The 60,948-nt window shown below is 45.6% G+C and overlaps 2 protein-coding genes across 4 annotated transcripts; one reads left to right on the forward strand and one right to left on the reverse strand.

The window, feature by feature from the left end:
* The first annotated feature begins 2,656 nt into the window (after positions 1 to 2,656).
* LOC311112585 (B-cell CLL/lymphoma 9 protein-like) lies at positions 2,657 to 37,077 on the forward strand. 3 transcript variants are annotated; one of them, XM_084155724.1, is made up of 11 exons: positions 2,657 to 2,978; positions 5,443 to 5,647; positions 14,910 to 14,987; positions 21,182 to 21,606; positions 23,701 to 24,014; positions 26,378 to 26,488; positions 27,182 to 27,344; positions 30,508 to 30,601; positions 30,917 to 33,215; positions 34,061 to 34,312; positions 34,583 to 37,077. In XM_084155724.1, exons 4-11 carry the CDS (start codon positions 21,287 to 21,289, stop codon positions 35,713 to 35,715), a joined length of 4,686 nt encoding a protein of 1,561 aa, XP_084011850.1. In that variant the 5' UTR covers positions 2,657 to 2,978; positions 5,443 to 5,647; positions 14,910 to 14,987; positions 21,182 to 21,286; the 3' UTR covers positions 35,716 to 37,077. The 3 variants fall into 3 exon arrangements, with proteins under 3 accessions (XP_084011850.1, XP_084011851.1, XP_084011852.1); XM_084155725.1 differs by lacking the exons at positions 2,657 to 2,978; positions 5,443 to 5,647; positions 14,910 to 14,987; positions 21,182 to 21,606 and adding an exon at positions 23,440 to 23,502; XM_084155726.1 differs by lacking the exons at positions 2,657 to 2,978; positions 5,443 to 5,647; positions 14,910 to 14,987; positions 21,182 to 21,606 and adding an exon at positions 23,445 to 23,502 and having other exon boundaries at positions 23,704 to 24,014.
* Positions 37,078 to 44,987: 7,910 nt separating this feature from the next.
* Positions 44,988 to 47,832, reverse strand: LOC311112004 (gap junction alpha-5 protein-like; the record flags this gene model as incomplete). The annotated part of the gene is made up of 2 exons (XM_084154965.1): positions 47,760 to 47,832; positions 44,988 to 46,227 (listed from the first exon to the last, which is right to left on the reverse strand). Exon 2 carries the CDS (start codon positions 46,194 to 46,196, stop codon positions 44,988 to 44,990), a length of 1,209 nt encoding a protein of 402 aa, XP_084011091.1. The 5' UTR covers positions 46,197 to 46,227; positions 47,760 to 47,832.
* Positions 47,833 to 60,948: the final 13,116 nt, after the last annotated feature.

A 60,948-nucleotide genomic window follows, 5' to 3' on the forward strand; every position in this document is an offset into this window, starting at 1 on the left:
TCCTATGCAGGCATGCGGTGCACGGCTCTTTCAACTACAATTCATCTGACAGTCCACATACAGTATGGCACACAGACTTGACCTAGAATCGGATTAAGAATTTGGGTTAAACAATTTTTCAAAGTGGGGGTAGCAGAGAAAACAAGACAAGAATATACTTTATTAGTCCACGCGAGGTGGAAATGTGTCTTCTGCTTTTATCCAACCCTGATATACACACACATACACACACATACACACATTCTATTGGAGAGGCTGGAGCAGAGGGCAGCAGCTGTGCAGTGCCCAATGAGCAGTTTGGGGGTTAAGTTACTTGCTCAAGGGAACATCGGCAGTAGGTGGAACCTGAGATATTGATGCCAGCAACCCTCCAGTTAGGAGGAGCAATACAGAAATCATAAGTAGGGGAGGATTTGTAGGCTACTGCTCTTCTAGTTTTAAATGCAATTTTTATTGAAATTAGCAAATAAACTATGCCCTTGTCACCCTGATGGCATCGACATGTCACCTATTTGGACAATTATGATAGCTTATGAAGCTTATAGCTTATGCATATGACTACACCTCCACCTGTGTATTAGGCTACTTTGCACTTAAACATAGGTACAATTAAATGGATGGAGGCAATTGCCTGCCCTACTGAACTATAGACTAATGAAAACATTGTGTTTCTCCTACTCCAATAGCTTGGGAAAATATGGAAAGATAGGCCTATTTACCAGTGGTGGAAAAAGTTCCCAATTGTCATACTTGAGTAAAAGTAAAGATACCTTAATAGAAAATGACTCAAGTAAAATTGAAAGTCACCCAGTAAATTACTAGTTAAGTGAAAGTTGGTTTTAAATATACTTAAGTATTAAAAGTAAATGTAATTGCTAAAATATACTTAAGTATCAAAAGTAAAATTACAAATAATTTCAAATTCCATATATTAAGCAAACCAGCCGGCACCATTCTGTATTTTTTTGGATAGCCAGGGGCACACTCCAACGCTCAGACATCATTTACAAATTAAGCATGTGTGTTTAGAGAGTCCGCCAGATCAGAGGCAGACCAGGGATGTTCTCTTGATAAGTGCGTGTATAGAGTACCACAGTATGAGTCATAATACCTATAAAACCTAGCGGTCAAACAGGGAAATGGTTCCAATCGTTTTTCCACCATTCATTTTTCCCATAGGGGATTTTACAAACACTTAAAATACATTACATTTACATTCTAGTCATTTAGCAGACGCTCTTATCCAGAGCGACTTACAGTTAGTGAATACATATTTTTTTATACTGGCCCCCCGTGGGAATCGAACCCACAACCCTGGCGTTGCAAACACCATGCTCTATCAACTGAGCTACATCCCTGCCGGCCATTCCCTCCCCTACCCTGGACGACGCTGGGCCAATTGTGCGCCGCCCATGAGTCTCCCGGTCGCGGCCGGCTGCGACAGAGCCTGGATTCGAACCAGGATCTCTAGTGGCACAGTTAGCACTGCGATGCAGTGCCTTAGACCACTGCGCCACTCAGGAGACAAAATAAGGTCTGTGCTTCATGTAGGCTTACCCTGGTGTGACATTTTGATAACCGTGTAAATCTCTCTTGGACAAGGTGACTTTTATAAATATATTAACCTGTATTTACTCCCCAAAAATGAAATGCTAATTAGCTACTATTGTGGCTATCATAAAGAACAACAAATGCCATGATGATCTGAATGAGACTGCCGAATCGAGGCAAAGGTAAGGATCTCTGGATTAACTATCTAATGTTAACTAACTGTAGTAATTAATAAATTGGCTACATTTATTTAAATGGGGATATCTGTGAACTGTCTTGTGCAAGTTTTAAATTGACACAATACCTGTTAGCAAAGGTGTCAGCTAGATGTGATGTGCAGAAGCTTGCAGGGATTTGTAGTTTTGCATGATGTCTACTTTGATGCTAATTAGCATTTTCTAATCTGAGAGTAAATAGAGCCGAGCATCTTGATAAAAGTCACCTTTTCCGAGAGAGATTTACATGGTTATCAAAACGTTATGCCAGGGTAAGCCTAAACGAAACACAGCCCTTATTTTAAGTGTTTCTAAAATCTCCTATGGGAAAAAATTATGTCGGAAAAACGATTGGAACCATTTCCCTGTTTGACCGCTAGGTTTTATGGGTATTACGACGTCTCCACTGTGGGGCTCTATTGGACAATTGTTCTGTCCTTGCTAAGCATTCAAACTGTAATGAGTACTTTTGGGTGTCAGGAAAAATGTATGGAGTAAAAAGTACATCTTTAGGAATTAAGTGAAGTAAAAGTTGTCACAAATATAAATAGTAAAGTACAGATACCCAAAAAAAACTATTTAAGTGGTGTAAAAACACTTTAAAGTATTTTTACACCACTGCTATTTACTGTCCATCCTAATAGGCCAAAATTAAAATGTCCCAATTGCAAAATGCATAGGATATTTTATGGCTATCCTTGTCTTGTAATTGGTTCTTCGATTATTATCTTTACCCTGTCGTTCCTAGTAGGCTATATATCAGATCGACTTCGCTCTCACTTCTCTGAGTTTTGTCTGTGTTCTAAACTGGCTGGGGTTTTCAGCTTGCTTGACAAGCACCCCTCCCCCAAGCTTTGGCGAAACAGGAACAACTCCTTTCAGAGAAAAAAATCTGCACAAGTTTGGGACGTCTTGGAGAAGCCCTTGTTATCGCTTGGAGCATAATAGCCAGGAGTTTAGATTTATTTATGCAAAATCTGGAAGTATTCTACTGTTCTAGTTTATCGTGGAAAATAACATTTTAACCTCGTATTTAGCGTAGGCCTAAATTCTTTTGAAAATGGCTTACTTTCCTCGAGGATAATTATTGGTGAAAGCCTATTTGTGTATGGAATAATTTGTCCTCACCGAAGAGGGATGGGACTCGTGGAGCTCTGTATACATATGTGATATCGTGTTCAATAATGAAGGATATTGTGTCAGACACAATGGGTAAGAGAGGGTTTCCCTTTGCATCTATCTAACCAATCTAGATAGCATTTTTATCCCATGCCCGTTGTTCAGCTGTATACATACTTGGCCTTACTCCGTTGGGAAGTCAGACCCGTATTCTCTGAAGTTACACCTTTAAACGTTAGACTTAAATTAGCTAATTAAATATATCGCTTCAAAGTTGTCCCTAGTGCTAATTTCACCCCATGACTTTGTGTAGATGGGAATGTGTCCATTGCAACACACATGCTGTTTTCTATTTTCGTAACGAATAGATATGTGGGTGTTACTTACTTTACCAATTACTTGTTTATCCTTTCCCCGCTAATACTATCCAATTCTGACTTTCGGTTTCATATAGAAAACTTAACTTAAATCAGTGCACGTATCCAGGTCTACACGTGGCGAAATCATTGCAAAGCAGTAAGCAACAAATGTATTCTGCAATGTTGATCGTGATTCGCCGATTTGGCCTGAAGCTTTTTGTCCCAATCTGTGATCCACTCCGCCGTTTTCTAGTGGAAGGCTCGAGCTGCCATGGTCTAATAAGCTAAAGCTATCGTTACATTTCGTGCTACAGAAGTGTTACAATGTTGCAGTGGCCCATGGTTTTGAACCGCTTGTTAAGAGCGTGGAAGGAGATGCACTGTAACTTTCTGGCCAACAAAAACGCTACGAGAGAGGACAGTTATTTTTCCATTCATGGTATTCGACAGAATATGGAATGGGACGTCTGCAACATTCTGAAATTATTGTAGCCCATACCCCTTTGCATATGTAAACACTGGATTGGAGGTACTGGCACATGTTAAATTAGACGTTTAGAATATTCATAATAGGTGTTGTATCAATTCGTTGGAAACTTGCATCACTACCCCGTTGTAGCTTTATACATGGTATTTATGCTGTGTAGTTAGCCCATTTGTTTTTTGAGCAAGGACTGTCTGTCTACTTGTTCTGCCCACAGATAATACTGTGTCATGTCCTGTGTCCACCTGGTTGTTGTTCCTGCTTGAATGGTAGGTTAGTTAGATAACCAGAATGTTGGCCTATTCACTCAGCTCGACTGTTTGGGCAGAATCAATATTTGCCGAAAGGTTATTTTGGTGATGTACACTATTCATATAGAATATGTGAATGATGCCATGGCAAATGTTGTTGGTCCAAATAGATCATGAAGCCTTATAACGCTTATTTTGCAAGCATGAAAATAAATTTGCTGCAGTACAGAAGGTTAAATCCTTAGTTGCTACATTCATTTTTGGACATAAATAAATGATATATACCCAGTGATACTTGAGGAATATAACTTATAAATGCCTCATGAGCTTAGTTCAACTGTCTTACCCCATCAGAACCCCAAATGTACATTTTTTTTTACTCCAATATTTGTAAACAATAACGTAAATGTAAACAAAGACTGTATAGCCTCAAAACATGGTTAAAACTATAATTGTGATATTATGGTCAGGCTTTCATTCATAGCTCTGTCTATAAATTTGAATGGTTACATTTCTCCAGGCCCATCCCTCAGCTTTTCACCAAAACATAGGTTGGGTGACTGCTTTGCTGTTGTTTCAACTGTGGATCCTAGCTTTAAACTGAGAATTAAGGCCTAAAAGGTGATGAATACCAGACTAGGGTAACGTTATTTCCTAGATGTCCTTTTGGATCAAATGTTATTTCATCCTAGCTGTCCTATAGTGTTGCTGTTGTGGAGGGACTTAAACTTGGGAATTTAACCTAATGTCAATACTGATGTGCGTCACAAATGCTGTGGATATGTAGTTAACATGTAGGTTGTCCGCTATCTGTTCCCTTTGCACTGTGGGTAGAATCTGCCATGTGGTTCCATTGTGTTGGTATATTTGATGGTTTCACGCATTGGTTTGGTATATGTGAGCTGTATCATGTACACATCTCAAGTGACACTTTTTTCTATGCATCTTTTCCCTCGTGCATCTTAGTTGTTAAATGTATAATTGCTAAATTGCATGTCCCCTGTTGCAGCCAGAGAAAGAAGAAACACAATCTATCTAAAATCAAACAAACAAAAATCTGCACTGTTCCTCTTCATATTTTAATTATTCCTCTCAAAGTCTTTGCCCTCAATCCTCCAAAAAGTCACACTGCTTTTCAACCAGACATTGAATGTATCGATTGTGCCTTTTTAAAGCGGGTTAATGTGAATGAGATGTAAACATCTGTGGTCTGTTAATAATCATTTTCCTCACCCAAAACGTAAGCGTATTTAGGTCTTCTTTGGAGATCTGAGGCCTGTTTAGGAGGATGTACTGTTACGGAACGTTCGGAGAGAAAATGTATTGCATAGAACAGAAATGATTGTCTCTCAGATAGAATAGGGGATTGTGTCAACTGGATTTATTATATTTCAATCTGCAATGTTCTGAGTGTTTTAAAGTCCCTGAATACACCCCTGATGGTTGTCTGTCTCTCTCTCCAGGTTTGTGAATGGGCACTGTGATCTTCTGCTGAGAGGGAGTCCTGGGATTTGAGGCTCTGTGACAGTTGTGACTCTGTGCCGACGCGAAGCCAGTCAGCTTGCTTTGTCTGCCGGACCAAGGTCAAAGGGCACGACAAAGGGAACCCTGGGATATGCTCGCCTCATGAGGAGTAGCCGGGGTCTCTGAGACCTGGGGTCATTTAAGGTAAGGAACAACACACAATCACACGCACACAAACTCTCACACGTGTGTGAGTATGTAGCTGCCATGTTACTTTGTTTGGACTTTACAGGTATGTGATATAATGTGTAAATGTTTTTGTGCTTGTTGGTGTATGTGTCAATTATATTCAAGCATTAGGAAGGTTAGGCACAACACCATTCATGGACTACAGTACGGTTAATCAAACGGTTTATTATTTTTGTCTATGACAACATATTCACAGATATCGACTCTTCCCATGACATCTGACTGCTTAAGTTGTGTGATTGTCTTTTTGTGGATGGGATCTAAGAGTCTAAACTGAAAGAACTCAAAGAGCAGTGACAGGTCAATCTTGAAGTGATAGTTCACTCCACAAATGTCAGACTTGTGTGGGTGGGGGGGGCATGCTCTCGTATGCATGGGTTCAGGCCCTGGGCAGAGGACAGTGCACCCTGTTTCTGGAACGATATGCTGTGCAGCAAGGGTTATCTCAGGCCCTGCCTAGACCCACACACAGACACAGACAGTGTGTGAAGAACATACACATGGCATAGAAACAGCCCAGCACACCATCCTATAATCACAGCCCGTGACCCACACACCCACTAATGGCCTTAGATGTAGGAACACAGAGGCTGACAGACAGGAAATGGTGTGTGTGCGTATGTATTGGAGACGGTGTGGTGTGAGGCGTGCACTGTTTCCATGGCTGGGTAGTTATGTCCTTTAATTGGACCCATAGATTTTTCTTCATCCAGTCAAATGGTCAGGACATACTCCTGGCTCTACATATAGGCTAATGCTTCATTTTGGATTTCAGTATTGTTGGTGATGTACATTAGTGCGACACTCATGCTGACCAAAACCGTACTGGCTAAAATGTTTCTGTTCACATTGTCCTTCCTAGCACAGTTCCAACAACTTTGGCTTGACTCAGGTGTGTGGAAAAGGGTGTTCTATTCGGGTTGATTGTGATTGGTGACATTCTGTACATACTGTTGATGATGTTAGACTGTTGGGAGAGTCTGATGTGAGCAGTCCATATGTTTTCATAACAGAGTAGGCCATGTTGGGTCATGTTCATAGGGCACGCAACTGGAAATATTTTTAAACATTTAGCAATTGGACAAACCCCTTTGGTCCCACCCAATATCAGTCAGTTTTCTACTGTTTAATGCCTAATGAACATGACCCTGGTGAAGTGCAGTCTCTCCCTCTCCACTCATGTGCGGTGTGTGGGTGTTGCTGCCCTTTCCACCAGTGCCCAACTGACCTGGCTGTGACCCGGCTACTCTCCCATAGTGCACTGGGCCATCTGTCACTGCCACAGCTGCCACAGGCTATGGCTCTAATAAATGGGCCTCTTTTTAATCTGGCATGGTTAGTTACCGTTCCTCAAAGCCCCATTGGAGAAATGGAACGTTCTCTTTTTACTTCTCCCTCCACTGCATAATGTGAATTCTTATCACATATCTCTCTCTGTCATGGTCGCTCTCGCTCTCTCTCTCTCTGTGTAATCTGAAATTCTAGGGTTTCGCAGTGGCTCAGGGTTTGCTGGTACTGTCACATAACTCTAAATGAACTATCACAACCAGGAAGATCCTCCATCATTGTTTAAATCTCTAGTTTGGGAACATTTTGGCTTCCCAGTAGATTATAACGGAGATGGACAGAGAGTTGTGGATAAAACGTTAACAGTATGTCGCCACTGCTCAATGAGAATAGCTTATGTAGCTGCCAACACCTCAAACATGTTGACACTTGAAACATTTACGCCGAAATCACCCAAGTATTCCTACCACCGGAGCCAGATGGAAACGCAAGGAAACAACAACACAACTTCGTCTCCCCTCTGTATTCACGCTGCCCTTCGCAGCTGATTCTGACCGGGCCAAAGAAATTACAAGAGCGATAGGTGTTTATAGCCGTGCCCATTCTCAGTGGTTGAGAATAGGGGGTTTCAGCACCTCGTGAAAGTGCTCGTGCCACGTTACGAACTTCCCTCTCGCACCCATTTCAGCAAATGGGTTGTACCTGCTCTATATAAGCAAGCCAAAACCAAAGTTGTCAATGAATTGGCCAATGCACCATGTGTTGTGCTTACTACAGATGGATGGACCTCCAGGGCTACTGAGCTACTTAACAGTGACAGCCCATCACATTACCCCGAAATGGGAGATGAGAAGTACCACGCTACAGACACGCCCCCTTTACTAGAGTCACACAAGTGCGTATCTTTTTCTCTTTGTAAAAAAAACATTATAGCATAGCCCTATACAATGTCTGAGCCATGTTTACATATTGATTTCACACGCATATTGCACTTTATTTTAGTGTTGTTTTTTAAGGAGTAATCGTGTGTTTTCACAATCCGGAATACCAACACTTAAATAAACAAATTAACTACATTAACTGTTGGCATTTTATTTTCCCGCTGTACCGAAACCTCAAAACCGAAATGCTTCCCGAACCAATAGGTTTGGTGAGCCATTACACCCCTACTTTCTGTGATTGGCTTGCGGTACCCCAAGTGAGGGAATGGCTTTCGGTGATTGACTAGTGGCACCCCCTGAAAATGGAAACATTCTCTCTGATTGGTTAGTGGCTGCTGAGTATAGCTCAGTTCCTTCCAGTATTGATTTGAGTGGAGGTGGAATCTTTTCATTTCAGCCCATGGGCTCATGATGTGAGTATGAGGGTTGCCAGGTCTTCTCCTGATACCTTATCCGTCCCTGAGTTGAAAAATGTGGGGTGCGCTGATTTGGAACGCTTTACTGGCGAGTGGGGGAGGGGTGCGTTTGGCATCCTCCACTGAAACAGGAGAACTCTGGGAGTTCTCTCTTCCATTCCCCCCTTTCTCTCCCAAATAATCCCTTCTGCTAACAAGGCACATTTTTCCCTTTCACTCTGTAACCATAATATGGCTGGTTAAGCATTGGCAAGACATTGTAACCTTATGCTATATGAATGCACTGGTGAGGCTTTGCCAAGCACGCTGGGTTCTGGAGTGGCACCCTATTGCCAATGGTTTCTCCCCGATGCCAAGGCCAGGTTGTCACAGTGCCAGCGTGCAAAGGAGAGCTGAGGCCTGCCAGGACATTAAATGGGCTGCTTTTTGAACTGTGGTCTCACTGGTAAAGGATTCTGCTCCTGTTCCTGCGGCATGCTTGTTCTAGCTAAACACAGTTTGATATGGGGGCACAGGCTTTCACCACCCATAGATTAAATGGTCCTGGTGCTAGGATGTTATGATCGGAACATAAGCATTGTTCAGCAGTATTGTAAACACAACGTCTATTCACCACTGTGAGTTCTCCTGTTGTGTGTGTCTCGTGTGTCCATGCTAATACGCATCACTCGTCACCAGCTGATGGTCTGACACCGTGTCGCCCATGCACCAACCATTTGGCTGCGTGTGTCTGTGCCCACGAACCCATGCCAACAGTGGTGGCAGAGTGAAACAGACTGGCAGTGGAGAAAGCCAGGGGCCATAGAACAGCCTTGTGAGGAATGAACAGGACTGTTTAGACTAAGCTTGGCTTCTCTATGCGGTCTAGAGATTCTCTTTTACCTGTTGCATTTCCTTCACTGAAATGACAGAGCTGAACTTCCTGCACTATGAATACTGAAATGACATAACTGAAATTTCAGCAATGACAACTGACATTTCTGTTCTATGAGCTTGTTTTTACCTGTCAAGGCTTATCCAATCGTTGCAGTTGAAGGGAAGGATACAATGACTTCGTTAAATAATTGTTAAACCTTTGAGAAAGAGACTGGGTTGTGGAGATTGGTGAGTCACAAACTCTGTTCCACTGCCCCAAGTGGTCAATGTCGTACTCATGTTTAACCACTTAGCCTAGAATTTACCTGTTCAAATCGTTTCTTAAATTTTCCCTATGGCAGTGTGAATTCATGGCTACATAGGCCTATTGAGTGGACAGTGTGATATGAGATTCATGCAGAACCATTGACCAGTTGAATTAAGTACCAATCAGGTGTTATTTGCTATAGATGGGTTGGTTGTTTAGTAACAAAACCGACGACAAAACCGATGTGTGCGCAACTGTGGGGCAAAACAGACTGGGTTGGCACAGATTGTTGACAACATGTAAACTATTTTTCGTCTCCAATGTTTATTGAAAATGAATACATTTGCACAATGAGCACTTGTCTCGCAAATATGTTGTTACAGTTGTTGGTTAACTAGCTAGCGAATTTTTGCCATATTAGCATTGACATGAAATCAGTCAAAACAAGACACGTGATGTTGTCAGCTAACCCATCTATAACTACTCGATCACACAGACAGCGTCTTTACCCCAAATGGGACGAGACATCATCATCTGGATATGTGTGCAACAAAAGTTCAACATTCAGCTTCTGCTACCATTTCTGTCAAGCCGTCTACGCAAACAAGCCATCTACACATAGTTTGATGCATATGTTCAATAAATCCAATGTATGCACCACACAGAACGTATTGCAACTGCCTCTGCAACGCAATGCTGCAAGGCAAACGCAGCGTTCTATTGGAAATTCATGTATTTCCGGTGGACCAAAATGCAATGCCACTGTAGGTGTGATCGAGGCGTCAGTCTGACAAAGTGCACAGACGCAGAGTGTGCAGACGCACTGTATCACCCACTGAACTATATAAGAAAGGCACAAACAGATCTTCTCCCTGTGTGATCACCTAAATAATGGTGTATGTTTCTCATATTGAAATGAATGACTGAGCACAGAAGGCATCCCTACGCTTCCTACAAATAGAATATCAGAGTTCAGAGCCTGATATCAGACGCTTCATCCAATATCAGGTGTGACAGCTGTGACAGGCCAGCCACATCCCGCTAATCAGCCATTAGCCAACTCAGCCGCTTCTCTCCGGTCCGTTCCTTCTGCGTATCTCCATACGTTTAAAAATGGTATTTAGCCGTGATGGCGAGCTGGGGTGTGCAGACAGTGATGGGGTTTCTGTTACATTTGTTTAATTATTGGAGCGGCTCACAGTGTGAGCGAAGTGGATCCGTTTCATTTCGCCTGTAAGAACAAGCAGACCAGTCTGACTAGGCTTCGCTGACTAGCCTCTGAATGCCACTGCCATAGACAGGGGTGCAAACTCGTCACTTTATGCTGATATTTGCCGTTTTGATCTCAAAATATCGTGTAGAACTGTAAAAAATCGTGTAGGGGGCTCTGACAAAGTGCTCAGACGCAGAGTGTATCACCCATTGAGCTATAAAAGAGGTGCGAACAGATCTTCTCCCTGTGTGATCACTACCTTCTCTCTCGAAATTAATGACAGCACAGAATGCATCCCTACCCTGTCCTACAAATAGAATATCAGAGTTCAGAGCCTGATGTCAGATATGTCATATCAGAATGAGTGCTTCATCCAATATCAGCTGTGAGCAGCCAGCCTCAGCTCCTAACCAGCCATTAGCCAACTCAGCCGCTTCTCTCCGTCCGTTCTTTCTGCGCATCTCCATCAGTTAAATGTTTTTATTTAGCCGTGATGTGCAGATAGTGATGGGGTTTCTGTTACAATGGTTTAAATATTGCAACGGCTCACAGTGCGAGCGAAGTGGATCTGTATCTTTTCATTTCGCCTGTAAGAACAAGCAGGCCATTTATATAACTTTATAAACCATGCCGCTTTAAACTACTCACGGGCCGCAAGTTTTTAGTTTGATAACAAACAACCTTGTTTAGTCATTTTATCTGGCTAGCTAGCTATCTGGCTAGCTAGCTAACAACATGGTACCTTGGCTATGCACAAATTCAGATGGCACAGGAAAAACTGAAAAGGGAGAGATGGCCTACTGAAAGATGCTTCAAAAGTAGGATCCATTGCCTAATCAATGTCATTCTAAATTCAATCTGAATAAATAATCAATCTCTTTTTCTGGTGTTCCTAAAATTCTTGCTTAACTTTTGGGAGCAGTGTGTGTGTGAGAGAGAGAGAGAGCGAGAAATAGGATGTGTAAGGGAGGGAGTAAGTGAGGTGTGTGTGTGTGTGAGTGAGGGAGGGAGAGTGTGTAGGCTATGTGTGTGAAGTTGGCTGAAGAGTAGGCTAAAGATGGTTTCATATAGACCTAATGTGAATATCAGGGACAAGTTTTTGTGCAAAACTTATAGAAAACGGGAACAGGTCTCCTAAGGGTGGGGTACTCGTTATCGTGATACTTGGCCTGGTATCACATCGTTAGTAAAATGTTGGTGTTGTGACAACCCCACTCTTAAAATAGGTACATTCTCTTGCCTTTTACACAGATGTGTTTCTGTGCAAAGCTTTTTGGTCACCTTTTTTGGCCCTGACCAGTTTGCAACCCTGAATGACAATGGAGTAGGCAACCGCACAAACAGATCCAGGACCAGGCTAGTTCAAAACTATTTGGCGCGTAATACAGAGTAGGGCCAGGACTACTCATTAGTATCGTGGCAAGGAAACAAAACACAACGTGGTTTTAACTTCTTTAGGAAAACAGCCCTAATGTTGGAAACAAACATGTTGTCATCCAGAGTCACATTTTATTTATTTCCCAAGCTATAGGACACAATATTTTATATACAGCAGGTTTTTAAAGGACCAAAGAGTTTGGTCTGCTACGTGTTTTAATTTATGCCATGGAAAAAATACTGCGATACTTGTATCGTCACAGCCCTATGTCAGAGGGTGTTGCACAGGGTTAGGTTTACCACTGGATTTGTTGGTAAAATGTTTGTTGTGGGTCTGCTTGTCTGTTGAGGGGTATTTGTAGGTTAGGGTTTTAGTTGGTAATAGTTTTAGTGGGATGTGGGCTTTAGTTTGCTAGTAGTTTAATCTGTTTAGTGAGCTGTGTGAGTCTTTGAGACTTATGTTTTTACATTTACATTTACATTATTTAGCAGACGCTCTTATCCAGAGCGACTTACAGGAGCAATTAGGGTTAAGTGCCTTGCTCAAGGGCACATCGACAGATTTTTCACCTAGTTGGCTCGGGGATTAGAACCAGCGACCTTTCGGTTACTGGCACAACGCTCTTAACCACTAAGCCCTGTCTTGTGTAGGGCTTGGACAGCAATCAGTTTAGTGGGTTAGGTTTGAGTATTTCAGTTATGATCTGTGTTTGTGGGTGTTGGGTCTGAGAGAGAGAGGCACATCTGCTGATCATGCTCCTCTCATTAGGTATGAGCGATGCAGTGACACCCCTCCTCTCTACCCCTCTGCTCTGCCGCAGTCAAGCCGTAATGCAACCCCTGTGACTGGGATGCCTGATAGCCCCCGGTACACTATAAACACACACACACTCATAAGCACACTTGCAACGTACACACATGCTCATACACTCAACGTATGTACGTACACACACACACATTGATGGGGCTGTGAGTGATGATGGATATGGTGGAATAGTATCACTGAGTGGTGCATCAGCTTTCTGCATTAATGTTTTCTCTTTCCCCATCTGCTCATCAATGATACTATTCTACTGATACAGCTCTCCCTCTCTCTCTCTCTCCTGAGATCAAATCCCAAAGCCCATTCACTCTTCCCATATACACCCTCATTATTTTTCTCTGCCTCGGTTTGAATACTGTTAGAGGGAATACAGACCAACACGAATGTCGGCCGTGCGCAGTAGATCACCTGCTTGGTGTCGACGGACAGTGCTGATTCAACATGTAGGATCGACTAGAGATGAATAGATAATAACGTCCGATGTTCTGTGGTTCGAGGCGGTGGGACGGCCACCCGTTGCCCACCGCCGACATTCGTGTTGGTCTGTCTTCCCTCTTAGAATGCTTCCTTTCTTCCTCCATTCCTCCCTCTAGGTTGCATAGCTTTCACCAATCTACTCGTGTCAGATCAGTGATTACTTCAAGGAAGGGTGAAAGGAAGGATGCATTTTCAAAGTATTCACACAGAACCTTCTCAATCCTTTCTGAGTCTTCATTTTGATTTACATCAAATTATATTTCTTACATTTCACTTCAAGCACACTAGGAAACGTTTGGCTATGGGTTGGGTATAGCTTTCTGTGATCGTCTTGCTGCTTTGTGGACATTTGTTCAGTCGGCGCTGTTGGTAGATCATCTTAAAACCACGATTGGCTGCAGATATTGTGACCTATTAACGGTGTGATGAGCTGACCCCGGCAGTGTTGGGGCCAATCGGGATGTCTAACCCAGAAGCAGGGACAGCAGACCTGGGTCAAATACTTTCATACTTGATTAAGTGTGCCTGGCTGGTATACTGTTGTTTCATGTTGGTTTCAAGTTAGTTTGTGTCTGGCTGCTACTCCTTGGCATCAAACTGAACCTCCTGGTGGTGGGGGATTGCTTGTTTGGACACAGACAAGGCACACTCACGCCTCAGACACTCACACACGTTGTAGAGACGTACACAAACACTCTTGCACCTCTTCACAGACGTACTGCATGCAAACTCAAGCACGCAGATGTGGCTTACATACACACCGTGTGCAGATTAGAGGAATTAAGTGAGTGTGCTGGCGCTAGGGCTGACCTGCTCCGGATGATCCTCTTTGGCAGTGCTGATGAGATTTTGGCCCTGGCCCCAGCCACTGTAAGCAGATTAGCTCACCCACTGAAAGGTGAACGCTGAACTGCCACACTACTGTTGTCCACACACACACTCTTGTCCACACCAGCGTGTGTGTGGGAGAGAGTGGGGATTACATCATCTGACATGGGCGTTGATCCATCATGACTGAACATCATTGTGTTCTGAACAGGGCATGTGTTACGTCATATGACAACAACTGCAGTGCCACTTTGCTCTTTTCACTCTCCTCATTCCACAGTTTGATATGTGTTACTGTTTATTTCAATCTGTTTAAATGAAATGAGTGCTGCTACGAGCAGGTAGACTATTAGGAAATGTAATTAACAAACCAATTAGAATATCCGGTGGAGGTGTTCTGTTTGCATGTTATGTGGTAAAGAAATTATGATGAAATGGAATTGTTTAAATGACATTTTAATGGTCTTCCCTTTGCGTTTGCTTCATGCTATTCCTATCACCCCCATGTATATTGGTGCATGTAAATAGTCCTCATTACTGCTATACTGAACCACTAACTGTCTTAGCGCTGTGATATACCGCTAAACCGAGTTGCATTGTATCACGAAAATGGGATCTGCTCAAGTGCCTACCCGTAGCTCTATCTGCTAAGCTTGTGTTTGCGTGCCAGCCATGTTGGACAGTGTGTTGTTGTGATTTGGTGAGTGATGATGTCTCGCTCTTTGTCTCCAGCAGCGTTGGGGATTTGACGAGTGCGGCCCATTGCAATGCAGACATGGCCACGGCTATATCGTGACACAGAGGGACATGGTGAGTGCTACACACACACACACACACACACACACACACACACACACAAGCTGCTTGACTGCAGGGGGTTGAGAGGGAGGAGGGGGTGAGCATTAGCCTGGTGAAGCAAGAGCTGGGGAATGAAGAGGAGGGTGAGCAGCACATGTTGGATGAGAGGACAGGTAGAGGCTGAGAGAAAGTGGTGGGTAGAGAGCAGATTTGTCCCTGAGGCACAGACACTAGAGGCAGTACATTGTACCTTACTCCCTGTAGTTAGCTCAGTCATTCGGTCAGTGGTTCAGATGAACATTTTGCTTCGGCCCCTTTCTGTGACATTGGCTCAAAGGCACCTGCAGATTACTGGGTATCTAGATTCGAATGCAAAATAGAGATATCACAAGATATAGTTTTTTCCAAGGCATGCGCTGTGAGTTGGACATCCTTTATGAAAGCAATACAAGGACTTAGTTTGAGGATAGTGATTTCAAAACAACAACTAGTTGCCTGTGCACAGAACAGCAGTTCCCTGGAATGAGTCCCTGACGTCGACCATAATCAATTTCCTAGAAGAAAATTGGCAACAAAGAACTGTATGTTCAGAAGTAAAGCCTCCCTTCTCCTTCTTCCTTAAACCAAATCGGAGTATTTTTTTTAACCCAGAGTATGTAATACTCGCCTGGACTTAAAAGGGATAGTTAGCTTTAAAATAAGTTTTGAGTTTATTTTCGTCTTTATTTATTATTATCTGCTAAACACATGTATGTGACAAATAAAATTTGATTTGATTTTTATAGTTTGTTTGTTGGTTATTTAGCAATGTCCAGAATCTCCTGTCTAGCATTTTTGGAGCATGTTAGCAATGCTAGTGGAAACAGACTGTATCAGTTAGCGGTGCATTATAGCATTAGCTGCTCTTAAAATCCCAAATCACCATTTATTATTTTTGGCTTGGTGAAACATTAAAATATGCTAATTTCTATCTGAAAGGATGTTTCAGACTCTTGAGTAGCCATAACCATCTCTAGCTTTCATGTCTGGCTCATTCCGAATGAAGTGTTTTCAATCTCATCTTAGCCCTGCCAGTTAATGACTGTGAGTAACCTTTACATACACACACACTGAGCCTGGCTAGAGTATCGTAGGAGTGTGTCATCCTCCCGAGTGTGTGTCATGTGTCTTGCTCCTTGAGCGCAAACAGTGGTTTTAAAGTTCACAGGGAATGGAGGTGACACCGATTACATTTGTCAAGACTGACAGCAAACGTTAGCCAGTAAAACGGATTGGTGTGATGTTAGTTTGTCTTTGGAAGAGGATCATAATGTATGTTACCCTACTTCTGCTAGCAGCCAACCAGTTAATGTCCCTGGCCTCTATTGAAATATGAGTGTGTTTGTAAAGCATTACAGATGTAAAATCAGCTGAAATCCAAGGTTTCCGCCTAGTGTAGACAGACCGACAGACAGACGGGGAGGAGGTTGGATGGACTGACCTGCAGGCAGGCAGAAAACAGACAGACCGAGGCTTTGCAGAATGACTTTGCCTTGTCTATGTTAAGAAGAAGAAGAACCCACCCAGGATTGTCTTGATTCTGATGAAATGCTTAGAAAACCCATTTTGCTCCGTGTGTAGCGCTCTCCTACTCTTTGATCATAAATTGTGTGTGTACATTTTGTAAGCGTATGTGTGTTTTAGTATGCTGGTGTATGCATGTGTGGGGTTTTGTGTGTGTACTCATCCGCTTGCGATAAATGCACACAGGTCTGTGTCTGGTGGGACCCGGCAGTCTTTAATCCTGAGATTTTGGCCAGGCTTCGTTTGCATGTGAGCCTTTGTCCCTGCAGGCAGCCAAGCACAGACCCAACAGAGAGAGAGGGGGAGGGCGAGAGAGAGAGGGGGAGTATAGGCTATATCCTCACTACAGGAGGGAGGGGGAGAGAGTCTCACTGATCAGTAGTGGCTTTGCTTCAAAATTGAATTTACATAATATGGCTGGTAGATGCTGGTGGACACAGAGAGAGTGTGTGTGTGGGCCTACTTGTGTGTAGCCTATGTGTGCGTGTCAGCTGTGTGGTCCAGAGAAATGGGTCCTTCAGCAAATGGAGATCGGTGTTTGTGAAACATCAGTGTCATTTGGGATCCATACTTTCCATTTTCCATTAATGCCTGCATATTGCACAACCGCCAGGTTACATGCACTCTATGAGATTTGTTGGTTAGACTAATTCTATCCAGCACCCCCCTTTCAGGATATTTCTGTAGTACGCAGTACGTCTAGGGGGATACTTCACACAATTGCATGATGTTTATCTGGTATTCAGTAGGATAAAAGACATGCTTTGGTGTCTTCGCAGCGGGTTTATTTGGAGCCCTCTTCAAGGTCAATTTGAGAGCGCTCATCTCCTTGCTGGGAGTATGTAAATGAGTGCTCTTTGAGAGAGGGGATGTTGCAATGCTTTGCACAGCCCTCCAGCAATGCAAAAATAAATAAATGTGAGGGGATGGTTTCTCTCTCTCTGCTGCTGCCTCTTTCTCCCCCTCTCTCTTGTTGACTCTCTCTCCCTCTCTCTGACTCATTCTCTCGCTCGCTCTCTTTCTTTTTCATTGACTGTCTCTCCCCCTCTCACTCGCTCACACAAACAGTTACACAGAGAAGGCTGTTAGAGTAAACAACAAGCAGTTGCAGTTCATACAGGCGTTTAAGTAGACACATTAGCCATTAGCATGGAGCCCCTGTGGCACCACAGCAAAGCAGACTGCTGGAGAGGGTCTGTTCTGTTGTATCTTTGTGAACGGCTCTCTGTTGTTGCACTGTGCTGACCTGGGCTGATAGTTCGTTTTTAAATTCTTCCAGTTAGTTGCTATGATCATTAGACTGAGACGAACCTGGCTAGTTATCGGTTACTCCTCCTCCTCCTCCGCTTACTCCTCCTCCTCTCTCTCTCCTCCTGCTTTTCCTCTTTCTCTCTTTCTAATCTTCATTCTCTTCTACTCTTTCTCCCGCTAAACGTCTATTTCTCCCTCATTTGCCTCTCTCCTCCTTTCCCTCTCCTTCTCATACTCTCTCTCTCACCATCATCAAATAAAGTGTCAGCGATTTTGGCTTGTTTTCTGCTCCATTGCAGAGAGGGGCATTAGCCAAGGTACTGTGACCCTACCTGACCCGACCTAGTAAATGCTGCTGCTGCTGCACCACTCTCTCTGTAGTCAGGGGTTGTTATGTACTCCTGACCTGGCGCCGGACCAGCGGGCCTGCTAAACTGTGTCATCATCCCGTTATTTAGTCCATCCCAGATCTCACAGTACAGTCCAAGGGAGGGAGCAGGAAACGCTGGTGCATTCCGGACTTTTTGGTCGGTTCTGCGAGGGAAGTCTGCGTGTGTGTGTGTGGGGAGGTCGGTCAATGTGTGAGTGAAGCTGGTGGGGGGGGGGGGGTTTGGTCCCCCTGCCTCTTTCGCCCGCAGGCCTGAAGGCCGTGCTGGAGGCTGCCTAGTCTCCCTCTGCCCCTGGGGTAAACACACACATTCACACGCAGCCTGCATGCCTGCATTCACACATCCCATTCAGTCAGACAGCTTTGATTCACAGCATGCTATGGTGTAGTTTTACTTCTACATGATTTCTGATGGATGTTGAGGTGACCAAATTGGGCTATTCAGTGTTTAGGCATCTTCTTATTGAAGGGATTTCCATTTAGTCTAAAGTGAATGTGTAGGATCTAGATCATTTGAAAACCCACTGTGTGTATCTTACCCAGTGTGTTTCCCAGTGTGTGTGTGTGTGTGTGTGTGTGTGTGTGTGGGGATGGGTGCTTGTCTGTGGAGCGGCACGGCGCGCTCAAACACTCCCGAGCTGTTGTTGGGAGTCGTTCAGATTCAGACACCAGTGATGTTGCCATGGCGACAGTGTGGGTGCACGCTCGTTAGTGAAGCGTAATGTCTCTGTCTTTCTTTCCCTGGCACAGAAGCTCGACTGACTCCAATGCCTCTGCCGGTGCTTACCACACTCGAGTGGTGGAATGGAAAACGTTTTTTCTCTCTTAGACCCTTCATGGCCTTATACAGACACGGGTCTCTGTGTCTTTTTGAATATCATGAACATACTGTGTTTGGTAGGAGGGCAGAAGCCTTGCCTAAGGAAACTGGCCTGGGTTGTGTTCATTAGGCACGAAATGGACCAATGCTCCAGTGAAGCGGGGAGGTGCTATCTGAACTTGTCCAATAAGATATGTTATGTTTTCCATTGCAAAATGTTTTGAAACAGTTTGCCCTAATGAACACAACCCTGTTATATAGCTCTTGACATTCGTAATTGATGGACGCACCAAGCCCACGTGTCTGCCGTTTAGAAATGTTTTGTGATGATGTGCCCTAATGAACAGAACCCTGTTTTTGTTGTTTTTCCTCAGTCATCGATGGAAGAGGTAGAGCTGGTCAAGGCTGGCTACTGGTGAGCTCACGCCTCTCTTTCACAACCTCCCAACTGACTCCTCCTCCTCTCTTTCTGGGTTTTGATGACCTAATTTTTTTCTCATGAGTAATGTGGCCCGCTGCATGCCCCGGAGGGCACGGAGGTGTCAGATATAGCAGGACACCTACAAAACCTGACTCACACACTCCGACACCGAGCCCGTTACGTCTGCTGAGACGTGGAAGAGCCCAGCTCCCACTGCTGGGCCGTATTCATTAGTGCACACCATAGCTAAACGTAGCAAGGTATGTCTTGCAACGGAAAACCTTTTGCAACGAAAATAAGAGTTTCTTATTGGTTATCTTATAAGTCCAGGTAGTCGCTCCCCGTTTCGGTCCGTTTGCTGCCGTTTGATGTCTAGTGAATAGGACCCTGGTTTCTTGAGTCCGATCCCGTCCTCTTGTCTCTACATTTTAGATTTGACATATAATTTAGTTTGCACGTCAAGGTAGGAGGGCTGTTTGAGTAGTGTACATCATCTTTAACCTTTTTAGTCATCTCAGAAGCAAGAACCAAATATTTTATGCACTGGCAGCCAACTGTCTGTCACACTAGCTTTTTTGGGGGGTTGAGAGTTGAGAAACTCTAGCTCATCTTTGAACGAATCTTGGGTTTTGATTGTGAGTCTAGTGTTGAATTGTGTTTTAGTGGTTGTGGCCAAGCCGAAGTTTCAGCCTTTAGTTTCAGTTGGATGATTCTCTCACTGGTTTCAGTATCCTACCCTTTAGCCAGAAGGGGCTTATGGAACCACTTGCATCATCGGAGTATCTTGGAAGCTATCCTGAATATTTTATGCTATCTTGACAGTGCAGCTTTATGGAGGAGTTTCTCATATACCTACCCGAGGGGAGTGAGCAATACTTAAAAAACAGTTTTATTCGCACATTGACACCCACGCGCATGCACACACACAAACACACACACACACACACACACACTCCTATGCCTTCATTCACGAACCAGAACTAGCATGCTTACCAGTGCACACGGGAGACTAGCTCCTTCTCACATACACATGCCTGTACAGTGGATGCATCCCAAATGGCACCCTATTCCATACATAGTGCACTACTTTTGACCAGAACTCTATGGGCCCTAGTCAAAAGTAGTGTACTATATAGGGGATAGGGTGCCAGTTGGAATGCTGCCAGTAACAAAAGCTGGGATTCTTCATTTCCACGTGCAGGGATGTGTTTGTTGTTGTGGGGGGTAGGGTGTCTGGGTATGCATGTTCTCAGAGGACAGGGAACTGTCTCATGATAGTGATTCAGAGAAAAGGGGCACTGGGGGAGGGAAGGAGGATGACACACCAAACAAGGTTACAGAGGGGAGAAATAGACCTCTACGTCCATCCATACTAGCATACCACTTAGGATGAAGCCATGAGTTAGGATTGCATACTTAGTAGTATGTTAGTGTGGCTATTCGAACAGAGCCTCTGTCTGTGTTTCTCAACCCCTGGTCTAAGATACTGTTGTCCTGTCAGTTGGTGGACCGGTCATCAGTATCCAATGCTATGGTGCGGTGCAAAGTCAAACCAAGTCAGCGGTCATGATTTGGTTAGTTGTCAATGTCACCTGCTAGTTTTGAGTGATGCGAACCATCTAAGATTCGATCATGCCAGGGGTGCCTGATACAACAGTGGCGTTCCAAAACTTTTGTAAGTCACTAACATGCACATGTTGTGAAGTTTCTTAACATTTTCTCCTGTTTTCTTTTTTCCTTCCCTCCACCCCTGTCTTTACCAGTGTGCCCAAGGACTGTGAGAGCTCCTTGAGGAGACTCCAGGCACACACAAACTTACACACACACTCTCTCACACACACACACACCTCACACTTACTGACATCCAGATGATGCTGGAGGTGCAAGAGGAAAGAGCAGCAGCCACAGCAGGAAACTTCAGCCGGAAAGAGCGCGTCAAGAAGGAGCGGGACGAGGCAGGCCCAGACAGTGGCCGAGCCAATAGCAGCACTAACCCCTCCTCTAATAACCACAACCCCGCCCCTAACTCCGCCCTCGCCAGCACAGGCCATAGGAACCCCCGGGCAAAGGCCACACCCTCGGCCAGCCCGCACCTGCACTTGACTCCGCCCTCCGTCTCCCTGGGATCGCCGTCAATGCATTCCAGCAATCCCAAAGTGAGGAACTCCCCGTCGGCTAACACGCAGAGGTGAGCTAGGTCCATGTCTGCTATTATGTCTCTCTCGGCTCTTTAAAACAGGGGTACACCTCAACTTTAAGGACAAATTATCCTCCGCTCCGCCCGCGGGCCACAGGTTGTACATTCCTGCTTGACAACCTGTCAGTCCCACTGCATAATGAAAGAGTTTGGATGCCTTCCACGTTGTCTCAAAAGCAATCGGGCTGCGTATCTCTTGCGATTGCTGTATCACCTCAATGTGGTTCTTGAGATGTTTAACACTTCTCCAGGCGTTATGAGATCGGATAGTCTCTACAATTAAGACTACCTAGAACGAACCCTTTGTCCTTCTCTGATTAAGACCACCATGTTGGCTGCCATGCCATCTGACTCTCCATTCTGTGTTGTAGTTATAGTGTGGTATTTATTGAATCCTGTCTAGTAGTCGGCTCTAAGTCCTCCGCTCCTAAACCTGCCAAGAGGCCAGGCGAGCTCAGATCTAGCAGATCTGGCATCCTGTGTGAGGTTACATGACGACCAGACTTGGTGAACTACTCTGGCCTGTTAAAGCTTAACCTAGTGCAGCAGGTCCTGGCTGTGCGTGAGCCCTGGAACAGTGACATGAGTGTCTCCACCCTGCAGCTGCCTCTCTGCCAGCCCATCCCGGCCCGGCCTGTGCTGACTCAGGCCCTCTGGGGCTAGTATAAAGGCTGCAGCTGCACTGCCAGAGCCCCGCTGGGGCCCATCTCACAGTAGGCACGCCGGCCATATTGGCTCAACGTTTGGCTTCGGATCCATATTAGCTCCGGTTTTGGCTGCGAGGCCATTTTGGCTGGGTTTTTAGAAGAGTGCTAGGGCTTATGTTTCACTGCTAGCTGGAAAGGGAGAGCTGGAGAGGAAAGCTCCATTTAAATGGAGGATTGACTGAGGCCTGGTAGGGGCCTGTTTGGGGTTTGTTGTTACTCCCATTGAGTGCTGTGACTGCCAGTCAACTATTTTCAATCAGTCGGTGGACTTTTAGCCCAGTGCAGTGGTCATGCTAAACCTTGTACCACCAGCAATGGATTCTGGCAGTGTTCTCGAGCTACATTAGTGTGTGGTCAGACCAATGACTGAAGAGGAAGCGAGACACCCCACTCGCTGTTTTTATTTTCTGGTTCAATGAAAGTCCATGAACTAAGTAGACCATACCCAGCTGCTATTGCATTGGTGTCTATAGAAGACACATCCAGTTAAGTACTGGAACTGACAATTATTTTTCAATGCCTGAGTGAACTATCTTCATTTATCCACCATCTTTGGTCAGAGTACCCCTTCCGCATCAGTTGTGCTTCCCTGTGTTAGGTTCAACATCCCGTTTCTTCTCCGACTTCACCGTGTCGGCTACAGAGCAGCCCCCTGTCCATATGTAACTGGTCTCCATGGCAATGGGGCGAGTTGTGTTCCTGTCTCTAGGTTTCGGCCCAGCACAGGGAGAAATAAGGCTGTGTACTAGTGCCTACTTTAACAGGGCACCGATTATATATTAACACCCCCCTCCACCTCCCCTGCTGTTCCCAACTCTGTCAACAAAGAAAGGGTGAGGACTGGAGGTGGCCGTGTTTACCCTTTTATTAGTCACTCACCTGCATGCGTCATGCCTCCCCGGCCAGGATCTGGGCTGTGTTCATTAGGGCACGCAACAGAAAATGTTTTAAGAGGTTTTCAACGGAAAATGAAAATAAGCGTTTCTTATTGGACAAGTCCAGGGAGTCCCTCCCTGTTTCAGTCCATTTTTGAACGTATTGGTGCCTAATGAACATGATCCGACTGCTGATTTAAGAGTGGCGCTTTCTCAGGGCGGGGAGCTGCCATGTGCCTCTCTCAGCCTCTGGGAACTAGTCTCAGCTGTAGTACTTGCCTGTCTGTTCTCGCTGGAACGTTTATGTAAGAGAATATTAATGGCTCTTCTGTGATTTCTCATGTGTTGTTGATCATGACGGCAGTTGGTGGTTTGATGTACAGAATGGGTGTATTATTTTCTTCTGTTTAAGTGCATGCGATACGACTTTCTTTTGGCTTTCCTGTATTTTTTAATTGTTTGATGTTCCCCCACTAACCCTGGTTGTCTCTTCTCTCCATCAGCAGTCCCAAACAGAAGCAGGAGGCCATGGTGCGCTCCCCACCCGTCATGTCTCCCTCCAGCGCCGCCCAGATGGATTCAAAACTGCCCAATCAGGGAAAACCGGGGGGCGCTGGCAGCCAATCGCAGCCCTCGCCCTGTGACCCCAAGACTCTAGGCCCTAAGGGGCCTGTAGGGAGCCTGGGACTAAAAAACGGACAAGGCCTGAATGCAGGCAACGGGGCCAAGGGCAAAATGAAGAGGGAAAGAAGCACTTCGGTGGAGTCGTTTGAGCAGCGTGACACAGGGACGCCCAACAACGAGGGGGATCAGAAAGGTAAGGCCGAGCCCTCCCCTACAACTAGTGATGGAGCCATCAACAGGTTTAGTCTGTCAACCTAAAAGAAGGCTTTTGATGTGGAAGACAGAGTTAAGATATGCACATGCAACTCTTAATGTCAAGTAGGTCATTTTCTCCAGAATCTCAAGGCAGAATATGGCCCCTAGTGAAAATGACTGTTCATACCAAATAGTGAGAAGCTCCTGTTGAAAAGCAGTGTTGTTTTTTCACCTTCAACATCACATTGCTGTTGCACCTTCTTCTTAACGGTCCGCCGGGACATCAACTAGTCAGAGGGGTGAACTCAAACTAGGTCTAGGATGTTGAAGTGTGAATTATTAACTCATGATATTGAGTTGTCTGAGTGGGCTTGTGTCAGTGGGTGTGTATTTATGCTCTGTCTGTGTGGGCTTTACTCTCTGTGATTTGTGACGGCTGTAGAGTCGTGTCCTTATAAGATGGCTCCCAGGCTTATCTGGCATGTCACGATGGCCCCCAGGACACACTATTCTTGGTGGCTGTCTTCCTAGTAAGAGAGAGCGTATGTATGTGTATATGTGTGTGTGTTCCTCCTCGGGGCTGGCTGTGGTGCTGCATTAAGACATCCACACCCCCGTTTATCTCCTGGTGGAAACAACTCTGTGTGGGCTGGAGCCTTGGAAGAAACCATCTCACTGTGTTAGAGGGGGTGTCCAGTCATTTTCCCCTTAGTATTTCCCTTTCACTGAGACCTCTGGTGGTTACTACTGAGATTGCTGTTACTGAGCGGGATCTAATTCTACTTTCATATATGAAATCATATAAATGTGAACTGTATTTTTCTTTGATAATGAGCCTACCACAACTAGATATTTATAGATGAATGAAAATGACAACCCTTATATTTTACTATCATTTGTAGAAGGGTCCTCAGCTGTGTTCCAGTTTTAGTGTGGCAAGTAAATGGTGAATGGGTGTAGTGTATATTAATAAAATACACTCCCAGAATACCCCTCCGGACACATCAGTTTGATTGCTTAGTGTTAATGTAGATTGTTAGGTAATTGTTGGTTTAATTGACATGCTTTAGGTGTGTGCCAGTGGCCATTTTGTTTGTGGCATGTGCGTCTGTTGATGTAGCATGTGGATCATTCTGCGCAGGGAGCTTCCACTCCATCATGTCAATCTCCAGCTAACACACACACACCACATGCGCGCACGCACACACACCATCCCACCTCATAAAGTTTTCAGGCTCTATGCCTCGGGGCCTGCAGTGCACTGCTCACAGCTGCTTGCCTGGAGGGGCCGACAGGTTTGGGGCTGGTGGTGTGGACAGAAGGTTCTACAGTTCTGAAAGCGAGTGGTTTAGTTTGTCGACAGTGCACACTCATAGTGATGTGTGAGACTGACTTCATTTGAAAGTATACATACAATGGCAGACAGGGTGCTGAAGTAGGGACGCAGATTAAGCCTAGTCCTGGACTAAAAGTACTTGAAATAGAGATTTATTGGATCAGGCTTCTTCTGGGTCAGGGAAACCGGCCTTTAAAGTTTAAGATGCTATCGTAAATTAGTGACTGTGTGTGACACGTTTTTGCATGTTTAGTTGTCTACATGTGAGACTTTGGGGTAAGGTACAGGGTCATATTTGGTAGGCACGAAATGGAAGAAAACACTAAAAAATGGAGTGAAATGGGGTTGTACTATTTGAACGCTCGTTTTTGTTTTCCGTTGCACTACGTTTTGCCTCATGAACACGACCCAGGCCACCCCTCAGTGTCCCGCTGTGCTCCCTGTGGTTGTTGTCTGTTTAAAAGACACCGGGCTAAATAATTTACATTTCCACCTCCCCCCCCCCTCTCGCTCTCTCTCTGAGATCAATCAGGACCGCCCACTTTACTCCGCATGCCTCACAGGCAGCTTGTTTCCTTCTACTCATTGGCCCGCTGAGAGCATTGATCTGAACTAGTGAATAGGCAACACGTTATTTGGTCGTAAAGTGTTAATGCTGTCGCCTAGCCTGGCCCCAGGTCTGTTTGTGCTCTACAGCCAACTCATATCATCATTGTCCATAGGATTTGGCAAGACAGCACAACCAGTTCTGGAACCAGGCTATGAATGCTGCATCACATTATTGTAAATCCGCAAACACCAGCTAGGCCTAAATGTGTTGATCAATTACAAAATGCATACGTGTAAAGCAAAAAATATAAAAAACTTAAAGGATTGGTGATTTAGGTTTGATATCTGATCTGAATCTAAAGAAATACACCTTCACTTGTGCATGGCAAAATCAGTAAATTGTATTGAGTACAGCTTTATAGGTGTGCTTGATTGACACTAGTCTGACTTAGCTCCTTCATCTCTCTCTGGTGTAGAGTTGGGCAGCCGAGCCAAGAGGCTGTGTGTAGCAGAGCGGCGGCAGCCCTACAGTGGAGCGGACTGGTGCTCTGGGGGCGAGAGTGACGAGGAAGACCCAGGGTTCTTTAGTAAGTACTGTAGCTGCCTGGTCAACTGGTTCCAGATCTGTTTGTACAGTCTTACCAACTCCTATGGTCACTGCCACAAACGGTACTCTGGCAGTGTTTACATAGGCAGCCCAATTCAGATCTTTTTTCCACTAATTGATAATTTGACCAATCAGATCAGCTCAAAAGACCAATTAGTGGAAAAAATATCAGAATTGGGCTAACTGTGTAAACGCAGGCAAACAGATCTGGGACCAGACCAGTGAACTGGGCTTGGGAAGGAACAGAAGTGTGATTTGCTATGAGGGCTCCCCGTGGCCCTCCTAAATAGCGCTGAGAAGATTACGCAGGCCAAATGGTCTGGGGCCATATGTGTCAAGCGTCTTAGAGTAGGAAGCAGTTTTGCTTTTTAGATCACAGTGAAATAAGATTACATGGACAAGAACTGATCCTAGATCAGCAATCCTACTCTGGGATGCTTAATACTGTATATCTCTTCTGAATAGTTCCAGGTTGTATTTATTGCAGTGAACAGATTAAATCAGATCTTACAACGCCCCCGGAGAGGTGATTTAACGTTTTAGGAACCACGTATAGCGATATTTTGAGATGTACAATGGAGACAACCTGGAACGCCACCATTGGTTATGAACATCATGGTCTGGTCCATAGTGTTCTCTCATTCTCACCTCTACTCTCTGTTTCTCTCTCCAGACTGTAATTCGACAGAGATGAAGCCTCTGGACTCCAACAACTCGCTCAGCTCGGCCACGTCGACACACAATGCCGTTGGAGGGCAGAGCATGGAGCTGGGCGGCAGCGGTCCCAAGCCCGGGTCAAAGGTCGTGTACGTCTTCACCACAGAGATGGCCAACAAGTAAGCTAGCTCTGGCTGTTTGTTTGTATGGTTGATTGGTCATTGTTCATGATCTGTACATTTAAAGTATACCACACACTGAATTCTCTCTCTAGATTTAACTGTGGCAGAAACTCCCTCAGGCCAATGCTTCTTTGACCAATCCGATGCTTTTATATCTGACAAGGAGGGTGCAAGTTCACACTTCTGGAGAAGGGTCGAGACTAGTGAATGCATTCAAAAATGAAGTGAAGTCACCTGATGGAAACCCTAGTGTGGGGTGTGTTGGCCCCTTCCCTCCCGACGCTTCGGAGAGCTCTAGCCAGTTCCCGGGTCTCTGACCGGTACACTACCATCTCCTCCTCACACCCCCTTTACACTCCACACACCCTTGTCTGCCCTGAGTAGCCTAGCCAGCCCCCTGGTCAGTGTGTTCTGTCTGACAGACTAGCTGTGAGTGATGACAGAGGGTCACCCAAACTCCGGGCTGTCCCCTAGTGGGGTGGTCCCATTTGATTGACAGGGGATGACAACAATGTCTCTCTCTCTCTCCCCCCCCCCCCCCCCCCCCCTCTTGTCTGCCCTGAGTAGCCCAGCCAGCTCCCTGCTCAGTGTGTTCTGCCTGTCTCGACCTCTGAATGCTCGGCTATGAAAGCCCACTGACATTTACTCCCGAGGTGCTGACCTGTAGCACCCGCTATAACCACTGATTATTATTTGACCCTGCTGGTCATCTTTGAACGTTTGAACGTCTTGAAGAACGATCTGGCTTTAATGACCATGTAGTCTTATATTCTCCACCTGGCACAGCCAGAAGGGGACGAAAATGGCCACCCCTCAGATCCTGGTTCCTCTCTAGGTTTCTTCCTAAGTTCCTGCATTTCTAGGGAGTTTTTCCTAGCCACTGTGCTTTTACATCTGCATTGCTTGCTCTTTGGGGTTTTAGGCTGGGTTTCTGTATAAGCACTTTGTGACATCTGCTGATGTAAAAAGGGCTTTATAAATACATTTGATAGATTGATGAGGAGAGATGACGAGGCCATTCCAGCCCTGCCACTCCTGTCCCTAACCATGGAGCTCTCATCACCTGTTTAGTTCACCTGTGTAGTTCAACTGGCTATTACTGCGTATAGTTGCTTGAACTCCCTCCCAGAGCACATTGGCTGTGTTTACACAGGCATCCCAATTCTGATGTTTGCCCAATTATTGGCAAAAGAGCTGATCTGATTAGTCAAAAGACAATTAGTGATAAAAAATTGCCCTAGACATCTCCTAACCTCATGCTTTGTAGGATTGGATCCTTGAGCTGCAGTGAATGAAGGACTCCTTCTTCTTCGTTGGGGTTTTATGGTGGTGTGCATACCAGTATTGGGTGCATTGCCGCCGCCTACCTGGCTGGAATGTGATGAGACTAATGGAGGTGTTCCAGATTCTGCACTCTAGTCTACATGAATGGAAGAAGTAATTGGAGAGAGTAATTGAGGCTGCTGTGGCCTATTCGCAGACGGGTGATTATGGTTTTTGATCGTCTTGAGTCCTTTGTGGTTATTGCTGATTTGAAACCAGTCGGTGGATAGAGTATATAGATGCCTTCCCTTTCCCCGTCTGTGATTTTGATATGTGAACCAAGGAGTATGCCAAGTAGATTTAAAGGCCCATGATATCAACATGCAGTAAATTAGTTAATAGACCAATAAGAGTTCCAACCCTCTGTGCCAATAACAGCTCATTTCAGTTTTCCACTCCCAACTAAGACCACTCCCAGACAGTCCTAGCTAAATTCTTGCTTGAGAAATTGCCCTTTGCAATTTTGGTTTATTTTTGACTATTTTAATTGAAAACAATCACAGTAAGGTACCTAATTGTTACCCAGAAATACATTTTTAAAAAACGTCTGCATTGGACCTTTTAATGTCTGCTGTGGTTATTGTTCACAATTGTGCCAATATGGCTTTAATGATAGGCTTCAATGATAGGCTTCAATGTCTGGGTTGGCGCCCCCCCCCCTTGGTTTGTGCTGTGGTGGAGACCTCTGTGGGCTATACTCGGCCTTGTCTCAGGATTGTAAGTTGGTGGTTGGGGATATCCCTCTAGTGGTGCGGGGGCTGTGCTTTGGCGGAGTGGGTGGGGTTATATCCTTCCTGTTTGGCCCTGTCCGGGGGTTTCTTCGGATGGGGCCACAGTGTCTCCGGACCGCTCCTGTCTCAGCCTCCAGTATTTATGCTGCAGTAGTTTATGTGTCGGGGGGCTGGGGTTAGTTGGTTATACCTGGAGTACTTCTCCTGTCTTATCCAGTGTCCTGTGTGAATTTAAGTATGCTCTCTCTAATTCTCTCGTTCTCTCTTTCTCTCTGAGAACCTGAGCCCTAGGACCATACGTCAGGACTACCGGGCATGATGACACCTTGCTGTCCCCAGTCCGCCTGGCCTTGCTGCTATTCCAGTTTCAACTGTTCTGCCTGTGGCTACGAAACCCCTACCTGTCCCAGACCTACTGTTTTCAACTCTTAATGATCGGCTATGAAAAGCCAACTGAGAGACCTGAGCCCTAGGACCATACGTCGGGACTACCGGCCGTGGTGACTCCTTGCTGTCCCCAGTCCGCCTGGCCTTGCTGCTATTCCAGTTTAAACTGTTCTGCCTGCGGTTATGGAACCCCTACCTGTCCCAGACCTGCTGTTTTCAACTCTTAATGATCGGCTATGAAAAGCAAACTGAGATTTATTCCTGATTATTATTTGACCATGCTTGTCACTTATGAACATTTTTGAACATCTTGGCATGGTTCTGTTATAATCTCCACCCGGCACAGCCAGAAGAGGACTGGCCACCCCTCATAGCCTGGTTCCTCTCTAGGTTTCTTCCTAGGTTTTCGCCTTTCTAGGGAGTTTTTCCTAGCCACCGTGCTTCTACACCTGCATTACTAGCTGTTTGGGGTTTTAGGCTGGGTTTCTGTACAGCACTTCGAGATATTAGCTGATGTAAGAAGGGCTATATAAAATAAAATTGATTGATTGATTCATTTATTAATCTGATTTGGAAATGGGACTCTTCCACCTGTAGCATGTTTGAAATGCACACACACACACACACACACACACACACACACACACACACACACACACACACACACACACACACACACACACACACACCTACTCATAAGTGTGCCCCTCTGTCTGCAGGGCAGCTGATGCGGTCTTCACTGGCCACTCGGACAACATCATTGCCTTCCACATGAGCAACATCTCCAAGGGCAACAAGCCCCATCTACCTGTGGTAAGACTAACCCACTTCAATACAAACTACTTTTAACTAGCTTAATATTTCTCATAACATTTGGGGAATCATCAAAACCTATCAGACCATTTGCATTGTGCCCCATGTTGGTCTGGTAATATAATGTTAAAACTTTAAGCATGGTTCGGATAATGTTATGATATTGGTCCAACTCAAAATAATTATGTATTTTCTAAAGCTATGTTAATTATTCAACCGGGCATGCTTTGAGTGTCTGTTAATGTGTAAGAGTCAGTGAACGGGAACTTTTGGTAACCCCACCAACCCCTCTCTCGCTCTCACCCTGTGTTGTAGAATAATCAGATGGGACCCCCTCGGGGTGACTCCAAGCAGCCGGGCGGAGCCCCCCAGCAGCAGTCATCTCACCCTTCCGACCAGAACCACCAGCAGGCCTCCAAAGCACCTCCACCAGGCCAGCAGCAGCCAGCAGAAGCTCAGCCTCAGGGGGCCAAGCCTGGGAGCTTCCCCCAGGACGGGGCCTCCTCTGGGGGCATGGACTCTAAGAGCGGAAGCCCCCAGGACGGCACGCCCCACGACCCTAACAGCAACCCTGGAGGGACACCCGGCCACCAGACCCCCTCCGGGGCATCCCAACAGGGCTTCCCCTCTCTGGACCTTCCCAATGGGGCCGACGCTAAACTCACGGCCCAGCAGCAGCAGCTGGCCCACGAGCTGATGTCCAGCATGGGGGACAACTCAGAGGGCCTGTCCCAGGAGCAGCTGGAGCACCGCGAGCGCTCCCTGCAGACGCTCCGGGACATCCAGCGCATGCTCTTCCCCGACGACAAGGAGTTCTCCCTCAAAGACATGGTAGCCATGGGGCAAGGCAACCCGGGCGGGCCCCCTGGGTCCAACCCCGGCATGATGGAGGGGGGGCCCAAGAAGCCAGGGGAGCAGGGCCCCCTCCAGGCCATGATGGCCCAGTCCCAGAGCCTGGGGAAGCCTGGAGGCCCCGGGGGGCCCCGGCCGGACGGCCCTCCGTTTGGGCCCGGAGGCCTCAGAGACATGCCCTTCTCCCCAGACGATCTGGGGCCCCCGCCTCCTGGGCCACATATGAACTCTCACGGAGGGCCCGGCGGTGAGCACGGGGATCACACAGGGATGAACCCGGAGCAGATGGCATGGCTGAAGCTGCAGCAGGAGTTCTACGAGGAGAAGAAAAGAAAGCAGGAGCAGATGCAGCACCGGGGGCCCATGGGTGACATGATGATGCACCAACAAGGCCCCCGGGGCCCCATGATGCGCGGGCCCCCGCCTCCCTACCAGATTAACTCGGCTGGGGAGATGTGGGGCCCAGAGCACTTCCCAGAGCAGATGAGCATGGGCCCCCGGGGCCCCATGCACCCCCACATGCAGAGGATGCCCGGCGGCTTCCCTCCTGGCATGATGAACCCGGGTATGGAGGGCGGCCCAAACCCCAGGGGGCCCCGGACCGGCATGAACTGGCCCGACGACATGGGACCCAACATGGGCGATGGCAGGGGTTTCCCGCCCGGACAGGGGCCGTTTGTAGGGCCAGGGGGTCGGGTGGAGAGGTTCCCCAACCCACAGGCGGTGCAGGAGGCCATGTTCCAGCAGGGCATGGGGGGTGACAAGCAGGGCATGGGGCTGCCCCCGGGCATGATCATGGAGATGAACAGGATGATGGGGGGTAATGGCCCCCGGGGGCCAATGGACGGCCCCGGCAATGGCCCTAACGGAGGAGGCATGATGTTTCCCAGAATGCCTGGCGACGTTGGCCCCATGAGCCCATCCTCCAGGATGGAGTTTGTCAAGGGCTTGGGCCGCGACATGGGCCATGAGTTCAGCATGGGCCCTGGGAACATGAACATGGGGCCCAACCCCCAGATAATGCAGGCTAAGATGAGGGGGGAACCTCCCATGAACATGAGCCCCGAGGAGATGATGAAGATGAGAGGAGGCTCCATGCCAGAGAACATGGGCCCTCAGAAGATAATGCAGGGGCCTCCCTTCCCTGACCAGGGGCACCACCCAGGGGACTTCAACATGGGCCCCAACCGGCACTTCCCAGGCATGGGGCCTCATGGGCCAGGGCCTGGGAACCCTAGGGGCCCCAGAGGCGAACCCCCCTTCGGCCCTGACCAGCGAGGACCCAACCATGGCGGCAACGGTCGCCTCAGCCACATGCCCCCCAACCCGGGCCCGCCCCCCAACCAGAGGAACATGGGGGGCCGCAAGGGACCCCAGGACATCCAGGGTGGCCAGGCTAACTCACCCAATATCAACCCCCTCAAGTCCCCTACGCTGCGGCAAGTCCAGTCCCCCATGCTGGGCTCGCCCTCTGGGAACCTCAAGTCCCCCCAGACGCCCTCCCAGCTGGCCGGCATGCTCCAGGGGCCTTCGGCGGCGGCAGTGGCTGCAGCTGCGGCGGCCGCCTCCATCAAGTCTCCCCCCATGATGGGTTCAGCCGGAGCCTCCCCCGTCCACATGAAGTCGCCCTCGCTCCCGGCCCCCTCCCCAGGGTGGACGTCGTCCCCTAAGCCCCCCATGCAGAGCCCGGGCATCCCCCAGAACAACAAGCAGCCGCCGCTCAGCATGACCTCACCCAACATGATGGGCAACGTGGAGCAAGGTGAGTCCCAGAATGTTCTCCTCTGTTAGCCTTCCATCAATTCAGTTCAGTAGATTGTGCTTAATGGACTGAATCTTGACTTGACTTAACTCAGACTCAGGCAATGGGACATTTTTTATGAAAGCTTGACTTGAATTAGGATTCAGCCCTACGTGTTCTCTGCATAAGAAGATACAGTGGATATTTATGTAACTAATCTCTCTTCTCTCTCCCCTTCTCCTCCTCTCCCTCTCTTCTCTCTCTCCTCCTCCTCTCCCTCTCTTCTCTCTCCCCTTCTCCTCTTCCTCTCTTCTCTCTCCCCTTCTCCTCTTCCTCTCTTCTCTCTCCCCTTCTCCTCTTCCTCTCTTCTCTCTCCCCTTCTCCTCCTCCTCCTCTCCCTCTCTTCTCTCTCCCCTTCTCCTCCTCCTCTCCCTCTCTTCTCTCTCCCCTTCTCCTCTACCTCTCTTCTCTCTCCCCTCCTCCTCCTCTCCCTCTCTTCTCTCTCCCCTTCTTCTCCTCCTCCTCTCCCTCTCTTCTCTCTCCCCTTCTCCTCCTCCTCTCCCTCTCTTCCCTCCTCCTCCTCCTCTCCCTCTCTTCTCTCTCCCCTTCTCCTCCTCATCCTCCCTCTCTTCTCTCTCCCCTTCTCCTCCTCCTCTCCCTCTCTTCTCTCTCCCCTTCTCCTCTACCTCTCTTCTCTCTCCCCTTCTCCTCCTCCTCCTCTCCCTCTCTTCTCTCTCCCCTTCTCCTCCTCCTCTCCCTCTCTTCCCTCCTCCTCCTCCTCTCCCTCTCTTCTCTCTCCCCTTCTCCTCCTCATCCTCCCTCTCTTCTCTCTCCCCTTCTCCTCTTCCTCTCCCTCTCCCCTTCAGGAGGGAATGGCCCCCCCACAGCTCCCCCTTCCAGTAGTGCTTCCAGTCTTCCATCTGGCAGCCCCTACGCCCTGCCCCCTGAGCCCACGATATCCCAGAACCCCCTGTCCATCATGATGTCACGCATGTCCAAGTTCGCCATGCCCACTTCCACGCCCCTCTACCACGACGCCATCAAGACAGTGGCGAGCTCGGACGACGACTCGCCACCCGCCCGCTCTCCGAACCTGCCGCCCATGAACAACATGTCTGGTAAGAGCTCTGACATGCAGTTATATTTTGCACACACACAGCTTTACCTGAGAGGTAGCAGTTTAGACCAGGCCATTTTCCATTAAAACACATTACAAATCATAAATACTTATACATTTGCAATTGTCTTCTACCCACACCCCTGGAGCCTAAAACTTTCACTATACCAAGGCATAAGTGTATGCCAACCATTTTATTTGTTTTTGTTCTTTGTTTTATGGTTTGAATGTAGTGATCTCACCCTGCCTGTCTCTCTGCTGCCTCCTATAGGTATGGGAATGAACCACCACCCAGGCCACAACCGCATGATGGCTCCCACGTCACAAGGCCCCATGCCCGCTCTTAGCCCCATGGGCATGAACACTATGGGCTCCCAGCCGCTCTCCCACGGCATGCCTAACCAGATGCCCTCGCCCAACCCCATGGGGGGACCCCACCAGGGGCCCATGGGGCCGGGCATGATGGGGCCCCACGGCATGATGATGCCCGGCGGGCAGGACCCAGGGATGGGCAACCCTCAGATGATACCTCAGGGCCGAATGGGCTTCCCCCACCGAGGCCAGGGATTCCCCCCCGGTCACTCCCCTCCTCACCAGGTCCCCTTCCCCCACAACAGCCCTGGGCCCCAGGGTGGTTTCCCCCACGGCATGGGCTTCCAGGTGGAGGGGGGCCCCATGGGCAGAATGGGCAACATGGGCCCCGGCAGGGATCCGGGCGGCATGTGTAAACCCAACACCCCAGGAGGAGGACAGGACTTCAACATGTTCAACAATGATAACGACCTCCACGAGGTCATGAGAACGGGAGCCACCGGAATGCCGGAGTTTGACCTCTCCCGGATTATCCCATCGGAAAAGCCCAGCCAGACTCTGTCCTACTTCCCCCGCGGTGGCGACGGCCCGGGGGGGAAGCCACCTCACCCCTCCGGCCCCCAGGGCTTCCCTCCCCAGATGCAGGGGATGATGGTGGAGGGGAACCCCAGGATGGGGATGCCCATGCAGGGGATGGGGGGTCCGCCGGGCCCCGGCCACATGGGGGGGCCCCAAGACATGCCAATGGGGAACCCTGGCCACAATCCCATGCGGCAGCCACACCCGGGCCACCCCGGCTTCATGCCCCAGGGCATGATGGGACCCCAGCACCGGATGCTGTCGCCGGGGCAGCAGCCGGGCATGATGGGAGGACCTGGGCCGGGGATGATGCAGGTTAAAGAGAGGGGGGGCCCCATGTACAATCACCCGGGCCCTGTGGGCTCGCCCAACATGATGATGTCACTCCACGGCATGGGTGGCCCCCAGCAGACTATGATGATGCCGCCTCAGATGAGGCCTCGCGGCATGGCAGGGGACATGGGCATGGGCTTCAACCCTGGTCCCGGAAACCCCGGGAACCTCATGTTCTGAGCTGCTACAGCCATGTATAAACTAAAGACCTGACTCGAAACCCACATGAGTCTAGAACCTGGAGTCTTGAACCTGAAGTCTAGAACCTGCGCAGACAAAGGAATACAAATGAGACTTGTGCTCTCTTAGGCAGTTGTTGTGTCGACTGGGGACGCATACATTCACACTGGCACATACTCACACACACATCACACACATCCCGAGACACTTTTGGGCTGATTTAGCAGTCTGCCGGGTGTGGTGGTGCAACTGCAGCGTGTTCCATGGAGGGGAAGGCAGATGTACACCATTTCAGAGGGGACTGACCTTTCTCTGTTGTTTGGGAAAACGTAGAATGTACGGGACGAGTCTAAGCTCCAGGGTTCTACGGACGGATAGGAAATGGGCCTCTTCATAAAAACTAAAAGGATGACCCGGGACCAGAGGTCCGTAGCTGTACTGTTGTTATAAGAACAGCCAAACAACTCAATGTAAAGAACAATAAAGGATTCAAAACACAACGAACTGAATGAAAAGACAAGCAGGTAACAGGTTTTTTTGTGTGTCTCGAGTTGCACCATTTTTGGCTGTATGTTTACAGCTCATCTCATCACTACCCTCCAGAGATTCAATGCTCTTTGTATTTGTGTACTGTATTTGTGTTGTTAAAGGGATTTTACTAGTGACTTCTAGTTTGTTTTCCCATCTTCATTTGTAAAGGGGGGGGGGGGGTAGCCAAACGTCGCTGCAACTCCCACTCCGAAATGCTGTTTACCATGTAGAGGGGGTGAAAGTATTTTAAAAACTGCGTTTTCCTTTGTTACTCTGTATAATATGCCAAACGATGACCTCATACAGATAATAGTATTATTAAAAAAGCACAAACATGATTTAACTGTAAAGAAAGTGTTTTCTTTTCTCTTTTTTATTGTAAAAAAAAAACACTCTGTAGGAGGGGTGATTCTCGGGCATATGCAGTGAGGTGCTGATGAGGCCTGGTTTAGATTTGGATATGCGGTTGTGGGTAGGGGGGTGAGGGTGATGTCTGTCACACCTCAAACCCCTCTCTGCCCTGACGGACAGACGGACACGGCAGCAAGCAAAACCTCTGATCTCACCCTTCCAGGCTAGGAGTACATAGAGGAGAGTAAAGAAGAAGCAGCCCTAACCATGTCTGGATTACTTGGAGGGGTGGTGACCATGGAATTTTGCAGAAAAATTGTTTACAAAAATGCCACACAAAAAACTTAACAGAAAAAGAGGTAATAGGTTGTCTCTGTGTCCCTGCCTCTCCTGTGTTAACGCATTGTCATGTTGTGACTCCATTGAATTTGGTACAGGGCTGTGGTGTTGGAAGACAAATAAAATATATTGTTTGGTATACAGGTGGGCTGTGTTGTGTTTCGGTTTCAAAGGGCTTTTTCCTCAGACACAGGGACACTGAATCCCAGCAAGGCTCTAGTGTAGTAGCTAGCTAGCCCCCATGACTCATCTAAGGTATCCATTCTTTAAAATGTACAACTTTTGGAATGTCTGTGTGGTTGTGTTTGTGGGAACTTATCATTAATAATTTACTAGGTGTCTCACATTCATATGTTTTGGTCATATAGCCTGTTGGTGCCCTTCACATCACAGTGTTTTAACAAACCTACATTTTAGAATAGTGAAGTCTGAAATATTCAATACATAACATCAATTTCCTCCAGAACTTTTAATGGTAAAGAATGGTGTCAGGAATAAGTTGTTCCTGCATATTCATTCAACAGTGTAGTTTGAAGTACAAATATTGGATCAGTGCCAGTGCTAACCAAATCTGTCCCTATGTCTGTGATGTGTCGTATAATATTTTCCCCTAGCACACCAGAATTCCCTTGACACAAGTTAAGCACACCTTTGGAGGAGTAATCTACATATGACTAATGTTATTTTCCATCAAAACAATATGGAAAAATCCTTTGTGTCAGTTGCAAAGGATCTCACACTGTATAGGGCAATATGGCCACCTAGTGGAGAAACACTGGTCAGTGGCGCTTACATCCCATTTTTACAGAGTCCTAATGTGGTACTCTACTCCAGTGGTTCTCAAACTTCTTGGGTTACTCTACCACCAATCACATTTTATTCTGCCCGGAGTACTTCAGAAGTACCCCCTCGTGCATTTCACCAGTAAGCCTATGGTCTTATGAGACTCTTCAAGTACTCACTGTGGATAGGCCAAGTACCCCCAGGGGTGCCTGGTTGAGAACTACTGCTCTACTTACTAGAGCCTAGTGCATTGTTAAACTTTTTTGTTGTTATTGAAGATCGGAACTGGCAGCAACATCCGACAGAATGGTGTTGGCCAATAGCACATGGGTTGAAATTATTTTACTCCTGTGTAGTGCTGAAATAATGCTTCAAGTGTATCAGGCCAAAATGATAACTATATAAGATCAGGGCCCGTATTCCTTAAAGCATCTCAGAGTAGGAGTACTGAGCTAGGATCAGCCCCCCCCCCCCCCCTCTTATTCATTGATTTAAAAGGCTAAACTGATCCTAGATCAGCACTCCTACTCTGAAACACTGAATTCAAGCAAAGGTATTGACTATCTATTTCCAATGAATGTCCATACTTTCCAATTGTATGTAAATTAACCGCCAGGGAATTCTCTTTGGCTCCCATCCAGGCCATGCCCTGCGAAATGCTGGGAATCATTCCCCAGCCTATTATCAAAAAGTTTGTAAACGCTGGGAATCATTTCCCAAGGTTTCCTCTGGCTCCGAATGTCCACCAAGACACTATAATTACCCAGCATTCCAGAGAGCAGCCTGGTCCGTTAGCCTGGCCAAGGGGGCTTCGCCCTCAGGGCTAATTTTAGAGAGGGTAAGTTTGTCCTGCAGCTGTGAAGCCTGCCTTTCCTGCCTCTGGTTTATACGCACAGATTAAATATGGCTATAACGAGGGGTTCTAAAAGATCAGGACGAATGGAAACTGATACGGAAAATCAACAAATTATTGACCCTGTTGCTCGATAAGAAGCCAGTTTAAAAAAACGTCAAACCCAATATAAATGAGGTGTGTTCATAGGTTAGAAAATATGTCAAATACAGTGCATGACACATATGGGAAGTATATATTGAGTTTGTGCTCGTTTTACATTTTGTCATAATTAGTGTGAAGAGTTTGTGGTCTTTACAGTACACACAGTCAATATACAATGTAGTGCAGATAGAACAGTGAACATATTGTCATCAGTGTGAAAAATAGAATCGCTCTACTTAAAATATTAGTAGTTAAATATATCGTTTGTAAATTCCTATCATATGTGTCACGGGTAAATGTGTTTTTAACAGCAGACTATATAAATATAATTTTACATACAAAATAAACAAAACATTTTAAAGACACAGATTTTCACATTGCTTTTTGCTAAAGTGCTAAGTTTACAAATATGTGATTGCAATGACACCACCCCAATACAATATAATTTACGTTAAACAAAGATGCATTGAAAATTAGCTAGACATTTTTTTTCTTAATTCTCATTTAGATTTAGTTTAGCATTTAAAAAAGTAAATCTGATAGACTTTGTAAAACACTACACAAAAAGATTCAGTAAATCAGTGCAAAACTATTTCAGTTTTCGACCACATACTTTGCCAACTAAAAATGCTAGGTCCTATTTTATTTATACAGTACCAGTCAAAAGTCTGGACACAACTACTCATTCAAGGGTTCTTCTTTATTTTTACTATTTTCTACATTATAGAATAATAGTGAAGACATAACTATGAAATAACACATATGGAATCATGTAGTAACCAAAAAAGTGTTAAACAAATCAAAATATATTTTATATTTGAGATTCTTCAAAGTAGCCACCCTTTGCCCTGATGACAGCTTTGTACACTCTTGGCATTCTCTCAACCAGCTTCATGAGGTAGTCACCTGGAATGCATTTCAATTAACAGGTGTGCCTTCTTAAAAGTGGGGGGGGGGGGGGTGTACAGAAGATAGCCCTATTTGGTAAAAGACCAAGTCCATATTATGGCAAGAACAGCTCAAATAAGCAAAGAGAAATGACAGTCCAGCATTACTTTAAGACAAGACTTAAAGAACTTTGAAAGTTTCTTCAAGTGCAGTCGCAAAAACCATCAAGCGCTATGATTAAACTGGCTTTCATGAGGACCGCAACAGGAATGGAAGACCCAGAGTTACCTCTGCTGCAGAGGAATAGTTCATTAGAGTTACCAGCCTCAGAAATTGCAGCCCAAATAAATGCTTCACAGAGTTCAAGTCACAGACACATCTCAACATTAACTGTTCAGAGGGGACTGTGAATCAGGCCTTCATGGTCGAATTGCTGCAAAGAAACCACTACTAAAGGACACCAATAAGAAGAAGAGACCTGCTTGGGCCAAGAAACATGAGCAATTGACATTAGACCGGTGGATAATTTGTCCTTTGGTCTGGAGTCCAAATGGGAGATTTTTTGTTCCAACCGCCGTGGCTTTGTGAGACGCAGTGTGGGTGAACGGATGATCTTCGCATGTGTATTTCCCACTGTAAAGCATGGAGGAGGTGTCACGCCCTGGCTCTGGGGACTCTTTAATGTTGAGCCAGGGTGTGTAGTGTCTGTGTTGTGTTTTCTATGTTCTTGTTCTAGTTCATGTGTTTCTATGTTGGCCGGGGTGGTTCCCAATCAGAGGCAGCTGTGGCTTGTTGTCTCTGATTGGGTACCATACTTAGGCAGCCTCTTTTGCACTTGTCATTTGTGGGATCTTGTTCCGTTTAAGGTTTGTTTTGGTGTTTAACCTTGGACTTCACGTATCGTTTTGGTTTGTTGTTTTGTTCGTGTGTACTAGTAAATAAAGAATGTACGCATATCACGCTGCGCCTTGGTCCGTTGTGTATGACGATCGTGACAGGAGGAGATGTGGGGGTGCTTTGCTGGTGACACTGTCTGTGATTTATTTAGAATTCAAGGCACACTTAATCAGCATGGCTACCACAGCATTCTGCAACGATACGCCATCCCATCTGGTTTGGGCTTAGTGGGACTATCATTTGTTTTTCAACAGGACAATGACCCAACACACCTCCAGGCTGTGTAAGGGCTATTTTACCAAGAAGGAGAGTGATGGAGTGCTGCATCAGAACACCTAGCCTCCACAACCCCCCGACCTCAACCCAATTGAGATGGTTTGGGATGAGTTGGACGGCAGAGTGAAGGAAAAGCAGCCAACAAGTGCTCAGCATATGTGGGAACTCCTTCAAGACTGTTGAAAAAGCATTCCAGGTGAAGCTGGTTGAGAGAATGCCAAGAGTGTGCAAAGCTGTCTTCAAGGTAAAGGTTGGCTATTTGAAGAATATCAAATATCAAATATATTTTGATTTGTTTAACACTTTTTTTGTTACTACATTATTTCATATGTGTTATTTCATAGTTTTGATGTCTTCACTATTATTCTACAATGTAGAAAATAGTAAAAATAAAGAAAAACCCTTGAATGAGTAGGTGTGTCCAAACTTTTGACTGGTACTGTATATCAGTCCTTCTGTTTGATAATCCTGGAAGGGAATGACTTTCCCAAAATTAAGATAATTCCCCTCTGGTTTACTTTCCTCAGTCTGCTAACTCACGACCTGACAGTGATAAACTAAAACTGTCTTTCCTTGGCAATAGACAGACACTAGTTTGGCAAGATCACGTTCAAGGTCTGGGCCCGGGTTTCCCGATAGCGATGGAATTTAGACTTACGAATGTTTTAACCATGGAGCTTTCCTACAACGGCCGAAGATGTAACATGCGTTTCCCAAAACACCACGCAGAGAGAACGGTTGCTAAGTGCGTCGTTGGAGCATTGTGTCAATCAATACTGATAGGATCGAAAGAAAGGGAGCGCTGCTCTCGGATCAGCTTTCTCCATTCAAATCGTTCCTCAACATTATAATTACTTCACAATACTGACAACGGATCAGCTCCTAGAGAGATATTCTCACCTATGGCTGCAAATATCTAGGAGGCTTATTATAAATAATGCTTACCCAATGAAAATGCACTAAATCACCGATATATTTACTTTATAAGGACTGAATGCTAGGTTAAGGCTACCAAGCTTGCTAGGACAGAACAGATCAGATCAATTAGCACTGAGGTGTCAAAGCCCTTGAGCCCAACAATGGCAGGAGAGTTTCACAGCCTCCCCCACCCAAATGCAGAGGCCTTTGAAACCCCCTCCATCTGTGCAGAGGTCATTACAATACAGTACCCCCTGGATTCATCTCTATTTTGAACTGATATGCAGCCAGGACACTTCAATTGTAAATTACCTCAATAAGAAACAATATTGTTGATTTGATCACATAAGAAGATATCCTCCTCGCAATCTCCAAAATACAACAGCCACAGGACAACTTTGTTCGGACGTCGCAAAGGACCATTCGCCGAAACTGAAGAGATGTAGCTAGCCAACAACCTCCTTTTCCACGCGGAAAAAAACGGTGGACAGAGACTTGCTAACTACGTTAGCTAGCTAGCTGGAATTTTCTACAAGGACTCTGCCTCCCCAAAAAAGCTTCTCCCAAGTGGGTGTGACACCTACTGCCGTTGCCTGCTGCACTGCTGCTTGGATTCCACCTGGCGATCTGTCTGCCCTGGCCTGTCTCCCCCTGTCTGGTACAGGTACCCCCGCCACACTACCCCCTCTCTCCCGAGCTTTCGCTCGCCTCCAGCACACACGCACTGTTGGTGTGAGTGACTCTGAACTTACAATGGCTAGCCCCAAGTCGTTATATTTTTTTCTTGTGCTTTATGCAATTTGCCTCATGACTCCTGCATGCTTTGTTAACTTTGAACTTGCTTGTTTACCCAACCATGGGACAGACTATGTTTGTTCCCACACTCGGGACTCTGACTCTCTATTGGTTACACAGACTCTATTCTATTCAGAATCCTATTCTAACAACCTCTCGCCAGCTTTGTATTCACGTTACATGATGAAATTGCTGTACAATAGGATCTTGTTGCCATCTAATGCACATTCAAATGTCATAAATCAACACTGCAGAGCTCTCCCTGTCCTCTGCCGTGCCCTGACTGTATTACTGCTGATGATATCTGGAAATGTGCACGTACACCCTGGCCCATCTACTGTTGCTAGCCCCAATTCTGATTGTAAGCATTAAACTTTCAAATAGCTCTTTGTTGACTGCTGCTGGGTGTTATCGTCCACCATCAGCACAGGCCTGTGCCCTAAATGCCCTAAGCTCTCTCCTGGCACCTTACAATAAATCTGTCCTGCTAGGTGACCTAAACTGGGACACGCTTATACCACTTGACCAAGTCCTAAAGCAATGGGACTCCCTAAATCTTTCTCAGATTATTACCAATCCGACAAGGTATGACTCCAAACACCCAGAAAAGGCTACGCTCCTTGATGTTTTCCTCACAAATAATCCTGATAGGTATCAGTCTGGTGTTTTCTGTAATGACCTTAGTGATCACTGTGTTCATAATGGCTGCTCAGTGAAATGACCTGTCCTGATTTGTCATAGACACTTGCTAAAAAACTTTAATGAGCAAGCCTTCCTTCATGACCTAGCCTCTGTAAATTGGTATAGAATCAGCTTGATCCCCTCTGTCGAAGACGCTTGGACCTTCTTTTTTGATATTTTCAGTGGTGTTGTTAACAAACGCCACCATAAAGAAAATGAGAATTAAAAACAGGTTCATCCCCTGGTTCGACCGTGATCTGACAGTTACTCCACCTCAAGAATTCCATTTGGCGAAAGGCTCGGCACACGCATACTCATGCTGACTGGCTCTCGTTCAGGCAAATGAGAAATAAGTGCACTCAGGCTATCCGGAAGGCCTTTTGCCTTTTGGTAGGCCGTCATTGTAAATAAGAATTGAATTTGTTCTTAACTGACTTGCCTAGTTAAATAAAAAATAAAATATAAAGCAGTCACAGAGATGGATAAACCATGTGATTCTATGTTTAGCGTAGATCTTCTGTGTATAAATTGACGCGGGAGGGCAAAAAAAGCATAGAACGACGCTGTTAGCTGTTCTAGGAGTGGTCTGAGGCAGGCGTTAGATTACAAGCCTTTTTTCACGTGCAACGTTAATAATGATGGTTTTGGGAAACAGGTCGGAGATTTAACGATGCTCCTACGAAGGTTCTAACTATGAACTTAGCCTTAAGATGCTTTTGTGAAACCGGGCCCAGGTCAGTCAGGGTATCTGGACTATGCACTATGAACTATGTTCTCCCCTCACCCTGGGAAGCTTGTGATGTCTGCTTTCAGCAATGAGGGTTCCACATCAACAAAGCCATGATCAGCATAGGTTGTCATTTGTCTGTCTCTCTTTAACCATGCATAGTACTAAATCTGAAGCATAAGGCATTGTTACCCTAATTCCATGGGTTATCCTTGTAGGTCCTATTGGATCTCTGGTGGGAGGTGATGACATCATCACGATTCGCATGGTGTGTCTGGGTATTTGTATTGTATGTCAATGAAAGTCTGCATGCCTCTGTAAATGTAGTGTATGTGTTCGTGTGTGCGTTCGTGCATGCGTGAGAGAGAGCAAGCCTACACACGCATAGCATTCGTCTAAGTGTGTGTTTGTGGGTCACTGACAGACAGCCGTCCTTCACATATCTCTCTCTCTCTGAGTGACAGACTGGCTGTCATCTGTTCCACTTAGCAGCCAGTCAGTGTCACAGAGCTGATAGTGTGGCAGTGACCCACTCATTCTCAGGTCTGGCACAAGGCCCCCCTGTCTCTCAGTGAGAGACTCCGAGACAGCAGTCAGAGTCAATGTCTCTGTCCCGAATGTCACCTTATTCCCCTACATAGTGCACTACTTTTGACCAAAGCTAAATGGCCCTGGTTAAAAGTAGTGCACTATATAGGCATTAGGGTGCCATTTAGGATGCAACCAGACAGATGTCTCAGACAGTCACATTAGTGGATTAGTCCTGGGGGCTAAAAATGAAGGCACTAACCCCTCTACAGCTGTGTTGTGCCCGTGGATCCATTTCTCAAAACCATGACTGAGACCCATACTAATGATATCTAAGTGCCAATGTGTATGTCAATTGTTCCTCAAGCATCCGTATTTCAGGACTTTTGATTAGCTTGAATATTCAGTTTCACGACTTTGGACACTTTGTGACTTCGTTGACTTGTGCCATGCAGTGTTCAAATTAGTCCCCCACAACAGATGAGCCATAGTCATCCCAGTCTTGTGTGTGTGTGTGTGTTTGAAACGATCCAGGGACAGTGTGTGTGTTGGGAATTGGGGCTATACAGCCAAGTCATCGGGTCGCACACGGCTACTGGAGCCGCTGGTCTTGCTCAGACGCCTCTTTTCCTTCAGGAAGCCATTTTGGAAGCCATTATGGAGCAGCGAAGGGGGCGGGTTGCAGGCGTTGGGCATGTCGGCGTGCCCCTCATAGGTCATGTGCAGGAAGTCTTCCGTCCCCAGGTCGTCGTGGACAACACGGTGGCGCTCGGTGGCCATGTTGACCGAGTTCTGCTGGTGGGCCAGCCGGTTGTTGAAGGGGGGGCAGCTAGGATGGGGGTGGGAGTGCATGGGGTGGGTGTGAGGGGAAGAGCTCACACACTGGCTGAAGTCTGGGGGCGGGGTGCAGGGCATGGACGGACGGGGTGGGCTGTCAGGTTCAGCGGCGATGACCGTTGCACTTGAGGGCGTGCGTCCTTGTAGTAGCTGTTGCTGCTGTTGTTGTTGCTGTTGTCGTTTACTCCTCAGAAACCTCTGACACTGCTTAAAGGCCAGGTGGTAGAGCTCTACAGCGCTGAGAAACAGTGACACGCCCGACACGGCCAGCATGAACACGATGAACACATTCTTCTCCGTGGGCCGCGAGACATAACAGTTAACCGGGTGGGGACAGGGCCGGCTGTGGCACACGTACAGGGCATTGAGGAAGACCCCGTAGAGGAGGTACTGCACCACGATGAAGACCACCTCCATTAGCGTCCGGATCAGGATGCTCAACACGTAAGTCCGCAGCAGCGCCCCGCGCAGACTCACCCTCCCCATGCCGCTGCCCTCCTTCCCGCACTCTCCCCCCTTCTCTCCCCCGTGCTCCAGATAATGCTTCTCCTCTACGCCGTCCTCTCCTCCTTCCTCCCTGTCACCTCCCCCCTGGTCCTCCTGCTCCTTGCGCCGGCGTTTCTCCTCCATGCGCACCGTGTGCATGGCGTGGCCCATGTAGATGAGCGACGGCGTGGACACGAAGACAATCTGCAGCACCCAGTAGCGGATGTGGGCGATGGGGAAGGCGGTGTCGTAACAAACGTTCTCACAGCCGGGCTGCTCCGTGTCGCAGGTGAAGTCCTCCTGCTCGTCGCCCCATGAAGACTCGGCGGCCGTGCCCAAGACCAGAATACGGAAGATGAAGAGGATGGTGAGCCATACCTTGCCCACAGACGTCGAGTGTTCCTGCACCTCTTCCAAGAAGTTGCCCAGGAGACTCCAGTCGGCCATCACCCGTCACACGCCACACCTCTGGAACGGCCTGGGAGAGAGTAGAGCAGACAGGGAACAGTCAGTCACCATCTATGACTACCATCTAGCCTGGTCCCAGATCTGTTTGCGTTGTCTTTCCAACTCTGATGGTCACTGGTATGCCATTGACCATAGGAGTTGGCAAGACATTACAAACAGATCTGGGACCAGGCTAACTACGATCTACTGCACTTATAAATCAATGAATTACATTTCTTCATTGAATGAAAGTGCTGTTGTTGTTCTGTGGGATATTTTATTTGTGTTTCTTTTTTCAGGACTTTTGATTATTCGGTTTTATGGCTTGTCACACTTTGTGACTTAATTCACTTGTGCCATGCAGTGTTGACTTGTGTTTATATTTTACTGGTTTCCAAGTATCTCTTCATTACACCAAAGTATTATGTGCTATGCTGAGCTGTACTGTACTGAGTGATGCTGTGCTTTACGGTTCTATGCTGTTTTGTACCAGGCGTGTTTGGGGCTGTGGACTGGGTATATTAATAGACTTTTTTCCCTGTGTGACCATAGTGAGCTCAGTAAACTGGCCTGGTTTGGGCCAAGTATGTTCCCACAGCCCTGCCTGCCTGGCCCAGCAATCTGGGAAATCGGATGTCAGTTTTAAGGAAGTCTAAAGTCAACAAAAACACAGAAACAAACATGTCACAGGGCTTATCTTTGCATTACTTAGCCTGGGAAAGAGTGAGACATACTGATTTATATTTCCTTTGGCCAGAGATTGGTGGTGCATATTTCTTGACATTGAAAACAAACTAAGTCCATAAGGAGGTGGTGACTGGTAAGATGTGAGAAATCAATAAAGAGCTAAGAACTAATAAATCAATGCACTTTGTTTCTGTTGATGGAAATTAATACGTCTCAGAACTGAGTGAAGAAATTCCCACAAAAGCATTTTCCAATAACAGATGTCATATGGTCATATGACAATATAAATAACTTGATATTATTCATCATGTTTATTTTAGTATAGGAAAGTCTTCTTCTTCTTCTTGGTAGTTGTCTAGGTCTAACTTACAGACACCTGAGCTTTACCATTTCATCACACCATGAACTCTACTATCAGCTCTTCTCTCTGCGCATATATATCTGCACTCGAACTAGCAGCATTACCTGTCACGATACAAAAGCCTTGGCCCTTGCAGAGCAAGGGAAACAGCTACTTATATGTTTTAGAGTGATGTCACTGATTGTACACTACTAGCGCACACAGCTCACTAGCTGGCGATTCCACATCGGCTCCATGAGCACAGACAGTACAGTAGTGTGTTCTCCAGACTCCCCCCACTCACACTCATACAAAGGATAAGCAAAGCAGTGTCTATTGAACAATGTTTCATAATACTTAGTTTCATACAGTAGGCACACAGTGAAAACCTTTATTAAACTAAATAGCATATGTAAAAAGACAGCTTTACAAACTTGATGTTTGACAAACTATTCAGTACGATAATTACCATTGTACAGACTAAGTGGTTCAAATTAAGGTTGCGTTCACTGCTAAGAAGTCCTTTTCAGTCTTACCAGCAGAGACAATAAACCCTCCTTGGACTAAAATCCATCTGGCACTGAAGGTTGTATTTTTCTTCAGACTGTATAGATCCTCAGTCTTTCTCTCTACTGTTACTTTGTAGCATTTCCCTTCTCTTTCTCCCTCACTTCTCCTGAAGGGCAGGACCAGTGGAAAGTATGGAGCTGCAGGATCAGTGATCAGTGAGGGTGTTCGTTAGACAGTGTGTGTGTGTGTAAGTGCATGAGTGTGTGTTCACATGTGTGTGTGTGTGTGTGTGTGTCTGAGTAAGAGGGAAAGTGGGCCAATAGGGTTTCCCTTCTTTATCTATAGCAGACCAGTAGATTGTGTGGTGAGGACGCTTTACAGTGACCACATGACAGTGACCTCAGCAAGTTATGGGAACTACGTCTGAGTGGAAAGTGTTTTTTTTAAAGACATAATATAAATAATACTTCTTTCTAGTAAGAAGAATGGGTTTTTACTGCTGATGCACATCTATTTAGTCAATCGGTTTGAGAACAGTCATTTAGACGGACTCACTTCCCATAGAAACTCACCTCCCTTTACATTTCTGTCTGAGGGGTCTTGGTCGCCATCCTGTCTCCCCCCAGACAGTCGAGGAAGCAATGTCAAACAATATGATTTCCTACTGCCAAGGCACTTAAAAGGAAATCGCCCGTACTCAAGAAATCAAGTCTCAAAAAAGCTCATCTCTGCGCTTTGAGAAAAAACACCAACCCTTCAATCGTTTTTTTCTCACACCAAGCAGGCCAAGCAGTCCTGCTGTCAGTGTTTAAAGGCAAAACATAAATAAAAATGACCCGCAGACCAGCTCATAAATCATAATGGGTTCCCTCAGTGCTTGTTGGCACTTTGCAGGCCTCGTCTTACTTAGATCAGCACCAGGATAATGTACCTGACTGGGGTCTTGGCAGCTGGGGGTACATTAGGGAGGAAGAAGGTGCTCCCACTGCTCCTTCTGTTGTTTACCTCAGGAAGGAGAACAATGGCGCTCGCTTTACGGTGCTTGGTGCTTGTCTGGAGTCCATAGAAATAGAAAAACTAGAATGGATGAAGCCCCTCAGACCACTGCAATTTCACACTCATGGCTACACAGAACATTGACTTAAATGGGAATGTCCCTTATGGTAATTATATTTCTGTGCTGGTGACACAGAGGGCAGCTGTTGAATGAAGAGAGAAGGGGGAAATATCTTGAAAACACTCTGGGATACCTGATAGGAGAGGACAGGGTGGTTCTTTCTGTTCTGTGATATAAGGAAAGAACAGCACACAATCCTTTATTCTACTTTTTGTCTTGTGTCTGTGTTAACCAAATAATGATAGTCCCAAAGCTCCTTGACTCCCTTATGATTCTTGTTCTCACTCTTATGCTCCTTATTGGTATACCCGGGTTGTCTAGTTCTACACAATGTGGCTTGATTGTTGTACAATCCACACCAAACACTATTTCCACATTCCTGGGGGTCATGGCATGGTATGGTCCTTCTAGGTCAGTCACAGCAAAATAGATTAATTTGACTCACTCTTTCCTAGCAGACTTGACTCTTAGCCCCCGGACTAATTTGAAATAGGGGAGACAGTCCACTGGGGCCTTTGCCTTCCCACACTGCTCATAAATAAGTTATTATTACCATACCCTATCTTCATACAGACCAGTTGGTCACATCTTAAAACTATTCCCATCAGGGATAGTTCACATTTGAAAGTCGAAAAATAAGACACAACTTCAAAAAGGTGAACTATCTCTCCAGCAGGGTTTACTAAAGTCTGGTACCTGAATGATAGCTTTCCGTAGAGGTACTGTAATGGTAGAGTAAACCAGCCATGACTTGGTTATGTTATGTCTTGGTAGACACACACACCATTTACTCCCAGTTATATACCTGGGAGCTACAGACTAAAGGGTTTGGACGTTTGGACCTTTTGTTGCTGTCATCTTTAGCCTATCATTGTAGTCTATTCGCAATTCCACACTTTACTTTACTTTTTGTCTGACCAATGAGTTTATTGGACTCCTCCTGAATCGTTCAGTCCCTTTTACTTGGTTACTTTTAAGAGACCGCTTAAGACCATTTTTCAATTTCACTGAGCATAGCCCTATATCTTTAAACAATTTGTAGAAATAGCATTGACTGAATAATTGCCACTAATCATTCAAAGCTGAATTATTTATCAAGCTACTTATTTAAGTGTCTAAAGTCAACTGCTTCTACAAAAGGTTAATGAGAAATGTATATATAGTGTGTGTAAAGGCATCAGCACCATAAGGTCCCGTGTAGCTCAGTTGGTAGAGCATGGCGTTTGCAACGCCAGGGTTGTGAGTTTGATTCCCACGGGGGGCCAGTATGAAAATTTATGCACTCACTGACTGTAAGTCGCTCTGGATAAGAGCGTCTGCTAAAAAAGGACTAAAAAAAATCTAACTATGGCTGTCTCAGAGTTAGTCTGACATCATTTCCTTTAAGCTCCAACACCATTATTTAATGTCACTCGAAGCTCATTGAATACTGTTGGCCACATTTTGCCTCAAGGTCACAGGACAATGTATTATCAAGGGATTCCATCAGGATAAGGGTCCACCCATCATTAATAACAATAGTCCAAGCTCTGAGAAAGTATGACTTCCCTATTTTGACTTTCTTCTGCTCTCTATATTGTTTGGCTCGCTGCTCTTTTCCTTCCTATGTCATGTTTGTTTTATTTTCGGCTCGATTTCACGGCACTTATCTTGCATGTGCTCTCTGGTTTATCATCCTATCTGCTCGGTGCTGCCACCCTGATCACCAGCAGCACAAACAAAAAGTCCAAAAGACAAGGAGGGTTTTGTCTTTGGAGGCAACGCCAGAGCAGTTAACTATACATTGCTTTTATATGTTTTTGCTACAATCTCCTTGGGCTATAAAAGAGTCAACTTTAGATCTCAAATTCATCTGACAGGTCTGATATTATTTCAGTACTAACATAACAATTTCTTACTCCTTCAACACCACAGCAGATGCTATAGATCTATGCTGGCTTAGAAACTGCTATATGCATTGTCCAGGGTATGCATACACACATGCATCCACACACGTGTTAACGCACAAGTGGTGTAAAATACTTTAAAGTACTACTTAAGTAGTTTATTTTGGTGTCTGTACTTTACTATTTATATTTTTGACAACTTTTACTTTTACTTCACTACATTCCTAAAGAAAAGAATGTACTTTTTACTCCATACAGTTTCCGTGACACTCAAAAGTACTCGTTACATTTGGAATTCTTAGCAGGACAGGAAAATGGTCCAATTCACACACTTATCAAGAGAACATCCCTGGTCGTCCCTACTGCCTCTGATCTAGTGGACTCACTAAACACAAACGCTTCATTTGTAAATTATGTCTAAGTGTTGGAGTGTGCCGCTGGCTATCCGTAAATTACAAAAACAAGAAAATGGTGCCCTCTGGTTTGCTTAATATAAGGAATTTTAAATGATTTTTACTTTTACTTTTACTTTTGATACATAAGTATATTTGAGCAATTACATTTACTTTTGATACTTAACTATATTTAAAAAACAATACTTTTAGACTTTTACTCAAGTAGTATTTTACTGGGTGACTTTCACTTTTACTTGAGTCATTTTCTATCAAGGTATCTTTACTTTTACTCAAGTATGACAATAGGGTACTTTTTCCACCACTGACACACACACACACACACACACACACACACACACACACACACACACACACAGTTACTCTACCTGAGAGGCAGCTGCTTAGACCAGGCTGGTGCCTTTTCTGTTAAAAATGAGAATGCAGAAAGGTCCCTGAGAGGGTGAAATCCAGAGGTCTTGGTCTCTCTTTCTAGGCTGTGTGTCTCTGTTCAGACAGAAGACTGCTTGTCTTGTCTTGTCTTGTCTTGACACAGAAGGTTGTGTCTCTCAGGGTAAAGCAGCAAACGTAGTCTCTTTCAGTGTCCTGGCTAAAGGTGACTGGGTTTGTCCCCCAATGTCGAGTCACTCCTCTAGAGTCCAAACAGAAAGCTGTTTATCTCTCTCCTCTGGGGCAGAAAATGTAGTCTCTCTCACCAGTTGGCTTATGTGCTGAGGGAACAAATCCACTCTCTGTCAATGATCAGAGGAAGAAAACAGAATCTTTAAACTTTAAGAAAACTGAAATGTTTTCCTCAACTATAATTACTATTTCCCTCTCGTTCCCTTTTTTTCATTCCTTGGCAGAGATCAGGGTCGAGGGACTGGTGATGCAGACTTCCAGGACGGACGGACAGACGGACGGAGTGGATGAGAGCACAGACCTCAGGCTGATGAGCAGGGGCAGCTGTCTGTAATGTAGGAGACTGCCAGACGGACCACGGACAGAAATGCAGCCTTAAGCATGGGGGCAGTGGAAGAAATACCAGGCATCACTTGTGGCCTGTCCTCCAACCTTACGCAGTACCCTGCAGCCCTCCAACAGCCTCCTCCCTTCCTCCTCTCCTCCTCCGCCTTCCTCTCTCTCTCTCAGCCCACAATGCCCGTTGTTTGCCTGCCTGGTACTCTATTCTAAAGAGAGGAATATCTCAGGTCAGGAGGGGAAGTCAGATTGTATTAGAACACAATGGCAATTCTACATTGGCCGCTAACTCCTATTTTGTCTCTGCTCCCTCTAAACCATACATGTAGACCCACACACACGCACACACGCACGCACACACACACACACACACAAACATACATACACACAGACTGAGAGAAAGAGAGGGGCACATGCAATCTATTTTCAAGTAAACAAATTACAACTTGATTTTCCATGACTTCCAGGGATTTACTGATTGTTTTTCAAGGCATGTTTGCAATACCATTACAGCCTTATGACTATAAGCAAGTACACTCTTAGAAAAAAGGGTTCCAAAAGGATAACCCTTTTTGGTTCGAGGTAGAACCCTTTTTGATTCCATGTAGAACCCTCTGTGGAAAGGGTTTTACATGGAACCCAAAAGGGTTCTTCAAAGGGTTCTCCTATGGGGACAGCCAAAGAACCCTTTTAGGTTCTAGATAGCACCTTTTTTTCTAAGAGTGTACAGTGCTAACTATAGAAATGGCCTGTAAGCTGTTGAATGTTAACACCAAGACAACATTGAAAACACATGATCATACAAGCCTTATAATTCTGTACTTACATGTACACCAGTGAAACCATTGACGGCCGTGGTCTCCCCTTCACTCTTAGAAAAATAGGTGTTATCTAGAACCTAAAAGGGTTATTTGGCTGTCCCATAGGAGAACCCTTTGGAGAACCCCTTTTGGTTCCTTGTAGAACCCTTTTGGGTTCCAGGTAGAACCCTTTTCACAAAAAAGCTGAAGATCCCTTTTGGAACCCTTTTTTCTAAGAGTGTACCGTGATATTTTAAACAATCTGAATGTAGGCTGCATTCTGGCATTGATATGGACAGCTGCAGTATTCCAACCGTTCAAATTAAACTGATCGCCTACAGCTTTGGCGTGATTCGACAACAATTATTCCTTCTACAAAAACAAATGTGCCTTTCACAAAGGACCATGGAGAATTTTCAGGCAAGCACATGGTTGGTCTAAAAGCATCAACTGTCATGTCAGTCATTGTAGACCAATCAGCATGGCCAGAGGAGCTCAATCGTAACCACACAGAGAGAGTGCTTGTCTCCTGTGGGTGCTAGGCCTTTATTTACGCCTTCTTCTCCAACCTCAAATCAGAAAGAACAGCTTTGTGATGTTCAGACTTGTGACAAAACATCTGTCCGAGAGGGCACACATTTAGCCGGTTTTCTTGGTATCATTAGTATTCCTGCTAGGTGATTGTTTAGTCTGGAGCTAGGTCCTGGCACTAGTGTCCACACAAATCTGGGGGGAAGTTACACTACTTTACATTTTCAATAACAAAATTGTTGTTTTCCTGCTTAAATGTTGACAAGCATGTTAAAGGGAAAGTACATTCCAAAATCAAAGTTGGTCAGATAAGTATCTGTCCCAGGCCATCTGTGGAATGGAATAGATAAGCGGCATATCATTTCCAGATTTTAGTATGTGCTTATCATTTTCCTTTTATTTGGAATTGAAAGCATATACATGTAGCTGTATCTACACATTCGATGGCATACGACATTGATTCATCTCTACATTAGAACACGTTTAAGGTCTGAAAACAACTTACAAGGTTAGATTTTTGGAGTGAACTGCCCCTTTAATCTGCATGAATAGGCCTGTATCAGGAAGCTGTTTACAGTTTCTCAATCTTTGCTCTTTACGGTTTCTCAATCTTTGCTCTTTACGGTTTCTCAATCTTCTCATGTCCTAGTTCGGTTGGCCACTCAACCCGCTTTGGGTTAGACCAATCACAGACCTGTTAAGGAGCATGAGATAATGCAGTAACCTGTGCCAGCAATAGGGGGCTTTTGACCTGTGAGACAACCTGTAGGGGGCTCCAGTTGAAGCAAACGGGAAAAATCGAGGTTCCTCCTTCTGATGAAGTCGGTTGGCGGCCAAAACGTGATGTTTTTAACCCCAGAATGCTTTAGGTGATAATCATTAGGTTTAGGTGATAATCCTTTCGCTCTCTCTCTTTCCCTGTTTCTCTCTCTCCCTCCCTCCCTTTCCCCCTCTCTTTAGGGGGATGGGGTTTGTAACTGTAAGTGGAAAGTGTGACCAGGCCTCTAGCGCTTGTCATCAGCACCTATCTGACTCCTGACACCTCTCATATCGCTTCTCTATATTGCTGGTCATGAGAACGTAGATAAAATGCCTTCCCTTTATTTAGCCCTTTCTCACGCCAACCAGCATAGGAGAGAGCAATGCCTGGCCAACCGCCTGCCTTAAATGAGCCTGTCAGGGAGAGCCTTGCTTATGTCCTGATAAAGGGTGAAAGGGGATAGAGAGGACACCCTAATGTGGTGAGGATGGGTACACTGACTAGATTCAGCAACCTAATGTAACCCTTCAGAATACTTAAGTACATATTTCATTTAGGGGTGGGTCCAGACCTGGGTTCAAATAGTATTTGTTTTCCACCCCAATTCATTAGCTGCACTTGATAGAGCTTGCCTAGTGCAATGGGACCAATAAAGTGTGCCAAAAGTGCAAACCTGGCACCTCCAAGCTCAATCAAACAATCAAAGTACCTGAAATGGGGCTGGTCTGGATGGGATATGATGATTTATGATGAAAACGAGTTAATATGCAGGTTTACACAACAGATGAAGCCAAAAGACGGAATGTATAGAAAATGAGAGGAGTTGTCCAACTGTTGCTAATCTTCGTCATTGTCAAATTCCAACTCAATCTCTTAAAGGGATAGTTCAACCAAATTACAAAATGACATTGGTTTACTGTGGCACAAATCCAATGACAGTCTCTATCCCCAATATAAGCATTTTTCATGTTTCATGTCCAAATCTTACCAAAGTGTCTAAAATTGACGCGGAGGATCCGCATAAAAATTTTAAGCACATTTTCTGATTGAGCTGACATATGCAGCGTTTACCGTGAATGCAGTCTCCGTGAACGCGGGAACATTGCCTTAAAATTTCAATCGAGCAATAACGTGGATCTTCCGCTATACTTCTGCGATACGGATTAAATTCAGCCCTAAATTTATGATTTGGACATGAAATGAGAAAATAATGTACTAGTCAAATACCATGAATACCATTATGTGTTGCCATAAAAGCGTATGCTAAGTGGAATATATTATTATTATTATTATATGTCAAATCTTCACAATTTGTTAATATGTGACATGCATATTTGATGTTGTCTCATTCATAAGTGACATATTAGGTGGAAATTGTGTTGCAGCATACATTTCTGGCACTATTAGATTTAATCTAGTCTTAGTCCTTTTGGCTAAAATATAATTAAGTCTTAGTCACATTTTTGTCATTTGAATAATGATTTAGTCTAGTTATTGTCAAAATGACAAAAACAATGGGCCATTTTAGTCAACTAAATGCCCTTTCATTTTAGTCACATTTTAGTCACATCACATTTGTATTGCCTCATTAACCTATAGTAAACATACATCACTGACTTCCATGTGCACCATTCATAGCCTTGTCCTACCAACATATCTTTCTGCATAACAACCTATTCTCTTCCCAACAGCAGAAATATGACAAACATATAGAATATAAGAATGTTCTGGCCATATAAATTCCTAATTCAGCCTACATACAGTAGATATTGCACATTACATACAAAACAGACACACACAAGCGCAGAGAGAGAGAGAGAGGGTAGCACAATCACCAGATGGTGCCGCAAAGTATTGGCAAAGTAATATGGGTTGCACCTCCATCACTCGGTCGCGTCACTGCCATTGTTATCAACGTTCCACAGATGCTGCAGCCACATTGGTATCCAAAAGTAAAACGGGAGCTAATGACTGTTTCACCCAGTGATGTAGTCAAGTCACTAAACCTCAAGTCTGAATCGAGTCCCAAGTCCCCTGTGCTCAATTCTGATTCCAAGTCTGAGTCATCAATGGTCGAGTCACGAGTCGAGTCACAAGTCTCTATGACTAAAGTCAGAGTCCCAGTGCTCGAGTCCTGGTCCAAGTGCTCAAGTCTGAGTCACTAGGTTCACATTAACTCAGCGTTTCCTAAACTCGGTCCTCGGGACCCCAAGGGGTGCACATTTTGGTTTTTCAAATGATTCAAATGATTCAAATGATCGAAGCTTGATGATTAGTTGATTATTTGAATCAGCTGTGTAGTGCTAAGGCAAAAAAAAAATAAACGTGCACCCCTTGGGTCCCTAGGACCAAGTTTGGGAAACACTACATTAACTCAAAATGAAGATATAGTGTAGTGGCAAGAGGAATTTAGTCAATCAATTGTTTGCTTTTCCTTTCTTTCTGTGCCACCAAATATTTGCATATAGGCTACTGGTAATGTTACCAAGGCCACGTTCAGTTGAAAATGTTCTTGAACATTGCAGATAGAAATGCCATGACTAGAGCCAACCTTATTCCTTATTCAACATGTCAGGCATTTTTGTTCTACATAGCATTGTTCTATATTTCAAACAGGCAAAACGTCAATATCGAGACAAAGTGGAGTCGCAATTCAACGGCTCAGACACGAGACGTATGTGGCAGGGTTTACAGACAATCATGGACTACAATAGGAAAACCAGCCACGTCGGGGACACCGACGTCTTGCTGCCAGACAAGCTAAACAAGTTCTTTGTCCGCTTTAAGGATAACACAGTGCCACCGACGCGGCCAGCTACCAAGGACTGTGGGCTCTCCTTCTCCGTGGCCGACGTGAGTAAGACAAATGTGTTATCCCTCGCAAGGCTGCCGGCCCAGACGGCATTCCTAGCCGCGTCCTCAGAACATATTCAATCTCTCCGTATCCCTGTCTGCTGTCCCCACATGCTTCAAGATGGCCACCATTGTTCCTGTACCCAAGAATGCAAAGGTAACTGAACTAAATGACCATCGCCCCGTAGCACTCACTTCTGTCATCATGAAGTGCTTTGAGAGACTAGTCAAGGATCAAATCACCTCCACCTTACCTGTCACCCTAGACCCACTTCAATTTGCTTACCGCCGCAATAGGTCCACAGACGATGCATTCGCCATCACACTGCCCTATCCCATCTGGACAAGAGGAATACCTATGTAAGAATGCTGTTCATTGACTATTGCTCAGCATTCAACACCATAGTACCCTCCAAGCTCATCATTAAGCTTGAGGCCCTGGGTCTCAACCCTGCCCTGTCTTCCTGACGGGCCGCCCCCAGGTGGTGAAGGTAGGAAACAACATCTCCACTTCGCTGATCCTCAACACTGGGGCCCCACAAGGGTGTGTGCTCAGCACCCTCCTGTACTCCCTGTTCACCCATGACTGCATAGTCATGCACGCCTCCAACTCAATCATCAAGTTTGCAGACGACACAACAGTAGTAGGCTTGATTACCAACAACGATGGGACAGTCTACAGGGAGGAGGTGAGGGCTCTCGGAGTGTGGTGTCAGGAAAATAACCTCTCACTCAACATCAACAAAACAAAGGAGATGATTGTGGACTTCAGGAAACAGCAGAGGGAATACCCCCCTATCCACATAGATGGGACAGCAATGGAGAAGGTGGAAAGTTTTAAGTTCCTGGGCGTACATATCACTGAAAAACTGAAATGGTCTACCCACACAGACAGTGTGGGTGAAGAAGGCGCAACAGCGTCTCTTCAACCTCAGGAGGCTGAAGAAATTTGGCCTGTCATCTAAAACCCTCACAAACTTGTACAGATGCACAATTGAGAGCATCCTGTCGGGCTGTATCACCACCTGGTACGGCAACTGCACCGCCCACAACCGCAGGGCTCTCCAGAGGGTGGTGCGGTCTGCACAACGCATCCCCGGGGGAAACCACCTGCCCTCCAAGACACCTACAACACCCGATGTCACAGGAAGACCAAAAAGATAATCAAGGACAACTACCACCCGAGCCACTGCCTGTCCACCCCGCTATCATCCAGAAGGCGAGGTCAGTACAGATGCATCAAAGCTGGGACCGAGAGACTGAAAAACAGCTTCTATCTCAAGGCCATCAGACTGTTAAACAGCCATCACTAGCACAGAGAGGCTGCTATTAGGTATTTGTTATGGAACTGTTAGATATTACTTGGTAGATATTGCTGCACTGTCGGAACTAGAAGCACAAGCATTTCGCAACACTCGCAATAACATCTGCTAACCATGTGTATGTGACCAACACATTTGATTTGATCTGATATTTCTATCTGAACGTTCCAAAACATTGCGTCATGCTGAACACACCCCAGGTTGTTAGCTATAGATAGCTAATGAGGTAAAACGACTGAACAAGATGTGGCCTAAACAAATGGTTAATGGTCTGGTCCACAAGTAGCCTAGTTTTAGCACGGCCAGCGAAATGCTTTATGAATGTAAAATGCGGCTTGCCAATGCTGTCTTCTCTGAGGAAAAGAGGAAGACTTGGCTACGTTGGCTACAGAACCTGGCTGTGAAATGTAGTGGGGAAAGTGGGAGGGTTGAGCGAGACTACAAATTCAAAGACGGCCTACTTTTCTATACTCAAGGGAGAGAAAAACAGCTAGACTGTTGTTTTACTATTAACACTCAATTCTGCTATTGTTTTTAATTTCATAAGGCAGCTTGTGTTTCTTAACCAGGCAAATGGTAACTAACTAGAAGGCTGGTGGTGACGGGTTAGCTACGAGGAAGCAAAATATTTGCCTGCACGATGTGTATAATCGGAGGCGGAGCGGAGCGTGTCTGCCTGTCTGCCCACACTCATCGCTTGCTCCCCCGCAGCTCACCAGCTGATGTAGGCTGTGTGTGCCGGGTGTGGCATCCTTCCCACTGCTGAACAGAACTGCGCAGTCACAGAGATAATTTCGTCTCATCTCATTTTAGTCAACTGAAATGAAAAATCATTTTAGTTTAGTTATAGTTTTTTCTGGGCCTGTTTAGTCAGTTATAGTCTCGTCAATTGCCACTGAAAAATAGTTGTTTGACTAATATTTGAGTCATTATGTTTGTTGCCAAAAATGAACACTGTTGTGTTGCAATGTCAGCACAATCATGTCGTTTGGCTTCTCAATGGCCAAACAAAAGACATAGGTGTCTCTTTAGGAGGTTAATACTTTGACCATTAAAAACGCTGTTTCAAGGACAAAAAGAGACAAAAACAAAAGCAAAGTCGACCCCTTGGTTTTCGCCTCCGTCTCCCCTGGTGGACCCGTGTCACCTCTCATTATTTTCTTTAACCTCCCTGAACAATAGGGAGAAAGAAAGCAGCTTTCCCTACTCAGCAAAAGGGTTCACTCTTATCGACCCTGTCCAACAAAAGTTATGCTGATATTTCAGACAAGTCATCCTTTCCCCGAACTGATATCTGAACCTGGTATTAAGAATAGAAAGAACAGAGAGAGTGAGAGAGAGAGAGACAGAGAGGGGAAAGCACTTTGTGAGGTTGAAATGATTAGGAATTCTTCCAGTTTAGAAGAAGAATTTGACAGTGGAATGAACATGAATTCAGATAGCATTCATTCTTCATTGATCTTTGGATGAATCTGAATTAGTAGTCTGTCCTATCAACAAGACTAAATTGCTCATTGCAGTCCAAACCTTTGAAGTATTCCTGAAAAGTGCATACAGGATAGTCCTACGGTCACACACAATATCCACTATAGTGACTTTTGAAGAGTAATGAAACTATAGAAAAAAGAGATTAGAAAACCATAGGCCTACACTGGCTTTGTGACTACAATTTTATGTGTTGATATTCAGTGCCCTTTCTCAGTAGCCCTTTTGGTCAGCGATTCTCAACTAGTGGGTGGCGACCCAACTTTGCGTTGTTGGAGGTTTTTGAATGGATTGCAGGTGTCTGAGTAAAAACAAATATGATTGATTTTTGGTTTTGATGAAAAAATACTCCAGTCTGAACTTAAACGACTAAAACTAGGTAGAAAGTGATTAAATCATTTAAAGAGATTGAACGGGATCTTAAGCACTTACAAATGTGTAACATATTGTACGAATCGGAATTCCTAACATATCATACGAATTGCAGGAAAAAATATGTTATTCATATAGAGTTGCTCTTTAGGTGATCCCTCACATGTGAGATATGTCAGATAAAATGAACAATTAGAAAGGTGAAGTCATGAAAGAGGGAGACAGCACAAAACAGTTCTGAGATCTGGTCCTCTGTAGCTCAATTGGTAGAGCATGGCGCTTGTAACGCCAGGGTAGTGGGTTGGATCCCCGGGACCACCCATACGTAAAAATGTATGCGCACATGACTGTAAGTCGCTTTAGATAAAAGCGTCTACTAAATGGCATATTATTATTATTTATCTGGGACTTGTTTACTCATCCAGAGCTAAGCGTTAGCAATGTTGCTAGTTCTCCATAGGATATCGTGTATTTGTCATTTTTAAACTATCCTTTTTTACATGTGAACATGTATTAATATATTTGATGATGCGATTAGAAAGAAGGAAGGGCGTTATTTTTATCTAATCATTGTCTGTACTTTTCTATTGAAATTGAAATCATTTTAAAGGACCCCCCAGAGGAAGTTGCCGCCACTATTTCAAAGTAATATCCTGTCCTAGAGAGAAAATGCACTTTTAGGTTCCACCTCCGAGGAATGACGAAGGCTACTTACA

The sequence above is a fragment of the Coregonus lavaretus genome, assembly GCF_964263955.1.
Source record: "Coregonus lavaretus genome assembly, chromosome: 38".
Taxonomy (NCBI): Eukaryota; Metazoa; Chordata; class Actinopteri; order Salmoniformes; family Salmonidae; genus Coregonus; species Coregonus lavaretus.

What these genes read in the sequence shown, in the direction of transcription:
- LOC311112585 (XM_084155724.1), top strand. Translation starts at nt 21,287, where the DNA reads ATGATGCTGGAGGTGCAAGAGGAAAGAGCAGCAGCCACAGCAGGAAAC. An exon ending in CAACGAGGGGGATCAGAAAG is followed by an intron (nt 24,015 to 26,377) that starts GTAAGGCCGAGC and finishes TCTCTGGTGTAG; the next exon opens with AGTTGGGCAGCCGAGCCAAG. An exon ending in ACCACAGAGATGGCCAACAA is followed by an intron (nt 27,345 to 30,507) that starts GTAAGCTAGCTC and finishes CTCTGTCTGCAG; the next exon opens with GGCAGCTGATGCGGTCTTCA.